The sequence below is a fragment of the Acipenser ruthenus genome, chromosome 22 (assembly GCF_902713425.1).
Source record: "Acipenser ruthenus chromosome 22, fAciRut3.2 maternal haplotype, whole genome shotgun sequence".
Taxonomy (NCBI): domain Eukaryota; kingdom Metazoa; phylum Chordata; class Actinopteri; order Acipenseriformes; family Acipenseridae; genus Acipenser; species Acipenser ruthenus.
The window spans coordinates 4,229,947-4,302,035 of NC_081210.1; the positions used below are offsets into that span (position 1 = coordinate 4,229,947).

General features: G+C 37.2%; 3 protein-coding genes across 24 annotated transcripts in view; 1 reads left to right on the forward strand and 2 right to left on the reverse strand.

Annotated features, from left to right (window-relative positions):
• Positions 1–9,217, reverse strand: part of LOC117431445 (RNA binding protein fox-1 homolog 1) — a 603,925-nt gene extending 594,708 nt beyond the window's left edge. For 5 of the 22 annotated variants that reach the window (XR_004548688.2, XM_058995819.1, XM_058995818.1 and 2 more), the window contains exon 1: positions 8,878–9,215. Coding sequence is in view for 19 of the 22 variants with exons in the window: in XM_058995819.1 (XP_058851802.1) it covers positions 8,878–9,111 (234 nt within the window). In the remaining 3 variants the exon portion in view is untranslated. Of the gene's footprint in view, positions 1–8,315; positions 8,382–8,877 lie in introns of those variants that run through there. The other 17 variants (XM_034052343.2, XM_058995820.1, XM_034052341.2 and 14 more) reach the window with 8 other exon arrangements.
• A 9,446-nt stretch (positions 9,218–18,663) lies between these two features.
• zgc:153896 (uncharacterized protein LOC569930 homolog) lies at positions 18,664–27,663 on the forward strand. Its single transcript, XM_034053108.2, has 6 exons — positions 18,664–18,974; positions 22,935–23,080; positions 23,409–24,035; positions 24,576–24,801; positions 26,087–26,219; positions 26,906–27,663. The coding sequence occupies exons 1-6, from the start codon at positions 18,719–18,721 to the stop codon at positions 26,955–26,957; spliced, it is 1,440 nt and encodes a 479-aa protein (XP_033908999.1). The 5' UTR covers positions 18,664–18,718; the 3' UTR covers positions 26,958–27,663.
• Positions 27,664–28,032: 369 nt separating this feature from the next.
• On the reverse strand, positions 28,033–56,543 carry LOC117431148 (cytoplasmic phosphatidylinositol transfer protein 1-like). Its single transcript, XM_034926568.2, has 10 exons — positions 55,853–56,543; positions 54,095–54,284; positions 45,667–45,815; positions 41,334–41,422; positions 41,166–41,173; positions 39,665–39,736; positions 39,369–39,464; positions 38,302–38,457; positions 34,791–34,854; positions 28,033–30,408 (listed from the first exon to the last, which is right to left on the reverse strand). The coding sequence occupies exons 2-10, from the start codon at positions 54,140–54,142 to the stop codon at positions 30,143–30,145; spliced, it is 948 nt and encodes a 315-aa protein (XP_034782459.1). The 5' UTR covers positions 54,143–54,284; positions 55,853–56,543; the 3' UTR covers positions 28,033–30,142.
• Between the last annotated feature and the right edge of the window lie 15,546 nt (positions 56,544–72,089).

A 72,089-nucleotide genomic window follows, 5' to 3' on the forward strand; every position in this document is an offset into this window, starting at 1 on the left:
CAAAGCACTTTACAGAGGTAGGCTGTGAACTGTGCATTATATGCAGAATCACTTACAATAGGACATTGATTTAACATCTCATCTGCAGGATGGAGCACAAGGAGGTTAAGTGACTTGCTCAGGGTCACACAGTGAATCAGTCTGCGTAAGAGGTGGGATTTGAGCTGGTGATGTTCTGGTTACAAGCCCTGGACTTTAACCACTGGACCACCCTGCCTCCTGTTGTCTCCTTGCATCACTATTGCAGCTGACAAGACCCAGAGGGTCGGGCACTATGCTGAAAGCTGTCAGACTTCAGACCATTAATGGAATAGGACAGATCATCTTTAAACAGCCACTTTAACTGAATTAAAATGACTATAATGTACTTTAATTGAATACTTTCTTGTAAACTACTCTGACAGTTTCCTATATTAATATAAAGCACTTACTAAAGGAATGCTTACTAACTATTGGCTGATGGCCCATCTACATGAGTGTAAGCTATTGTGTCTTGCCAGCACTGTGCATGTTTAAAAAAATGTTAAACAGTGACATTGTGCTTTCTCTAAGTAGTATTCACTGGAGGTTAGGTCATGAACACCAAGCATTGCATTTGTGACCTTAATCCAGGCATCCATAGGGATAACAATCCAGACAGGCAAGTGAACAAGCCTGCTGCACCAACTAGCCTGTAATTGTGTGCTTGTGTTATGTGTGTTTCTTTTACATTTCCTGCAGCAATTATATATTTACAATTTTAAAAGAGATCTACTGGCTCTACTGCATCACCTTTGTAATGAGCACTACTGCATGTTGAAAAAAAGATTGATCCTTGCCATAAACACTTGAAGTAGCTTCTTGCACATTTTACAATATCAATATGTAATGGAAGGCTTTAACAGAGTATTGTTACACCTTGAGATAAAAATGGCAGGGCAGAGATCCAGCTATAGTCCTGCAATGGCTCGGCTCTCAGCCCAGGCATATCACGCCTGGAGAGGGTCAAACCTGGCCTGAATCTTTCACACTCAGATACTTGTCCGTGGTGATCGTCCCATTATCAACCTGATGGACCATTTTCCTGCAATAGCATTACCAGCAACGTAATGGATTTTGAAGAAATATTGTACTGTATACAGGTTCTGATGAGGCACTACTTGTCTGTATTGGTTCATATCATTGTGAGATGTCTGATGCCAGACAAAATGCCAAACGTTTAGCTCTTCAGACATAAAATAAACAGAATGTGATGCAGCTTCTGTTTTATCTTCTTTCTTCCTTTCAGATGAACAGGTCAACTAGTTTCTAAAGAAGACAAGCCCTATCCAGGGTTTTAACCTGAAGGAAATTTCCACAGCAGCTTTCAGCAGCAGAGCCAGTAGATACAATAAAGAAGTGATAAATGAACATGATGAAGGCTTGACGAACAAGGAATTAATTGCCAAGGTGACACAGGGTCTATTCAATAGATCATCCAGTGGCATTTAAATAATTAAAACACTTCCCTTTTAAAGACATGCAGACTTGAATGCACTGTTTGAAATGTTCATAACCTGAGGTCACAATGGGTCCTGTTTAAATGATCTCCATCAATCTGTCATTGTTGAGATTGACTGAATAGAGCATTCTTTTAACATGCATACCAACAAGGCTCACGCAATATCAAATATTAATGAATTAAATAGTGCTTTATTGTCTGGCTGAAAAGTGAATGACAGCTCATTCAAAATCTTAATGAATGATAACTTGTTGCCTTTGAGTTTTCAAAATAATATCGGGTTACCCAATAATAATGAATTTTCTGCATGCACACATTATTGACCATATATGGGCTGTCTGTCATGACGATTCCATTACCGTTTCAGGAAAAAGTAAATTGTGTTTGTAATTGTAGTTCTGTGCTTTCTGACCAGGCATAAGTCAAGAACATTTTGGACTGATAACCCCCCCCCCCCTCACCCCCCCTTATATTTTCTCCCCTTTCGTTTGAATTCTTGGGCAACAAGCTCAGCTCTATCATACATATATAATCTTCATCTCCAATGGCACAGCTAACAGTATGTAACATTATATAAGAAAATGGGGTAATCATGAGGAGAACAACATTTAACATTCACTTCCGTTTAGATATCATGGGGGACCTTCAGACAAGAACATCTGGGAACCCCCGATTTATTAGACTGAACTTATTGTGCATTCATGTATTCAGAATCCACATGTATACATGAGTCATGCATATATAGCACCACTTTTGAGAAGGGTACAAACAATCATTTTCAGAAATCAAAGTAAATGTATGTCTGGGTGTTCTCGTTCAATGCATTCAATAATATAAGATTTACAGGGCGGACAGGCCATAATGAAACTGCTAATAAAGCATCCCAAGCCCCTATTCTGTCATTCCTACCATATTTTTTGAAGGGAGCAGGTCAAGAGACAACAACAGCCAGAACTATTCAGAGAGGATAAAGAAACTGTGCACACAAACAGGCTCTGAGCAACACAATAATGCACAGTTTATACTAGGGAAGTATTGTGGTGCTGCATCATAGTGTTTTCATTTAGACTTTAAAAGCTTTGGCTGGATTTTGTTACCATGCATACACACATATCAAAGCATTACAATTGTTTTGAAGCAATTGAACTACAGGAGAACCACATTTTTAAGGCACTTATGTAATATGTTCCATTTGTGTTATGCTTTCAAATTGTGTTATTGTATTTTTGAATTCCAAAGTAAATTGTGCAGTGAATGACATTTATGCAATCCTCACCTGCTTTCATTAGCTAGGTGTGTTGTCCTTTCCCCATTTCAACATTAATTTAGCATCCTGCCAGCTAGGCTGAAATTGAATACAGTCTGTATTGATTTCAAATGAAATGTGACCTTCCCGTCATCAAGATCACGTTAAATAAAAGTGCCTCCATGTGCAGGCGAAAGTCCTGTCCTCTGGACAAAGCAACACCAGGACACAGTTATTTCTCATCTTCAATACTATCCAGACACTGAACAATATCAGAATCACCAGTAGTCCAATAGGTTGAAGGGATAGACTAGCCAGGGCCACACTGATTTCAGGTGAATGGTTTGTGTAACAGGACAGAGGCTGGGTGCAAACTGGTAACCACGCACACCACAAGAGAGCGTCTTAACCTCTTAACCACAGTGCAAAAGAGCTGGGCTTGTCTGCACCCCTGGTTATAGAGCTTTTAACCTCATCTCATCTCACCAGCAAGGGACAGAATGCATAACAACACTGGCCGTAATATATGCAAGGTGTTCACATTGTCTAAAGGGATGTGTAACTATTCCTGATTGTTTACCTGCCCATGTCTGGGGCTATTTCACATGAAAGAGCATGATGCATTTGCAGCCAAACACCTATCAGCCCTCTATCAAAGTCTATCACATCTACTGCCCACAGAGGTCGTTTTTTTTATAGAATACATTTGGGTGATGCCACGTCTATTACAGGTCAATTGAATGATAGCTAGTTTACACACAAGTTGTACCATATATCGCAGGTATTTCCAATGTTTTGTCTAAATTAAATAAGCATCTTATCTTTTTTTCAATATAACTATACAGACAAACCCCTAATATGAATTGCACTAATGAATGTGCTTGCTGTCTCTGTATGACTAAATTATCAGTTTTATATGATCTGTTAGCATTTGCAATGTAATTTCGGTAGTATCGCTTCAGTCCTACAACTGCGCAACCTTTAAGTCCTGAAAAGCGAACTTATTGGAAAACGTCTCCTGATCCCAATGCAATTAAATGAAAGCTGGTAAAACAGAGGTGACTTATAAATCCCACATGACACTTAAGTTAGAAATATATAGCTGTGATCTATATCTATGCGAATGGGGCCAATCTCACGCAGCTTTGTCAACACATGCCCAGAGAAGTCATTAGCGAACTTACATCATATTTTAATCTATTAAATATTGGACAGTGAAACCTCTCTTTTCGTGTTCATTCACTTTGTATGCCAACGCAGTGACTGAAGGGGATATATTACGATTTGCCCGTGCCGTTTGCTTACAATATCAGTGAGTTTTGTATTTATACAGTTGTAACCCACGCAGACCACCGTAGTTTTATATGTTGATACAGTATATTTTAGTGGTTTATAGTTTCTGTCAGACAGCTAATAAAATGCACAGAAATCTGAAGATAAGCAATGTAATATGTATGCTTTTTTTGGGGGGGGGGGGGGGGGGGGGGGATGTATTTAAAATTAACAATAAAAAAATAGCAACAAACAACCATAACACATTGGGGGGGGGGGGGGATTTTCAAAAAACAGTGTTATTGTATCAAACTCGTAACGACAGCTTTAGTAGCAAAGGATTTTCAAACGAAATTTGTTAATAAAATCTGTTAATCGTTAATGAACGCATTTCTCGTTAAAAAGCTTAATTGTGACAGGTGACATACATCACTTTATGTCTCAACGACTAGATAAGGGGAACTCGTTAATCAAAATGCATGTTAACGAGATCAAGAAAAATGAATGGAAGCAGAATTCACTGTTATGGAAACTACTAGCGTACAGGGAGACGGCTCTCCCACCAGCGAGCAGCAGCCAAATGGAAATAAAAAATAATCTTATGTTGACATCTAACTTTTTATGTATCTTAGTATGTATGATGGTAGCTATAAATAAATCTTTGAAGTGCCATGTGTGTTTGTAGTTAGTTATTATACATGTATACCATGTATGTAACACTTCTTTATATATTTATTAAGCTTTTAAAATTACGATAGAACTCCCCAACCCAGTACAAAATTTGTTTATAATTGTTGGGTGAATTCCTCTAATCATGTTGAATGCATTTTCTCTGGTACTCCTTGCTCGCCTCCGTGATAAATAAACTCAACATAATTACAAGTAGCCACCGAACACTTACAGTATTATAAGAACATTTTATATGCAAATAAACGTGTAAAGGTGAAAGTGTACATTGTACATAAAGTGTGGGGGGAGTCGGACAACATTACAAATACATTTAGGCAAAATCCATGTCAATGGTCTGTTGCCTGTAAGGAAACTTTATTGTAATATCTAGTATGACGTTTTCCATTCCAGATTTAATTATTTAATCTTAGGTTTTTATTTGTATAATTCAAATAAAATCTACAGTATAGGTTTTTATTTGTATAATTCAAATAAAATCTATAGTATAGGTCAGTCGTCATATAATGTACGTATCGAGTTCAGATTGCATTACAGTTGCATTGATCATTTCTGTAACAATACACTAGGTGCAAATAGGAGGCTGTGTGGTCCAGTGGTTAAAGAAAAGGGCTTGTAACCAGGAGGTCCCCGGTTCAAATCCCACCTCAGCCACTGATTCTTTGTGTGACCCTAAGCAAGTCACTTAACCTCCTTGTGCTCCGTCTTTCGGGTGAGACGTAATTGTAAGTGACTCCGCAGCTGATGCATAGTTCACACACCCTAGTCTCTGTAAGTCACCTTGGATAAAGGCGTCTGCTAAATAAACAAATAATAATAATAATAAAATAACGGTATATCATTTTAGCAACAACATTTCCGTAAGATTACAAATGATTAAAACAAGTAAATAAATCTAATTCATAACCACAAGTATAGAAAAGGCTTAAATATTTTCATAACACAAATATTGAATTATCTAGGTAGTCTGTAAGAAATTAACCCTGGTCCTGTACACTCTTTCTTAACAGATGTGGTCTGTTACACATCTGTTTCAAGGCGAGTTATACTCTTTTGTTAATTAAAACCCTCTTTTTCCAAGTGCAAATTAACTCCAGATAAATTATGACAATTAACACAGATTTCCTTTTAAATTTTCACACAAACAAAAGAAATAGTCGCAAGAAGCACTGCTTGTTAAGATATTAACATTATTTTGTAAATCAACATAATTTCGGAAATCACATTAGCATGATGATTTAATAACGAAATAGGCATAACAACCTCTTGAAACTCAAAAATCAATGCTACATAACGATTTGTTGAGTAACACTGGAGTTATCATTAACGACCTTTTGAAAATCCTGCCCCATTTTGTTTTATAGAATGATCCAAGTGCCATGACCACAACTAAATTGCTAGCATAGCTTATCAGTTCAATTATTAACAACGTAATTACACTGTAGCTACTACCACTAATTACAATTAAATTTTAATTCAATTGATAAAATAAACCCCAAACATGAATTCCTAATGGGCAGTGCATGTATCATTAATTGGGTTTTACTTCAAGGGAATGCAAAACGAATTAAATAATTAAATAGTAAATCATATGAATGAAATTACATTTAAATTAAGCATTAGCACAGCAGTCTGATATTATGGAACAGGCACTGTTGTAGATGTAGCCGATGCACTACCATTATGAAAGCTGACCCCTGCAGGTAAAATATGCTTAAAAGCTCTATAACTGCTTATCGCTGCTATTATCATTCTAACTGGTTTGCACTCATCCTCTGCACTGTTACACCTATCCTAGGATCACAATTTGACTCTGTTATACTAATTTATGTTATGAGTCTCTAGGATAGTGGCGCCATAAATAAAATTGAGTTCTAGCCTTAGACACAATTGTGATCACCTGAGCCTAATTACTCTAGAAACAATGTGATCTGTTTCATTGATCAAATGGCAGCAAAGTCTAAATACACTTTTCTCTGAGGGAAAACGCTATTGGGATGAGTGGCTGTTTAGGACCTAACATATTAAAATAGACCATACTGTGGAAGGCAGTTACACAGTATTGCCTGAAATTGCTCAAACTGCTATTGAATAGGAAATGTATTTAAAATGAAATTGCCTCATTTCCTAAATTAAAAGAAGAAAACAAAAGCAACATGAAATATAGCAAGCAGAAAAAAAGGAAATTGAGACTGTTGTTTTGTAATTCTCAGAATCCATGCTTCTGCTTTGTTTCACTTATAGAAAATGGCGTCTTTGACATGCTGCAATGACGTAAAAAGATACATTGGCAAGGGCTGTCGTCTTTCCATGCAAGTGTCACATGATGTGTAATCCTATTCGCTGACGAAATTCCGTGCTTCCAGTATTCCCAAGTATAAGATTAGACCTAGCAAGCATGTCACAATGATAAATGATTTTTAGGATAATTGAAGCTGCAAAGAATTACACCCACAATTTCTGATGTATGAAGGAGTTTATAGGGAGCCAGTCAAACAATTAATTAAATTTTTTGGTGGGTGAAAATGAATCATTCCAAATGATCCTGTATATCACGGATCCCTATTAGCACAACTAATGGCCTCTCCTGTGAACTGAATCAACCATGCTTTTCATGTTCATATTCAAACAATCTCCACATTCCCTTGTCTGCAGACCTTTACCTGTAAGAGAGAGGCTTGTTGTCATGCTACTTTAGACTATTACATTCCAATTGACCTCCCTATTAGCTTCATGGATTTACATAATACATATAAATTGAGTTGTATTATACCCCTCCTATAGCTTGATATTTTCTCAGTATTTTCTTGGCCATTTCAAGCACATTCTGACATGCCCCTGTATTGTCTTGCTAAAGTTTAGTTAATACAAAGTGTGAGTTGCTGTCATCTGTGACAATACTGCAACAACTTTGCAGTTTAAGGCTGAATGTACATTTGAACCAGTCTAATCTCAGTGCACACTGGTTCATGTACCACTTTACCATTTACAGTAGTATTGTACATACTATATAAGGTGATAAATCCCAAGTGTTCCTGTGCATTATAAACTCAGTGCACATCACTACGGATGAGAATAATCTTTAGGATGGAATGGATTCCTAGATTTCTGCAATGTTTACCTTGTTCAATGGCAAATCCAATGCCACACACTGTGATAATACAGTATGTCAATTACTTACAGTTACTCTCCCAGGACTGTCTGCTGAGCTTACACCCATATGTTTTAAACTATGCTGTATATTTCAAACAGCTTTACTGTTTCACAGACTAATTAGCACTCATCTTGGACTATTCAATGTTAATTTAGGTAAGGTAGTCTAAGATTAGTGCTAATGGATCCTTGAATCAGCCATAGGCTTACAGCACATGCATTCATTTGAAATATTTTGAAATGTTTTTAAAATAATTCCTTTGCTGTTGTTAATATATATATATATATATATATATATATATATATATATATATATATATATATATATTACAGACAGTAGGTTGGAAGAGAATATTTTATAGCAAAAAAATAAATAAATACATAAAAAAATAAAATAAATACCCAAATGCACCCCCACTTTCAAGTTTATAGCAATGTCAAAAAACAACAATAGATCCGGAAAATGTTAACACTTACTTGAGTAGCCAATGCTGTTGTAAATGAATCCACGAAATCAAACAGATTCATCAAATTAAATTCACATCAGTAAATGAATGGGACACGCGGGCTGTTCTTCATAAACAGCTGACAACCAAATTGGTTACTGTCTGACAGTCAATCTTATGTCAGGCGCAGACAGTCGTCATCCAATAACCGCTCTCACGCTGCTTAGCTTGATTACATTGCGATCATAACAGCAACAGTACTACAACAAACTTAACACCTTTAACAAACGCGTAGCGTAGCGAGTCCACTGTTGCACGGGGAAACGCAGGTTAGCGCTATAAACAAAGCGTATTCACCTAACCGAAACACATGCTGCTGATGTGATGCTACATTGATGCGAGTCTCATACATTTATTTCCACTAGATGCAAATATGAATGTTTAACATTTTAATGGGTATTTGCAGTTTCGCTGTTCAGGTGCTCCATTTACATACATTTACACTAATTACAAATTAAAAACACACACTCACACACACACATTACCATCAGCACAATAGTATAACTAATAATACTCATATGTACACTACTTACAGTTTTTACATCAGCAGTTGATTGAACCGGGGTTTCTTCTGATCTCTGTAACGGCTGACCCCCATTCGTAGTACATTGCAGCTCTGTTTCGTTAACACTGATTCCCTCTTCGCAGTTCCCCAGTCTGACTCTCTTAGCTTCGGGTTGAGAATCTTCTGCGTCCTCCCTCCTCAGCTTAACATGTCTGTTTTTCCCTCGAATCGCGTCCTCCGCGTTGCCAGACTGGTTTGCCATTGTGTTGTTATGTTATTCTGCCCTTTTTAACTCCTGAGCCGCTTGATGGTTTGTACAAGGAGAAGTACAGTTCAGCCCAGATTCCACAGCGAGCGTTTACACTATAGTATGTGTGTGTTGCCGCTGTCTATATACCACAGTGCTGAAACTGATGAAATCCCTCCCAGTTCTATAGATGCGTCAGCAACATTCAACACACTCTTTTGCGTTTACACGTGTGTGTGTAATATATATATATATATATATATATATATATATATATATATATATATATATATATATATATATATATATATATATATATATATACACACACACATTCATACATTTGCAAAGTATATTAATGTTTCCCCTCACGACTGTCTTTACCTGTGTCACTGGATATCAGTGCATTATCTGAACTGCATCGCTTGAAAGGTGAAGCGTAACATGTGGTTGATTGAGTGCTGATGAACTTGTTGAACACGATTTGGAAACTAGGGCAGCAGCCATTTAAAACAGGTAAAACGGAAGCTAAACAGACCCTTACTGTAATTAATATGACTAAACTCTTTTAACAAATCAAACTTAACTAAATACGGTGACATGCAAAGTAAGGTAAATCTTTTTAGGGAGTGGTTTTGAGAGCTGTTGAACTTTAACAAGGCAAACAAGATTGGTTTTATTTTAAAGTTAAAGTTTTATCAACTAGATTGCAAACATCAGAGGTCCCATGCAATGTTGAGATTCCGGCACATGAGGAAACTCTATCCCCTTACGAAAAAGCACTCCCACACTTCACACCAGTTCAAAGTAAATAGACATTTTCTGCATGCAATGCAAAGTAGTTATGCCAAGTTATGTTTACTTTTGTGTATGAAGCTGTTGGGGTGTTCCTGTGTGTGTATGTCTGCTTTTCCAACATTGCTGCATTGCCATCTACCAGCAAATTATGAATTAAGCATTATGTTTACATACATATGTGATTGGCCAGCATAAATATCACCTTTGTTTTCTCAACAGGACCATATATTTCCATACATTTTAGTTATTCCGAATTTCTTGGTAACGTTTCCTCTGATGCAGAATGAATACAGTACAGGATATGGGGTAAAACAACTTTAAAATCACCCTATATTAAAAGGCACAATTAACAATATAGAACATAGCCATTCAAAAACCAAATTTTGTCACATGACCTTTTCAGTAATACAAAATGTGTCTATCAACTCTATGAAACACATGGGGACTAGACCTCTTTCTCATCAGGGATCCTATTGCTAATGTTATTGAAAATGCTGCCTCTCAGTTACAAGGAAATTAATCACTGTTGCCCAGTGATCTGAACAGTGGGCTTGGCTGTTAATTAGCTGTTTGTGTTCAGTACCTGCAGGTGCTTTTGAAATCAATACATCCATAGCTGCAATAAACTATAACCCAAAGACAGGATGCATGGACAAAGCACAGCAAGGCGTTTAATGAAAGCTTCCACCAAGCGTGCTGTTTACACCACAGCTTTCTTTTTGTTGTGTTTTTGAATCAGAGGCTAAAATCATGCTGGTACATTTTTGATTAAGAATTGATTTTTTTTTTTACAGCAACACAGTTCATTCTAAGAAAAACAAATATTTTATATGGATAAAAAAACACATTCATCAGATAACAATGTATCGGTGAATCATAGAATACAGTTCAAAACTGAATTATTTATACCTTTAAAAACCCAGATCCCCTGACATGTTTAACAATTTAAAAGTGTTGATTTTAAAGTTTGGAATAATGTATGATGCCAGCTGTTTTCCCTGCATGTTTACAGCCAGTGTCTTTTTAAAGTAAACCATTCACATTCCCTAATACACAAAAATGACAGTTTGCATTGATTCATACCTTGGTGACACCCTTGGTAACAGTATGTCCAAATATGAAGCTCACATATTTGCCACTAACTTTTGTTATCCGTCCACTGAAAAAGGTTCTGGGAACATTCAGGTGTGCATAAACTAAACACATCTACAATGTTTCTATCAAAAACAGATCACTCTTTCCTCCAGATGATCAAGGAATATCTTCTGTTTGAAATAACTTACAATTATGTCACTACCCATTTCACTTGCCACTTGGCCCACCTTATCTAAGGTAACATTAGGAAGTCCAAGATTAGAGCTAATGAGGATCTGTGAAACCAACTGTAAAACACATTTTTGTAAACTAAAATACCCTGTTGTATACAATGGAAGCCCAAGATGCTACTCCTAGTACTATTCGGAGGCTTACAGCAATAATGAAATAGCAACCTAAAGACTTAAAGGTATGTGCCCTTAGTAACGCTCAGTTTGTGTGTAGATACTCTACTCTTTGAGTCGTGAATGTTCATGGTGCCGAATAGCAAATTTGCACTGATACCCTCATTTCTTGAACAAAGTATACAAAATCAGCTGTTGAGATCTATATAGCCACCTCTAAAGCCTGAATAAACCTACTTTGCACAGTAAACATTTTGAGCTAGATCACAGAAGCAAAGTGCTTAGTTCAAGATTATGTAGCTCCTTTTAAAGTACCCTGGAGAAACCTTCAAACTTACTAGAACAAATACATAATTAAACCAGGACACTTTTTTTCCCTTGAAATTTATTGCAACAATGTTTCAAGAAAGAGGCTTTCCAGGTAATGCTGCATCTTTTATACAAGAGAACAAGATTCATGTGTTAGATATACTGAATAAAATATGCCACCTTGCATCCGTACTCCGTGTTCAGACACATGCAAATGATGCCTTCAGCGCTGCTGTATTTAATAATATAGCAAACATGCTCCAGTGAGAAAAATTAACAATTACTACAGATTTTAGGTTGTGTGTTTATTAATTAAGCCAGTGTGCTGAAGCTCATTATTAAACTCAACTAAACTGTTGTGCAGAAAATTTATCAAGGAGTTACAGCACTGCATACAGTTGCAAGGCCTAATTGGTCGACCCTCCAATTTCAGAGAAGCAAAACTCAGGTGCATGGAGTGGTTAGACTGATAATATTAAATGACCTAACGATTTCTCTGTGGTCCCAGATGGAGTGGATATGCAGAGAAAATGAACGATTACCAGGTTACGGACCTTCTGTGACATGGTCTTCCCTGTTAGGACAGTCATTGTGGGTGTGTGGTCAACATGCATTGAAACCACAAGATTGCCATTTACAATTCAAAACATATACATAGGCAACTTTTCTAGGATAATGTCACTATTTAAGGAATTCACTGTGGGTCTTTGGACACAGCAACCACACAGATGTCCCTGGTTTGAACACAACCAAATGTATACAATGTAAGTTAGTATCCCTGGACTGTGTGTTCAGCAGTTTTGGCAGTGGAGCGTATTTAATATAAGACAGTAAACAAGATAGAATGCATCAATGGTTTCTATGTCAAATGATCTAAACAAGATCTAAAGTCTGGGTACTTTGTAGGTTTATACATTATTTGGTGATTTTAATTTTTGTTTATTATTTAGCGATACCAATGGTCTCAGTATTTGGATTCGCCTCTGTTTAGAGTATTAAAAATAGCTTTATTCTTAACTCATTAACACTGTCAGAGATTACTTCATATTGAGCAATAAAGCAAAGCATTAAATAATAATAAAAATATATATTAAAAAAATTAAATAAAAAACATTAAGTGGACACTTCATTCAAAGAAAGGGGTCAATTGTAAGGCTTTTGTGCCACTTAATTGATGAGGACACGTATAATTACTTTGGTAGCCAATTACCAAATTAACATGATGGGCTTTTTTCAATTATGTGTCATTTTGTAATTTCGCAATCTGGTAAGCTGTAATTGAAATGGAAATCAGTGGGAGTACGCCGAGCTTGGTAGCTCAGATAGTTCTGCTATTTTACAGCCACTTTTAATTAAAATAGATTTTTTTAAAAAAATAGGGCTCTTGTCACTCTGTAGTTGGGGCACATGACTGCCTTTCATTGGGACACTAAGGTAATAATGCATCTGTGAATTGGAAACTAGTGTAATACTACAAGGTTATTCATAATAATAAAAAAAAAATACAAGCATAATCTGCAAACAAAGCTTTGGTCATTAGCAGGCAGACTATGATCCATTGCCTACATGCAGGGATTCCATTAACTTTCTGCAATGTCCAATGCTGTAAGGATTATTAATCGAGCCTCATTAACATGAGATTTTGATTACCAGTGGCTTTTTCTATTGGCATTACCAGTATCATAATTTCCTTTTCTTGGTCCATAACACTACCCCACCCCCTTGACTCTCAGTGGTGTCTCTACACCCTATTGACAGATTAATTTTAGGTGTTGTATTGTTTTTTTATCCAACCGATGTAAATGCACAACACACAGTCACAACATATTCGGTAAAATGACTATGGATTATAAATCATGTATGGGAAATCAACTAATCACTGTTTGCACTTCATCAGAATTCCAGTCCATTTGTTATCTTCTGTATAGATGTCATCCCGTGCATAGAACATATGACAATTCTAAAGTTCTAAAGGTAATAGTAGTTCTGCATTCAGGTTCATGCACACACATACGCATGCCATCCCATGCAATGCTCTTCTTCTGTTCGACAATGCCCACTAAGAACAGCACCACACCACTAGGAACTAAACAATATGTTCAAAATGGTATTAATTAGATTCCAACGCTGTAGTTATGTCTGACCAGTTAACCTTGGTTTCACACATGAGCAGCTGCTGAATACTTCCCAACTCTCACTTTGTACATCATTTCCTCGCTCTTTCACTTTCTTTGTGTCGCTAAAGCCCCTTTCACACTGGCATGCTCTACCCAGGTCGGAACCTACCCAGGTCAGGACCCGGTATCATGCGGGTCGGTTACGCGATTTCACACTGCTTTTCATAAAGCAGGGTTGACCTGGGTGACAGACGCAAGTACACAATAAGCGCATCAATGCCCCAGAAGCAGCTTGTTACGGATGCTTCCACCCAAGCTTCTCTGGATTGAACCATCGGGCCAAATGTTGATTAGAGCAAATGTTTCTTCAGTGCTGCAATCTGGCTCATGGTGTTCCTCAAGCAACAAAAATATGGCGAAACAGAATTAACAGAAATCTTCCTTGCAGAAGTCAAACCTTCACGCATGTGTGGCTGTTTGTTATGTCGTCGGCTTCCAAACGGCCATCATCCATTTTGTCTTGCTCAACCCGGGGCAAAGCGCGTCAACCCACATCCTGAGGTGGGTCGCCGATACCTGGGTCAACCCGGGTACGAATCAGGGACGTGATTTCACACTACATTGGATTGTGACCCAGGTAGCCAGAACACAGGTCAGGACCCGGGTAAGATTGCCAGTGTGAAAGGAGCTTTATTTATAGACAGTGGCTCGTTTTTCCCCCCGACCTGCAGAGATCAGATATGAGCCATTCTACATTTCTGATATTCTGTTTCCTCCTCAAGAGTTCAGGGCCATTGTGGCTCTGAGTCACAAGTTGCTCCCAGACTAGCCAGATGATTCTGATTCAGACACATACTGCTCTCAAAGTCTTTATTTGCAGAAGCAGCCCCATTTACAATTCAACTTTGCAATCAGTAAGCTGCTGTAATGGCAGAGTGAGAAACACAATTCCATGTGTATTACTCTGAAGAAACTCTAGCAGAACTGTTAGCAAACCACATGGCAACATTCTAGAGGCTGTTAAAAAGAGCACACTGGAGCTGACACTGATTACTGCTGTGTTTGTACAGCTATGGCCAAAAGTTTTGCATCGTCTAGAACATAATTTAGATATTTAACATCCTGTAATCAAAGAAACTACCGAACAATATTGCAAAAGTCTACCGGAAGCCATTATAGTAGTACAGTATTTCATTTTAGAAATATCATATTTTTCAATTTTTGTTAAGTACAGTATATGGAAAACTACAAAGCGGTATGTCTTTTCAATATGTTAACGTAACATTATTCAGCAGGTTTCCTTCAACTTTATGAAGCAAAAATGTGTTAATTCTATAGGGTGATGCTAAACTTTTGGCCAAAGTGTTCTTTCGATACTTCACTAATTTGGTTTCACTGTTAGCCCATGTTGACAGTAACATGTAAAAGTCTTCTATTTTCCTGTATAATGGCCCTTAACTGGTTCACTGTTTTCAATACATCACTCTTTTTTTATGTGCAAGTCAGATAGCAAAATAAAAAGGGAGCAGTGAAGTACCACATTTCCATTATTGTACTGGCCTCATACCATCGTAGCTACCCTTAATAAGGAATACGCTCCTTAACAAGAGATCTTTGAAAGATTAACATGTTTCAAATATTGTGCATAGTATAATATTAATTTAAACATTCAACTATTACTGGAATAGCAGCTGTAGCACAATGAAATGTGTCAGCTGTAGCACTAAATTATGGATTTACTTGTTTTCTGTAACACATTGAAAAAAACATAACCTGACTCACTTAATCCATCTGACATGCACAGCACTCCTGGCTTTCAGAAGATAGCATGCCAACCAAAGATAATTTCTTCAGGTCTAGCATATTTGCATGTGAAATTGCACCATAATGCCTGCCTTATCTCTGTTTGAACATAACATATTAATACAGTATCTGTAGTTAGCATTATCCCTGATAACAGGTTATACTGTACGTACAAAGATGTTACAACCCAAATTTATGAATCTATGATCAACATTTTGTTTTGCCAGATGCTTCTCATGAGATATGGGAAGATTCTGATTTACAGGGCTGGCTGGTTTTGTAAAAAAAATAGCAGTGTTTGCAAATTAGAATGTATTTATTGCACATAATACATAAAAACGTGACCTTTTCCTCTGTACGAGAAGCAAAGGTGTACCTTGGAAGTGCATCACTGAATACATGCTGTGCTTTTCTTTTGCATTATCTCCGTAAGAATCACTGTGGTGTGTGTGTGCGTACAATATCACAATTTCTAACAAACCTGACTTCCAAGGATAACTGAGATTCTGAATTTCAGGCAAAAGGTGCTGGTCCTGAAAGTATGTGAAAAACGCCAGGTCCTTAACTATTGTTGTATGGAGAAAAAATACTCTATTTACAAACACAAAATTAAAGGCACTACATATTGAATTTTGAGTGTGGATTGTGACAATAATATGCTATAGAGGGTGTTGAATTGTTGAATCATATTTACTACACCAATGGGAATAACATTGGGTTTCTCTTTCAGTAGACATGCTTCTGATTAAGTTATCTTTGCACTTTTTAGATCTACAACTATGGCCAAAAGTTTTAACTAACTGTGATTCATGAAGTCGAATGACACCTGCTGAATAATGTTACGTTAATATATTGAATTACATACCGCTTTGTAGTTTTCCATATACTTTACAAAAAACTGACACATTGAAAAATGTGACATTTCAAAATCTAACATGAAATACTGTACTACTATTATGGCTTCCGGTAGACTTTTGCGATATGATTTTGTAGTTTCTTTGATTACATGATGTTAAATAAAATATCTAAATTATGTATATATATATATATATATATATATATATATATATATGTATATATATATATATATATATATATATATATATATATATATATATATATATATATATATATATATATATCTCAATCCTAAAATTCTAGGTGATGCAAAACTTTTGGCCAGAGCTGTATACCTAGAAAGTTAGACGTTCGGTTTCCATCTTCTTTTGCTGCCAGTCCTTTACCCTTTAGTGCTTTTCATGCATCAGCAAACATATCACTGTACCCACCTCCCTCCTATCAAATAAAATGTATTCTGTCCTCATTACACTGACCTTGTGAATCAGATAATTGAGCAGTCATATTGTATTAGAGATTTTGCAAGGCACGTTCACTGGAATGAATACACGACTCATGTAAACAGCTGCAGGAAATAAAGATGATGCCTGTACTGTAAATATTAACTGTCAGACAAAATGTATCTTTTTATGACCAGATAAGCAGGTTGAAGTGCAGAACTTTAGCCTTGGACTAAGCATGAAGTGACATTGACTTTTGAATGAAGTTTAACAGTCAACCTGATAGGTGTTGGTGAATAGAAGAATGTCAAAATTGTTGGAGGGGAAATACATGTATGCAATATTAAGCAACAGAGCTAAACCACATGTCCATTTTTAGTGTGCTGTAAAATAGGTAGAGGCAAAGATCAGTTTGAAAGCGTCATTGGTACGTAGTACTTACCTGGCATGTGTTCTTGTCATGGCACATTTCCAAGGATATTTACCGTATAATTCCCATGTTTTACCATACAGTTACAGCCATAGTCAGGTTTCCCTGTGCCATACTGTAGAATACTGCATGACGGGCAAGGCAACAGTGAAGCATTTTATTTAATTTAGCTGCATTTCATTATTCCTGCCACCAGATGGCAGACACAAAGTCGTTAAATGCTTTTGGGAGCTTGGAAGCTTTTCTTTAGTCAATGAGGAATTACAATGAAATGTAAAGCAGGAGAAAATCAGAGTTTTCCCAGTAAAGCCCATTAGTTTGCGTTGTTTTTTATAGTGCTGCCTTTTACATTATGTCCATAATCCAGCATCTAATTTCTCTATGGCAACAAAAGCAGGGCAGCAGTGTGGAGTAGTGGTTAGGGCGCTGGACTCTTGACCGGAGGGTTGTGGGTTCAATCCCCAGTGGGGGACACTGCTGTTGTACCCTTGAGCAAGGTACTTTACCTAGATTGCTCCAGTAAAAACCCAACTGTATAAATGGGTAATTGTATGTAAAATAATGTGATATCTTGTAACAATTGTAAGTCGCCCTGGATAAGGGCGTCTGCTAATAAATAAATAATAATAATAATAATAATGGGATATAATGTGTCAGTGTCATGTTTTCCCAGTGTTCCAGGTGGTCCTGTAATTATCTGACTATATCTAGAAGAACGGGGCTTTCCTTTTGTTGGTTGTGTAATCAGAATTCTTACCTCTGGAATTCTTAAATGGTTCAATACGCTAAAGCCTGCATGGTGGCTTAGTGCAGTTTATACCAGCGAGCCCAATTGGTTTCCCATGTTTCCATTTGCTGTAGCTAATGACTTAATAAAAAGATCTCCCTTTGAGTGGTTTGCCTTGCTTCCCTGAGCTACAGTGCCTGTTTAGTTCACAAACTGGTAAGAAAGCTTCAAGGGAGGATGGAGCTTGTGTGCTAGCAGCTGCTGAAGGTATATTTAGGGAATGCAAACAAACTGATCAGTCAACAAGGTATGCTTTCTGATTAAGCAGAAACAAAGGAAGGGGTGTTAATGGTGCATATTTCAACAGCATTCTCCAATAGTTCCTATATTAAAGTATGTATGTTTTGTTTTGTTTTTAAATAGGACAAGGTCTTAGACTCCTGTATGGCTACTTTGCAGTCCTGTAAAATTCTATAGAGAAAATCCTATTGTCAGGTGATATCACTGAAAACTGATCAATACCTTCTGAATCTGAATGAAAATAATAATCTGGCATCGCTGAAGGCCCTCTTGTGATTTATTGCATGCACAAAGAGACTTGTAGACTCTGACACGCACTCTTATCTTTCAGACTATAAAATGGACAGCAAAGAACAAAAAGCTATTTTAGCAGGATCCCAGCCTCTGGAGACCTCACCACAATGGTACTAAGTTGGTCCCTCCTGTTAGCTGTCATCCTGGTGCATGGGGCTGAGGGCAAGCCTCTTGCAGTCAGAACAGAGCAACAGGCCTACAACAAGCTGTTAGTGATCTCCTTTGATGGCTTTCGATGGAACTACGATCAGGATGTGGAGACTCCAAACCTGGACTACTTGGTGCAGAACGGGGTAAAGGCGAAATACATCACCCCACCAATGATCACTATGACCTCCCCTTCACACTTCACCACAATCACAGGTAGGGACTCTTATACCGCATTACTATTATCAAACCTTACTGGGAACAATGGGGTTACTTTATGAACCCATCAGTAAATAAATCTTAACTCTGGTTTGCTTTTGTATTTGAGTTCCCCAGTTAAACAAGTTTAACACAATTTAACTATGTGTGTAAATCTGGAAGTAATTTGTGATACTAATTCAAAGTTATCAGGCACCAGTTGTTGTAATAAGTAAAAACTGCTGTTTGTCTATTGAATGCATGAATACAGTATCCATGTTTAGATTCACACTTGTAAAAGATCAAATGTTACAGCTCTATTATCAGACGTACAGGTCTACTGCAGCAGTGGAGATCCCATCTGTGCCCTATTATAGCTCAGGAAAAAGAATGATTCGTTAATGAGATAAGATTGTACAAGAAATTCAGTACCAAGAGCCACGTGGTTCATATAGCCCAGTTTTTGAGAGTTGAAAATATACAATGAAGATACCACTAGAATTGCAATGTATTAAGCTGAAGGAACCCTAGCTGAACCATGAGCAGACCATAGCTACCATAGTGGTGGATTTGGAACATTCCACAATGGAAACAAACTAGTTATGCAATAGATTACCAGTCGAACCATTCTACTGCTGGCTCATATTATTGTTGCCTGCTGTACCAAATCCATTGACTGTTGCCGTTGTGCCATTGCCCTTTGGTAAGGGAACGTATTGACTTTTAAAACAGCGTGTTCCAACAGTTTGCCTTGTTGATTTATTTTTTTTAAAAAACATGTTTTTTTTTTTTTGTTTGTTTTTTTTTTTTTTGGGGGGGGGGGGGGTTTGGAAAGCTGTTACTGAAAGTAGTGAAAAAACAACAATACTGGAACAGAGCCTATAAACTCATATTCCCTGATCCTCCCTGTGGTTTAAATATTTAGTGCCATTGGAGCATTAAAAGGCTCTGAATTCTCCTCCAGATAAGCTTCAGTAATTCCCATGTTGTTTGTAGTTTTTAATTGTTTAAAGAATTGCCCTTGGTCAGACTCCTGCCACACAGCAATTGTTGCTGTTGTGTTTCAATGCTACAATCTGAGTCTAGATACTGCAGCTGACCTTGAAACTTTGCCTTTCCATTAATAAGCTTATTGCAATAGTCAGTTATCTAGCTGATATAATTTCTTGAGTATTATGTCATGTCACTTACAGGTACTCCACAGTTCCTGGAGTTTTCCACACTGTAATTTCACCAGCGCCAGCCTGCTCGAGCTAGAACAGCAGTTTCCCTTACAGCTGGAGTAAGTTTTATTTATCGAAAAGGGTCAGTTTGCAATGTGAGAACTCAGCTCTTCCAGGCGAACTTTGACCAGCTGCTAATAACCTCAAGATCTCTGTATTCAAGGTCTCAGCTTATAATGCTTAGTGAAGCATTTCCACCTGCTGTATTAAACAGATTGAGCAATGTGCAGAGCTAGGGTGCCCGTGACTTTGCAGGATAGGGTGCTGTCCTGGATGCTTCTTAGGAGCTGTGCCTGATTAACTTTTCCATTCAGAAGAGTATACATTATTTCAACTTGTTAATTCAAGCCATCAGAGTGCTTGGATACTCAGAATGCATCAGGCAGTGATTATAATAAGAGTCAACAGCTCTGGAAAAGAGACAACTGGGAATTACTCACACACAAATGCGTGTGGAAAAGAAGCTTCTGAGAATTGCTTAGCTCTACTTCAAACTCTCCTCATAGCAGGAGAATGTATTCCCCCTTTTTTTACTGAGATAAATGCTGTACAACCTACAGATGCTGTAACACAAATCTTAATTGGAACTGCATCCATCACCGATTGGATGAGCAAAATAAGTAAAGACTGTACTTTAGAGATGGATCTCTTTGGTTTAACTCCCCCACCACAGAGCACATGGAAACTGTTCCAGCCAATGACAATGCCCCCGTATATCGCAAACAGCTATGTCCATGAGGAAGATAAAGCAGGCAGTAATATCTAATAAACAGGCAGCTGCTGACTTGGCTTAATTGCCAGTGCTGGGTAAGCATCATTTGCCATGAAAGAGTTGTGCTGAAACAACCATTACAATTACTCGGAAGTAATCTAGTAAAAAAAAAAAAAAAGAAAGAATTATAGTTCAGAATGTTGGGTCTGCAATTCAACTATAAGTGCTTCATTTAAAGTCTCTAATGCAGGTAATGCTCAAAACCCCTTTTTTAAAACCCTCTGCAGTTAGAATTATCTGCTAGATAATTAACCTTTGGTTTGTTATGCCTAACTACTGTTTCACCACAGTCAAATATATTGCAGGAGGTAAGGCCTGAGTATTACTGCAAGTGTACTGTAGTACAGCATTTTAAAAGTGCAGTATTCACAAAAATGTATGGTAAAGCACTGCATGCTAAGTAAATAAAGCTGTGTGTCAAGTAGACAGATGTTTCAGCTAATGACTGGCTACTCGTTAGTCTTTTAAAATGATTGGGGCAGCAATGTGGGGTAGTGGTTAGGGCTCTGGACTCTTGACCGGAGGGTCGTGGGTTCAATCCCCAGTGGGAGACACTGCTGCTGTACCCTTGAGCAAGGTACTTTACCTAGATTGCTCCAGTAAAAACCCAACTGTATAAATGGCTAATTGTATGTAAAAAATAATGTGAGATCTGTAGAATGTGAGATCTTGTAGCAATTGTAAGTCGCCCTGGATAAGGGCGTCTGCTAATAAATAAATAATAATAATAATTATGGGTGTCATTTGGATTGGATTGATGTCATTAAAGAAGATTAATTGTGTAGTCTGTTTAGTGGGAGAGCTTAATCTGGCACAGTTTAGATCAATTTAATAGACACCAATATCTTACTATTCCAAAATTAGCAATTTCTTAAGTCATTGCCCTCAGCCTCCATGTGTTCAGTTTAATATCCACTGACAACTTACGGTCGGCTTCTGAACAACCACCAGTAGCAATAACCAATCCCAGCATCTCTTTCAATACTGGTACCTACCTAAACAACTACGACTGTACAATGGGAGCGTTGGGTGCTGTGTTTAACGAATACCCGAATAAAAGTGCCACCTGCTGGCAGAAATTGGACTTGAGTAGCTGTGTATTGTTTTACCCAATTGAGAGGTATGCTTTCACAAATGTCATAACTCTAGTTAAGATTCATTTAATTGGAGGAGAGGGAGCTTTAGAAGAAGTAGCCTTCTCCTTAACCATTAAAGGTAACCTGATTTCCAATGAAATCTCCTATAACTTGCAATATGGTGATTGAAGCAATTAATAACCTGCTTAGCAATTCAAAAAACAAACCATTTAAAACACTAAAAATATTTGTTCTCAGTGCCCATTACATTGTAATTCTCTTTGAAGCATATATTCTTGAAATCTCGGAGGAGGCACTAGTTGGGTAGTCCTGTCGTGTTAACTGAAACCCTCAGCTTCAGCCATTTTACCAACCTTGTTTAGTACTGGTGTACGATCCACTAGATCCCATCGTACAGCTCTGATGTCACTACAGGGACGGAACCGGAAGTTCAACAGGGAGGTTTTGTACGATGTGAACTATTGTATCCAACACCAGATTGCACTTACTGTAAAGCCATAAATATTTGCGACTGAAATATTTTGTGAATCACACCCATAAAAACTATTTTGCTCCACAAATGTTGGCGACCTGTTGCAATACGAAGTATATATTGTTAGTGGAATTTGATATGCGTGCCAAAAAATATTTGCGTTTTTTTTCATATGCAAAAAACACATAAAAGACTCGCAAATATTTATGTTTTTACAGTTTATTAGGATGCATTTTATTAGACACAGCACCACCTAGTGGCTGTAAACGTGTTTTCTTATCATGTACTATATTTACTGTCATTTATTCTCCCGACATCCACATAAAATATACAGTCTTTAATGTCTGCATACAGTGAATGGTCTAGGGACCATTCAGTGTATGCAGAATATATATCTCTATTTATTTATTTTAGGCAGATGGGTTGAAGACCACGGTGTTGTCCACAACATGATGTTTAACCCTGACACCCTGATGAAACTGACCCACAAGGCCACTCAGAATAGATCAGAGTGGTGGGACAATGGGGTCAAGCCATTGTGGATTACAGCCCAGGACCAGGTACTGTACAGCACAGTAGATAAACAGCTCCCAAAAATACACCTGTTCAAATACATAATGTGACCTATAAACACTAGGTATTGTATTGTAAAGCTAAAGACTTTATTTAGTAACAAATTATAATTTAGTGACTAGTTTTATTACATTTCAGACAACTTTCGCACTAGCTTTTAAATCAGGTTGTAAGAGTCGCTTTGCATTTGGGGTCTTAGATTCCTTGGGGTTATGTCAGCAGCCAAGCACCAAAGTTTGATCCAAGACAATGCTGATTAAAAAAAAAATCCTACAGGGGCCCTTTAAATGTTCAGCATCCTTTCAATTTGCACAGGGCCTGAGAACCGGCTCGTTCCACTATCCTGGAGGGGGTGCCAACTACAGCGGCCAGTCAGTCTACCGGTCTTTGGTGGAGTCGCAGTCTCACCCCGATGGCAACGAGACAGAGTGGCGGGAGAACATCGAGATCGTCATGAACTGGTTCACCAAGGAGAACTTTGACTTTGTCACGCTGTACTATGGAGAGCCAGACAACGTCGGGCACAAATCAGGTCCGGAGACTGAAGAAAGACGCGCCGTTATCAGACAGATTGACCGCACCATTGGCTTCCTGCTGGAGGCCATCGAACGCCACAATCTGAAGGACAGTCTCAACGTTATCATCACCTCGGACCACGGCATGACCACGATCAAGAAGGCCCCTCAAGTGGAGGAGATCAAGCTGTCTAACTACGCTGCTTTAGGAAAACTGGTCAGTTTTGACCTGCTGGACTACGGTGGCTTTGGGATGATGAAGCCCAAACCAGGGAAAGAGGAGGAGCTTTACCTGGCGCTGAAGAATGCTCACCCCCACCTGAAGATCTATAAGAAGGCGGAGCTTCCGGAGAGCTTCCATTTGGCCAATCACGAGAGAATCCTTCCACTTATCGTCTTTGGTGATCTGGGTTACAATTTGAACTCGGTAGGTTTAGCACAGCAGAACTCTCTTTATTCAAACTGCCCTCTAATCTCAACTGTTGAATGTCTGTCAACATTTACCACCAGTATCAGCTCTGGGGAGAATACACTCCGCCTTTATCAGAATCCCTGTTTATACAAACATTATCTTCCCCCTTATTTTCTCAATGCATGATTATGCATGATTAACTCTTAATTATACTTTGTCATACTTACAATATCTGTGGATTTCTTTGTTTGTCCCGATTTTGAGACTGCAGCTTTAAGTTCATTTAAATATCTTGATGCCATGTTTTTTTTTTTTTTTTTTAACAAACTTCTGATTAACAGAAGCGCAGATAATTTGAACTAAACAGAAGGTTTTCTCAAAGCCCTTTCTTGTTAATTTGCACTCCACAGCTTTTACTGCTGTTCGATTCTCATGTCAGGAATACAACACTGTCTTGTATATCCATATATTTGATTGCTTGTAATTATTTTAAGACTGATAAAGGAACCGATTATTATTTTCTAATATATATATTTATTTTCTTATATTGGACAGAGGTTAATATTTTACATCAACAAAGGAGACCACGGTTTTACTAACGAGGAGATGGACATGAAAACTATTTTCCGAGCTTTTGGGCCGGATTTTAAGAAGAACTACCTAGCTGAGCCGTTTGACAGTATCCACATCTACCCACTGATGTGTAAGCTGCTGGGTGTGAAGCCCGCCCCCAACAACGGCTCCATGACTTTCACCCAGAGCATGCTGATTCAGGATTCAGGTAGATTTCTCCCTCACACTCTCAAGTGCCTGTCTTATTTATCTTAGTTAACTGTGTGTGTGTTAAGCTTTGTGAACTCTGCTGACACTGTTTTCCTAACAATATGTAAACAGTATCAATTTCCAGTTACAATGTCGTTTCAAGCACAGAACATATCTCTTCTACACAAGGTCAGATATGCCCCACCTTATCAATTCTGTGTTCCTTTGTACTGTGATTTGGAGGAGTTTGAAAACATCCTCCCACCACTGCTTACCTTAAAGCTGTGCACAGTGTTCTTAAGTGTGCTCACAATATTGGGTTAACCTTCGTTGACCCCTACAATACTTCAAAGCAAAAACCTGACCCGAAGACACTGCAGCGGTGAAATGATCTGAGGCAGTGAAACTGGAACAGACTTCTTGAGAGTTAAGCTTTGCTATATCATATGCTTCAGCACATTTGAGATCTAAGATCTCAAATGAATGTGCCTAATTTCACTGTCATTTTATTGTACGTTGTAAAACCCAGGTTTTAGATTTGACACTATTGAGTTCCACAGAGATACAAAATGATTAAAAGAATGACATGACAGTGCAGCACACTAAGCTAATATAGCACAACAAGGATCATCAGATCACCTCAGTTTTGTTATTCAGCTGCCTTATATCCAAGTGATAGAATACATAATTACGAATACAAAGGAAAGATCCATTTTAAAATTGAAAACCTCAAAGACATTAAAAAATGTTTTGTCAAGAAGATGGATTTTAGTTTGAAAAAGCTGCGACAGCAGCATAGTCAAACCTAAGTGAAATATTTAGTTGGTACACATTGTTAAATAAAAATCTAAACAAGATGAAGTACGTCCCGGAGATTCAATTAGATTCAGCCAGGAGGCAGGGCTCCTGAGGAAAACCTGAGGTGTTTTTTTTCAGTCTTGGGAGGTTGTATCTTATTTACAATATTTTAACACTTAACCTTCACATACTGAATTTGAAGGAAAGGAGATCTGGTTTGTTGGACATAATGGCCATTTCTTCCAAAGTACTTGTAGATGTTGATGACTAGGGGGTCAAAAACACTCTTGCAGCATTTATTAATGAAGTATAACTTTCGTGTTCTCTGTACGTTTTTATACAGACAGTATTGCTGGATCATTCACATCCCAATGAACCTCTTCCACTATTTGGAAATGAGAGAACTGCGCTGTACAGTATAATCATCCTCACATGAACTAACAGTGTAAACAAAAACATGAGCAGATTAATACTAATATTACAAATGTTTCTCTGTATTAATACAGTTGGAGATGAGGACAGCGACGCAATGATGTCTTCAAACTTCCTGACTGTCATTGTTTTCTGTGCCTTTGTGGGCTTGATTTGTCTCCTGTTTGTTTCCTTTGTGGGATACACCGCATACAAAAGAAATAGAGAGTAAGTAAACTAGGGGAAGCATTTCATGTTTTGAGAACATTTTCAAGCCAATTTAACCTAATGTATCTATATATTATTATTTATTTCTTAGCAGACACCCTTATCCAGGGCGACTTACAATTGTTACAAGAGATCACATTATTTTTACATACAATTACAGTATTTTTTACACATTATTTTTACATACAATTACCCATTTATACAGTTGGGTTTTTACTGGAGCAATCTAGGTAAAGTACCTTGCTCAAGGGTACAGCAGCAGTGTCCCCAACCAGGGATTGAACCCACGACCCTCCGGTCAAGAGTCCAGAGCCCTGACCACTACTCCACACTTCTGCCCAGTGTTGCTAGTGATCGGGTTGTATATTATATATTTATTAGTTGATAAATGATGTCTCCTGTGATAAGCTGATTATTCCAGAACCTCCCAAGCCTCTATCTAATACGAATTCTAGGGATGGCAAATGAAAGAGGAAAAAAGGAATCAGTTAAAAGCTGTTTCTAGATACAACAGCCCCAAACCAAAAATATTCATAGTTTTTGGTGGTCAAATTATGCAACAATAACATGTCTTGCAGATTCTCAACATATTATCGCTGCATACTCAGTAACAAGAGAAAAATGTATTCTAATGGTACTGGATAAAGGGTCTACTCAATTTGAATTTGCTATTTTTGATTCCACAGGCCCAGTGCACAAGAAGAGCAAAAAGTAAAGACTGGTACAACAAAGTTTTGAGTCCATTCTGAAGGCACACCCTGGACTGGAAGCACAATGTTCTGCACTTTAATGTGGGTTATGGAACCAAAGAGGTGCTCTAACAATACCAATGACAAAGATGATTACCACAAATAGACAGATGTTTAAAATGCTATAGTGGCACCTAAGCTTTTACTTTCTGATTAAACAAACATCCAGACACTGCACACATCAGTGGCTACAGACTAATTAAGTGATCGCTCATATGTGTCTGTCATCCAATGAATCCACCCTCTAGATAACAGTACCTTTGTAAGACATAAAATACTAAACTACAGTGCAAAGAATGTAGTCAACAGTGAATTTTATTTGAGTGAAAAGTTGTATTGAATTGTGTAACTAAAGCTTTGGGACATTTCTCTTCATCGGTTTACAGCGTCCTCTGCTGTTCTAATTACATTATGAACCACTTCAGTAAAGAGATCTCTTATTGGAGAGAACAAACTCCAGGAATTTCCAAACCTGATTCGCAGTGTCTATTACAAATAAAATGAATTTAGGGCTATGTGAAAATGTGAAAAACACGCTGCTTGCTGAACACAAATATGTGTGTATGTATAGGGTTGTAAATTATATTTAAAAAAAAAAAAAACTTATACAATAGTATAATCGATGTACATAATTAAAAGTCATTCAAATATGTTGTACGATTTTACATTGTTTATTAAAAACTGAGCTGAATAAAAACCCAGTCATCAACCATTACACCAACTATCATTAATTTAATAGTGAAGATACTGAGCTAAGCCACAGGGTGGTGCTAATGAGTAGAGAATAATGAGTAGAGAACTGCAATACACACATTTTACAGAAGACATTTTTTGTCTGAGTAAAAAAAAAATATATAAAAATCTTTTTTTGACAGAATCCTCTGTCTGGACACTACTGTAATCTTACAGCCTATTCAAGAACTAGATATAAGGATAGAAAATACTTTTAAACCTTTAGATAAAAGTGGGTATTTAGTTGACAAACCTCACTAACAGCCAACATCCGATCGCTTCAAAAATGTCCAAATAAACAGAAAAAAATAATTCGAGAAAGAAACTTAGAACAGCGTGGAAAATATATTTTAATAAAAAAAAAAAGAAGTACATTCTACAGTTAAGTCCTACGACACATTTTATTAGTAGTGCCACAAGCTGGTCCTTTTTCTATGTAATTCTTCTTAAAACATTCAAATAGAGCCATGGAATTGTAACAACTGATCTTGTAAACCAGCAAACAGAGAGTATCGGCACGACTGGGGTTAATTTGTATACTGCAAAGTGAAATATATCAATAGGCCAGTTCCATGAAGAAAAAAGGGAGGCATATTTTATACATTGTGTAACATCATGTGGGTTTGTAATGTAGTCTTCAGTGCAAGCATTAAATATATACAGTAGGCAGTAGTCTGTATCAGTAAGGTCCCTTTATAGTATGGAACCGGTTACATTCTAGTTGTGGCCCCTTTGGTCCACATCATTCTATTTCAATAGCATTCTCATTAGAAACAGCACATTCTCTTAGCTATGCTCCCAACAACAGAATTATAATGAAAAGAGCACAGTATCTGGACAACCTTTCAATATAAGAGAGACTTCTGAAGTGACTTAGCAAGAGCTTTATTTCCTATTAGAACAAACATTGAGATGGTAGACAAAAAAAATGAGAGAAGATAAATCACTGAATTATAGAGCTTCAGTCTACTGCGATACAGCGTCAATCAAGTCGCATGCATTTTAAAAGAACAACAGATAAAGATTCAAAGTGACGTTTACTATTCCTTGTCTACCTAACAGTCTGGGGAAAAGTAGTCAAATGTTGGTGGAAAATGCACTTTTTGTATAGGGTGCCTTAACCGATAAACATCTAGGAGTTCACCATTTGTTGCATAAGAGAAGATTGACTTCATTCAGTTACATTTTTGATCCAATAACTGCCTATCCACATCATACATTCTGTAGGGTGATTCAAAAGTCCTGTATCACACTAAATTAACATTACAGAGCCTGTATCTCTGCTAATAATGTATTACAAGACGACAAAGAACATTTGCAAAATGTTTTTGTATTACTAATATGCATGTACAGTAGGTTATAAGCAAACTACACTATGATTCAGGACTTCGAATTACTCCTAAATAAAAATAAATTTTAAAAAAAACACAAAGGCTGAAGTGCAAATCACATAATCTAGAAAGCATTAACATTAAAATAAATGCATGAAGTTTCTAAAAAAAAAAAAAAACATACAAAAAAATTTCACAAATGCTTGGAATTACAGGAAAGAAAAATCTTAACCAGTAAGGTTAAAAGTGGTGTGTTTCTTATGGCATCATTACATGCTAGTTAGCATAACAAGATTTTGCAATGAGATTTTTTTTTCTGATGAGAGGTGTCTGCAACAGTAGATCCAACAGTTTGTCTTGCTTCTTTGAAATGTACAAGCAGCTAATTCAGTCTTCTGAGAAAACACATGATACGATGGGCAAAACCAGCACTACTAACCTCAATGGCAGCACGATCTTCAGGGGAAGACAAGTTTCAGCAACGTTAATTGTTCCCACCTGAAATGGAATCCTCCTGGAAGGATTAGAAGTTGTCCAACTGGTTTTATTCCAGTGGCTGAGACAGCTTATTTTTAAAGGGATAGAAGTATTAGACTGGGCCGTGCATAAAGAAGGAGAACTTTATAAATTAAAAGCTGATATTCACATATCCTCTTCCAGAGCTTTGTAGTACTACTGACATGCACCTCCAAAATCCTTTTAAATATTCTTCAGTCCTGTGAATCAATAACGAACACACAAATAAAACTATTCTTGGCTCTCTGGTGCCATCATGCTGCACCGATAACACTATTCAGTTAATGAGAATTTTAACCTCTAATGAGAAAGTGCTACTCTCTACACTCAAGTGATCAGTGATACCTTCACTAATTCAGCACCGGTGCCCAGTAATATTTTAAAATTAATAAAAAAACAAAAAACAGTCAGCTATGCACAACTGTCATTCTGCATTAAATGACTCCCCTGACTGATTGGTGTGAATATAAAATAAAACCTCTTAGGGTTCAATATTCAAAAGTGTGTGTCCGTGTGTGTGTGTGTGTATTATAGTTTTTAGCTGCTGCAATACAAAACAAAAAGAGAGAGTTTTGGTGGCAAATCCAGTTGATCTCTACTTGGGGTGTGAGCGTTCCCTCATCTCCGGGAGGGTAAGCATTTCGGGAGCGGATTTCTTGCGTGGCCGGTCTTTGGGCACACTGAGGAAGTCAGGAGGGTCTCCGTTGACGGGGGTGGAGGGAGCGCTGGAAGGGGCGCTGTGTGAAGTGGACGGCTTGGACACCTCACTGACGGAGATTGTGGGTGTCACTGGCCCGATCTTCTCGTTGGTGGCTTCCTGTGTGTCTCTCTCGTACTTCCGCACTTCATCCATTGTCATATCTACCAAGGACAGGAGATTAGAAAATGATCATGTATTAAAGTAAAGCAATTCAATGCATATCACAATCAACCAATTCCCCCAGAATATTTAAAAGCAGGCTCTTAGGCCCTCACCTCACAAACCCCAAGCTAGATGGAATAGAACTATTGTCCCTTATTTTTAATTGACGTTTTCATTTCCTTACCCAAAACCAACTATTAGAAGGGACACAAGGACACAAGTTAAATTTTAAACCTTTACAAATATTATTAAAATAGTTCAGACCAAAACAAAGACCAGTATAATTTTGAGGTTTAGTCTTGCATTAGCCATCATGCAGTAAAGAGCTAATTTATGCCATTAAAAAGTGGCATTGTAATACTTAAAATTAGCACATTTGTATCTTCAAAATAATTAAACCTAAATTAGATAGGATTGAATTAGCTAACATTGGGGGGGGGGGGGGGGGGTTGTTGTTGTTATCTATATTTTCCATTAGACTTCATCAGGGAAACAGTTATGAAAAATCATCTATTTTGAAGCGCTGTGCTTCAAGGGGTAGCTGTTTTGAAAACAGTTTCCCTATGTTGTATTAGGTTTAACACCATATTATAGCAGCAAATTGAAATTCTGCAATACAATGAGGATGTTGGGTGGTGAGCAGTGAAGTGTAAAGTGTTTTTACACCACTAGATGTCACTATAACCACATGGACCAAAAAGGTAATTCCTACAAAAGAAAGACAAAACACTTTTCAAACACATGATTAGATGGTTATGTACAGTGCATTGTTATAAAGAGAAATATACAGTATGTCTGTCGTTTAATATTAGAAGATGATTCTGCATTACCATCTGTGCATTTTGGAACTTATTCAACATCATATCCACATATTCTGAAACCTATCCCCAAATTTCAGGTAACCTTGTATGGTAATTTACTTTCCTTTTTTTGATTAATCAGAATGACATATAAACTACTTTTTGCAGTGGTGGTTTTTAAAATGACAGTGGATGGGTAAAGGTGCTTTTGAATGTAAAAGAAGTTCCATTTTCAATGAACAATATTTCTATATTCTCAGTGACTCAAATTTCTTAAACAAAATAATCATTTAATATAAAGATACCGATCTCAGAGCAAAAAAAAAAATCAATGAATAAAATAAATAAAAATGCAACCAAAACATACATTGTGGAGATTGATAGCTATGGATCTTGGCACCCCAGTTTTTGGTTTGTGGCCACCTGCATCTGATTCACGTATATACGCACGTCCTCCAATGTCATGTCTGTGGAAAATATTACATTAGCTGCTCACTGCCAATTTCACTTTCATTTGTATATATAAAAGAAAAAAAAAACTTGGTCAAGCCCTTATAGTCTTTTGTATGTCTGTGTGACGTCTATGCAGTCACTGTTGACGTCATCTGAAGTAATTGTAGGGATCTTTGCCAATGCAATCACTAAGCTGCATTGCCCAATGTTTTACACTAGAGGGCACTGTTTCACTTTAAATTCACAAACATAAAAACAGCATCTGTAAAGCTTTAAGGACTACTTTAAAAATCCCCCTTTAGTGATGACGATTATAATTTTTAAAAAGTGGAAAAGCCATTTGAAATCTTTAAAACTACAGCTATAGCTCAAGATGCAGATTGTTCTTATCTTGCCAGTGCAAATGTTTTAGAGACTATTATTTATTCCATTATCAGCTTGCTCATAAAATTCAAATTGTGGAATAAAAATGATAGGCATCCTGTGGTACACTAAGAATCACTAACATTTTGCATAAGTTACAATATTCATTATTCTGTTTATTTATTTATTTTAATTTACATAAAACTAGTTTGCTTTTCTATTTTGTTTTTCACTTAACTTGACCTGAGGGTCCAATCCATATACAGATCATATTTACTATTGATCTATTTTCAAAGCCATAAAATATTTGCAACGTAAATTGGCAATGTCCCATGTAATGCTATGCATGTACTGTGTACCACGCTTTACCATAGTTCTCAGTGATTTGCCATGATTTTATCATAGTATACTGTAGTAAAATTTCAAAGGGATGACTGAAGTCAAGCACATAAATGCACTTACAAAAGACGCAACAAATTTGGCCTTTAGTTGGTTTCTCTGTAGGTGTGTTTGTGTTACACAGGAAGTGAGCTCCTAACTAAATTCTAGGCTTACTTAAAAACAATAAAGGCTTGACCTTATTCAGTTAAAGAATCCAGATATACAAATGATATGCGTCACTGGAAACCACAATGGTAAGAATAGCAAATCAAGGCCAGGGTTGTGCCATTCGAGACCCTGTGCCTTTAACCTATTTCTCAGCTGCAGGTTATTTTTAAAACCCTGACCTAGATTTGCTTTCCAAATCACTTAAGGACTTGTTATGACACTGGTCCAGCTGGAGTCTGAATGGCAGTATCCTTTTCCCCTTGAAGCATACTAAATTACCTGTTGACAAAGCAAATACAAACTGACTCTTTAAAGCACTTTCCCATGGCACGTGTTAATAATCTAAATAATCACTAATAATCTCTCTAATAACACATCATCACCAATGACATGCTTACCATACATTCTACCCTCGTGATTAAGTGCTTTCTCGTATTCAATCCCATAAAAACCAAGGACAAGCACACCTGCTACAAAACGCCAGGAGTACAAGTCACAAAGCAAAGTTTGCTTCCCTTTTTTCTAAGTGAAAATGGTTTCTAAGTGAACATCAGCTTGAGTGTGAGGAGCCCTTCATTTAACATTGTCTAGTTCTGAAGCTAACTTCACACTAGAACACACTCACAGATCTGGCCCTTTATATTCTTAATGCTATTATATCATCCCAGAGAGTCTTATGAAAAGACTTGTTCAACACTGATACCAAGCTTTTTATCCACTTCACCTTGATATTAAGAATCTCTGTCCTGCATTAGACAATATTACACTGCCCCATCACTCTGTACCTCACTGATCTGGATGTCTCCATAACAAGTGTAGACCGCAGGTTAAAGCCCTCGCTATTGATTTAAGACTATTTTTAGAGGTGGGTAAATATTGACACAGCAGAGAAATACTTTTTTGATGGAGAATATATTCTGCCTGGATGTGAGTTAGTACTCCTGTATCCAGGGAAACAGCAGGTAAAGGCAGTGCTCATAGATTTGTAACAGCTCCTCAAGTTTAACAAGCCATTCACATTATTTACAGGGTACACAGAGATTTACTTACAATTATCTTTCTGTGTCGCAGTGGAAGACAAACCATTGTTTTATTTCTTTTTTTTCTTTTTTTTTAAGAAGCAATAAAAGTAAATGGCTCATATCCACTGGACTGAATTATATATATATATATATATATATATATATATATATATATATATATATATATATATATATATACACACATTAATGTAATAAAGTCTACAGCACTATTCTAGGTGTCCTGATTTAGAATGCTGATTCTCTTTGAGAAGCCTAGCTCTTACAGTAAATTCATTCATTCAGCTAATATATAACGTGCTGTGAGAACAAGGTAAAAGGAAAATGAATGACCTATCCATCCTGATGCAGCATTTTGATGCCCTTCCCTATTATTACAGTCTTTGATACAACCAGTTGGACCCCAGTCTGGACCTTCCATTTCGAGAAGCACAAAGCAGCAGACAGCAGCTTTACAAATAAAGGAGTGTGTTAGTAGTTCTCTAGAAATACAGTCAGCTTGCAGAGTGGAGTGTTGGTGAATTAGAAAGGTCTTCAGAAAGCCATATCCCGGCTATAGAGAATTAGTTCTGCCCAGCATGGGTTGGATTGACCACTGATAAAATAGACCTACATCAACTGTCCTTAGAAACACAAATCAAAACAGATCAGTGCTCCTAAACAGATCAGTGCTCCTGCTAACCAGCCAGTAGAGAAGTGACTTTTTAACCCTTTCCAGACCATACACCCATATCAGCATTGGGTAAAACATCATAAATTATTTGCATCATAAACTTACTCATCAATACCCATTTGCATGAGATATAATTAGCTGTGTTTGTGGGTTGGTTTTTGTTGTGGTTTTGTATGCACCAGTATACTGTTTGCATCTTTGTTTTACCTCTTTATACATACAACGACAATATGTGATTAAATGAACATTCAGCAATTGACAAAATTAAATAAATATTTATACTAATACTGTTGTACAGGGTGTTTACATAGGCAATCAAATATCTGAAGAATGGAAAGGGTTAAACATGTTAGTACACAGAAAGCTGAGGTATATGTTCCGCAGCAATACCCAGGAACAAAGAAGCAGCATCTAATTATAGCCTGTGAATCCAAGTGGAGGGGTTAGTGGCAGAGACAGTGGAGTTTCTAAAGGCAAGCCAGTTTTAAAAAACAGATACTTACTGTACCACTCGTCCACCCATGCAAAGGCCTGCCGGTGTCCTATTAACAGGATATCACTGATGACCTGAACAAATACAAATGGGTTTATTAATTAATCTTCACGGTTCACGGTTCAGCAAATAGCGTTGTCGTTTTAAAATCATTAAAAGAAGGCAATTCTGACAAACATCTTTTTCTTTAGTGTATTTGTGAATGATTGGGTCGGGCCCAAATTTAATATTTAAACAATGACATCATTTTGATCAAGTTTAGATCAATTGAATAGACCACCAGACAGGCCATTTTATTACAAATTTCAAAAACTTCATTTAACTAACATGCACCTCCAAGCACCAACATGTAGGGTTACAATTGTCATGTTTTTTCTTTCTGTTTTATAATTTGCATTATGGTTTCTCTGACATCATGAATGTGTTTGTTTTTTTTTAATAAGAATAATATAGCAATGTATATTGTCCCCCCTTTCCTTTTTTATATTCTAGCCGGGTTTGTGCACACAAAGTGTTATACCTTGTTCAACAGCAGCAGCAGAAGGGGATGTTGAGCAGATTACAGGAGATGGGGAGGCAGACTAAAAATAAACCATCATTTTCACGCCTCCTGACAGAATTTCATTCAGAGCTCACCAAGACACGAAGCTCGGCACTAGAAAGTTTCTATTTCTAGACACGGCTCTTTGAGAATCATTCTCTTACATTGTATTTATATCACCAAGTGCCTGCCCTTGTTAAAAAAACACCCACTCAGTCGATTGAACAGAGCGCTGACGTGACCTGCGAGGGCAAGCAGCCCCATCCCTGGTCTCCACTTGGAGAGAGGGAATTCATCTTGAGAGGGGACACAAGCTAACCTTGCTGCAGTAACAGGGAAAGCAGATGAGTCACAGGCTCAAACAGCAACCCACACAACACTGTGTGCATCATGGATATGATCGCCTGCTCATTTGCAAGGTAGCCAAACTGAAGCATCATCAACTGCGTTTCCCCAATGTTACCATTCTTAGGTGACACTTAGTTCCGTTCTTCTTGAGCATCGTTTCCACCGACAGTCAGGCTCAAATTTGTAATTATAATTGGTAGTTAAATGTGATGCTTGTATAGTTAACAATCAGAAACAGTGCTTCTTGGAAAAGATTTGGCTACATGACTGAAAACCTCATTATATATATATATATATATATATATATATATATATATATATATATATATATATATATATACACACACATACACACATATATATATATATATACACAAAAAGTTATATGTAAAATAATAAACAACATCATGGGAAATCAATTCTACAGAACAATGTGTGTATCTTCTGAACCCCCCACATAATACAAGGCTGTCCGGGAGTAACCCAGTTCAAAGCAGTACACAAATCATGTGTTTTCCATGTGTCGAGTCTAGTATCCTGCTGAAGGTCATGGATTGGAAGCAATAAACACCAGAGGTCTCTTCTCGTTACACAAATTAAATTCATCTTTACAGAATGTACTTTTTACAGCGTTAAAGAGTTCCTGGAATTCTGTTAATTCGTTTTCCAAAGACCTTTCAAAAAACTCTTTATGCTTTTTGCTTTCCCGTTGTATGACTGCAGTTAATTAATTAGATTGTATTGCCAACCTGCTGTTCCTATAAACAGACTGGGTCCTGTAAAGCAGATGCTGTATCTTAGCTACTGACATGTTTGGCATAATACCTGCTTTCTAAAATCTACCGCAATTCCCTCAGTGTTTTGGATAGCTGGCTTAGCTGCAACTAACCTTGGAATCATATCGATTTTAGTTTTCTTCCTTTGAGAATTAGAATGTTATATGATAAAATGTATTGCAAATTAGAAATATATGTTTTTATCCCATATAATAATGTACCTTTTATTGATTACATAAGGAATAACAGGAAACTGTGGATCAATTAAACACCGATTCACCACTTTTAAAACCATGTCTAACTCAACTGATATTCATTCAAAATGCCAGTGCCGTATACCATTAACAATGTCATTGACTGGTACCAGTTTATTTGAATGAGACACTGAAAAATTATACATTATTATTTAATAGAGACTAACAATTGCAATAAACGGGTTGACATTTACTAGTCACACAAATGCACTCAAAGCATTGTTGTGTTGCACTCAAAACGTCAGTTTTCAAAGACTAAAACAAGAAATTGACTACTATGGATTCGGTGACGCAGCCAGAGTTCTATGTGCTCTCTTTTTGGAATCATGTTTTCAATTGAATTGGAACTAAAAGATCAAAAGGTGACATCATGGAATGCTTTAAAGTAATGTTGATAATGTACTGTATAGTAAACAACAACAGCAATACCCATCTCAGGTGCTTTGTAAGCATAATGCATGTTAGTCACTGAAAGGGGCTGTTTGACTCACTATTGTGCTCTACATCCATCTAGTGGGGAACGCCACTGGCTATCCAACACAGGTATTAATATAGCAGGAATGACGTCTGTCTATCAACTGCATGCTCTGAGGTAGCTCAATCATAGAAATGAGCTGCCCAGTTTGTATCTTATATATTTTAGTGTAATGCCATTGGGTACTTTTCACAAAGTATGCTTACACAATAAATACTTATTTAATTTGTATAGGACATATCACAGGTTCATTACATGAAAAAGGAACACGCATGTTTCACAATGGAATTGTCCTAACAGTGGTAGTATTGCACAGTTTTTATCTTATATTTTTGAGTTACTGGCCAATTATTTGTTTATTTGTTCATTTATTTGAAATGGCTTTCAGCTCTGGCTCAGGACCATTAACATTGAAACCTGTGATTGGTTGACAAACTGTGGTAGTCATGGAAACTTCAGAACTTAAATGCAGAGTACAGGGCTCTGCGATGGGTTATGCATTTGAAAGCTACAACTCAATTCATGTACCAAGTTCTGCATTTCATTATTCTGAATACAGCCTCCCTCTCTGTGCAGCTTACTACAATGAATTAACCATCTTTAACAATCGCTTTCTTTGTATTAATTTCATAAGTTCATAATGCACTAATAGAGTGATCAAGGAAAAGTCTGAGTCTTATGCCTTCAACTGGGACATAAGCAAGTGTTTTCAAGTAATGAATAAAGAGGTAATCAGTATAGGTTAATAGGGCACATTACATTGACATTAAAAAGGCAATTTGTCCAAGGCTATTCTGTATCTTTTCAAAACCACGTTTACTGTCTACACACAACAGTCAGCCAGAACATTTCCAGTCACATTGTTACCTTTAAATCCTGCCAAACTTCTATCTCTCAGTCTAAATCCTCTTCACTAAACTGTTAATCAAAACAGCCTTCTCAGTGGTGCAGACTGTAGAATGCTATGGTATTGATTCTTATTCCTAGCATAGCTCGGTACATAAGGATTTGCAGAGGCTACTTCAGTATGCCAGCCATTCAAATGGATAGATTAAACCTGCTAAGGAGGTTTCCCAGAACCCCATCCGCTTCCAAAAGAAGCGCCTCTTTACTCTTAAACATCTTACCTTGTGCACAAACTGCTCCACCCTGGTCTGGAGCCCCCACACCTCAAACTTGATGCTGACCAGTTTGTAGGAGCACATAACTGGCTTGTCTTTCTCTCTCCAGCCCTCTTTCAAGGGTCCCCGTCCTGTTTTTACTGACGCAAAGCACCGCAGGTCCTGCAAGAAACAGAAACTTGCTTCTTAATAAGTCATTAAAATTACACCTTATTGTGATTCATTATTATTATTTGCAAAACATAGTTTTCAGTTGAACCCAAGTACTTTATTTGCCATATGCTGGTTTGTAGATGCATCAAGATCACAAAGAAAATTTGTTTATCAAAAGACATCTGGACTTAGATTTGCATTTAAATTGGTCTTATTCTGAGTGCAATTTTTAGGGTAGGTATGTATTTCAATATGCAATATCCTATCCATTTTCAGTTTTAGTTTACCTTGACAGCATTGTTAATCTGCAAGCAAATATTACAGTAATTTACAAAATTGTTCAATCAATAACTTTATCCTAAACATAGTCATTTCACATGGAAAGGTTTTTTGGTTAAATCAGTTTAACACTTAAGTGTCTGGTTGGATTGTTGATTAGACTTTGATAAGCACATCAAAAGCTATCAAGTCAATACTAAATCATGCTCAGTACCAATATATGTAACACCACAATCTAAGACTGAGTAATTTAATAATACCAATCATCATCCGTGGAGATGCCGTGTGTCACTTTACCTCAAAAATCAACCCTCCATAAATTGGATGTGCTGTTCGATATGTAATTTCACTCGCCAGGGTGAATTCCACCTTACTCTGTGATGCACAGTAATTTGGGGTGATTGTTTCTCATATGTATCAATCGATATATATTTGTTTGGTTGCTTTATTTTAACTTTTTCCTACCTAAGATAGCAGTTTGGGAGGCAACTCTTTTTATATTAAACCACACCAGTGGAACAGATCCCAGATATCATAACCATGTTCCGGCATGCACTGATAACTCTTAAAGAGGTCTGGGTACCACTGCTTTGTTCAGTTCTTAATTTACATTATTAGTTATACAGTATATGATAACTTACCTCTGAGCTTTTGTAGTGTCTGTCTGGGATATCATCATATGCAATGTCCAGGAAACACACCTCACGTTCTGAGTTATTTTTATCTGTATTAAAAATCTGTAAGAATATTTATTAAAAATATATCAAATGTGTGTTTAGTTAGTAACAGACAGGTGGGAGAGCATGGATTAAAATAATCTGTTTAAATACGTGCGCAATAAATAAAACAGGTGCTTGAAGGATTGAGCATGCACATTTAATAAAATATATATTTACATTATTTTAAATGAGATTTTAACTATTCATGCAAGACTTACATTTTCATTGTCTCCACAATTGTCTTCATATTTTGTTTCTATATGAATAGAGAATTTCGGTAAAAATGAGCACTGCAAAGGAAAAGCAAAAGGCAATTAATATACAAGCTGGCCTGTATCCAAGATGTTTAGCACATTATTCACAGTAGTACATCATCACTACTCTTTGCAGCAACCTACTTTGCTACAAATATTCATACAGGTACTTCAACTATAATACTGTTCAAATGTAAAAGGATTCGGAATTTGCAATATTACCATAAATAAAATTATCTTTTCAGTCCGTACACACAACAAAAAATTAATTAAATAAAAAACTGCAAACAATTAAAATGGTATAAAACTTGAAAAATATCGGTCAATTGTTTGACTAGGTGTAGCAAAGTCCATTACATACAAATCTTCTGCATGCAAAAGCCATATTAAATTTATCATTAAACTCCTGAAACAGATAATTCCTAGAATCGTTTGATGATAAAACTTGTTTGCTTAATAAATTATGCACACCACTTTCAGCACAGAGTGGCTCTGCAGAGTGGTAAAACGTTCAAGAAATCACGCTGCACACACAAAGTACAGTGACTCATTGCCTTTCCACATCTTCGCTCAAGTTGTTTTATTTTGTGACTTTAGAGTTAAATGAAATACAACCTCATATTTTACAATCACACGCTTGACATCCTGCAATTTCACTACACAGAACTCTGCTCCATTAGAGACCGCTAAGAGAGAGCTTGTACTGCCCACACAACAATGACTGCTGCACATATTCTCACATTAACGGAGAAGCTTAGCAAAAAGGGAAATCAATATGACTGTGGCAGGTGAAACAAAAAAAGGAAGTAAATGGCTACATTTCTACCATATGATTAGTTCAGTTTGATAACTTTATTGATAGGGAAAAGATATGAGCCAGTTGCGTAAATAAATGAAGCTGATCCCTGGAGCCAGCATTACACTTCAGCCATCAACACCAGGCAGAAGGATATCCACATCATCAGATGGAAAGAAAGGCAAATGGATGGAGATGCAGATGGATCACATTAGTTTACTGTAAAGCTACGTCTTAGTTGGTGCTTATCTTGGCGAGAGCCGAGTTCATGTCAGCATGAAGTTCTAACATCTACTCTCATGTAATGGAAATCATAAACGTACACATTTGCTGTCAAAATTAGTCCGATGTTTTGAAAATGCCTCTCAAACTGTTCATCCTAACGGAAATTGTGGGCCAAATGATCAGAAGTACCTTGTGATAAACTAGCTATACTCAATCAACAAACACCCAGCTAGGTGTATCTGACATCGATGCTTTTAAAGTTGCCCCATGGCCTCGAAAGTTCAAAACATTTCTTCAAAAGCTTAATAAATAAGGTGTCCGTAATGTGAAATGTCACCATGACATACATCTACAGCATGTGAAACAGTAACAGTTACCAAACTTCTGACTTCACCACAACTCTTTATAGAACGTGGTTTTATGGGTAAATAGATGGAAACTTACCGTATATTCTAGGAGTTCGCAGAAAATCCACAGCAAACAAAAAGAGAAATAAACAAAGGTTATTTGTGAAAGTAAAAAAAAAAAGACTTACATCAGAATTCAAATTTGTTTGATGTGAGTTTGTGTGAATCACACCTGTCAGTATATTCCAGTGTACCGCCTCTTTACCTGTGATTGTGTAAGGATAGTAGTTCCAGGCCTTCTCTGTGATATAAAATATGCGGGGAACCACAGCTCGAGCCCAGCTGGGAAGCTTACTGAAAAACACCAAGTAAACAAACTGCGTGTTAGTTAAAAAAAAAAAAAAAAGTTTTATATACACAGCTTATAAAGTCAGTTTGACACTTCGCTCTGCTGTTGTGGAAAAAAAAAACATTCACTTTGCAGGGAGACATGTAGCTTGGAGGCACAAATTGATGGGAAACAGAATTTCATTAACAGCTTCGTATGGGCACTGTGTGTCTCAAAGAAGAGTTCCATCATCAACATTAAACATATAAAAGCAATCTGTTTTCCTCAGCAGTACAAACAAACAAACAAAATCTCACAAATAAAATGGACAGAATTAAGACATACTGCAGTATATTGTATATAGACATGGAAAAAATACATAAAAGAAACAGGATATTGGCATCTCTCTCAATTGTCATACTTTTGCAAGTAATATAGACTATAAATAGAACACAGCTAGCTGACAAAGAGTATACAATAGCAGAGCTACAGTATCTGAGATAAAGAAAACAAACACCCAATTACACCTCAGCTTGTACAGCAATCCCCCTGAAACTCACAAGTGAGGGGGGTGGAGGGGAATAATGCTGTTCCCAGAATAGAAGCCGGTTCAATGCGGCATTCTATAAATAGTCTGCATGATTGATCCTGGGCTACTATATTCAATAGCAAGATGAATGCTCTTATCTCGAGGGAGTAAGGCATTGCTGTGTCATCAATTAGAAGCAGTTAAAAGCTATGCGATTATTGGAAGAAATGGAACGCTAGGAGCAGATGCGTTGTTTCCATGTTTAAGTAATGCATATTGCAGCATTAAATAAGCATGACGTTCCTACAAAATAGAACATCTAGTTTAAATTGTCTCATTAAACATGCAGAAATGTAACACTGTACAGTTCTTGAACCAGCATTTCTCTTAGCACAAACACACTTCTAAAAGCCATCGCTAAATAAAAACACTTGATGAAAATTGAATCCTGCCTGAAAAACTGTGAGCCTCTGCAGAGATCACGGTGACAAGAGTTGAAATAAAAGCTTTTTTTTTTTTTTTTTTTTTTTACCTATAAAAGCCTATTAAGATGTGAGATATTGTGGACAGTAAGAGGGAGAGGATTTGTGAAAAAAAATGAACAGAGCAAATGGACATTATTCTTCAAAACATTATTCACGTTTCATTATCACTTTTATTCAGTGTAATAGTTACTGTGTGTTTTGCTACTGTCCCTTGGAATGGAAAATGAGGTGTCAATGCCAATTTAGTTAACAATTTTTGTATATTGCTCATGTTTAAACCATGTGATTGGAAATACCTATGCAGAAATTACTGTCATATATGAATGAGAATAATAACTGTTTGACCTATTCTGGCTGATGCATGTGACTTTGGACATTATAAACCCAAACTGTTCCTGTCATCTCAGTGGCATGTTACCTCACATTCTAAAAAGAGTAATGTCACACAAAGAACCGAATCTGTTTAATATTCTCTGCATTCTACCATTCTGATTACTGATATTGCGCAATCTCCTCATAGGAACAGCTTTTGTGGCACTGGAAACAGGCCAGGAGGACTGTCATTTCAGTGTTTTCTGCTTTTTTTAATGTAACCACTTCTGAAATTGTGTAAAAGCATATTCAGTCATTGTGAATTTGTTTTTCTTGATCAAACAGACTTGCGTGTTGCTGACTGCTAACCGGATGGAGTTGATGGCTGATTTTGAGTGCTGACCACACTCTCTGAAATGTTCCAGCAGCTGGCTAATCAATTCCCAGACTCTGTAAGGGGGCTGTGTTCTGCTCTAGCCAGTGGCAGCTTGAACCCATGCTGTGTACTTTCCAGCCTGCTTGAAGCCTTGAACAGTAAAATAGGCTCTGTGGGAGACAAAACCCATCTAACAGAATCCCAGAATATCTCTGCCACTGTGACTTCTGGTAAAGTAATCAAAATAATCAACAGTGGAGGCAGGCAGCATGGTGGACAGAGTTGGGGATGGGGCAAAAGGTTCCATGGTAGCTGAAACTGTGAAATTAGCTATCTGCTTGGTACAAGCTGTACACACACTATAGCTGCCCCACTGTGCACACTGTGCCTATTTTATGACTTGTTTTGTATATTCCCCATTATTTTTCACCTTTCAACATCTGTCCAAAACCAACAAACAGCAATACAATCTCATCTGCAACAGCAATGGTGGTATGTATTAGTTACAGGTGTTTTAAAGGGACTAAGCTAGAGTATTGGAAACATGGGATTCTGTGCATAATGGTAAATATTTTTGTCTTTTCTCCTCTAAACACCACGTCAGATTCATATGTATGTGTTGATGCCGTTGCTTATTTACACCTCTTGCTGTGGCCCACTTTACAGCAAAGACCTAAGCCAGTGTGTGAATCACTTGTATTAAGAAGGGGTTATCAGTGTTGGATGGTGCTGAAGCAATGGAAAACCGTGGTACTCTAGTGCAGCACTCCAGCAGAGCGGCTCTCGGATGGAGTGGATAATGGACCTGAGGAACATAATCAAGCTCTCTGGCTGACAGTCGCATCGTCAATGAGTGCAGACTTATTAAAAATGAACTTCATTACAGAGGCTTGTGGGAAAGCATAGTAAAAATAGCTCTGGTTGAGAGAATTGGCCCTTTTGCTTTTTCAGCTTGAGAACAAATCTGAAACTGGAGTTCATTCCACAAAGGGTTGCCTAGCAACTGCAACGGCCCAATATGACATTTCTCTACAAAAAAAATAAATAAATAAATAAAAATTCATCAAAAGATGTACTCGTAATACAGAGTGAGAGGATTAAAGGGAACGAACCAGGGGGCGGAAAAGCCATGGGTTCCATCCCCAGCCGGGGTTGAAAAGATACTAAGATATATATGTATGGCAAGCTGGCTTGAAAGACTAAGCCATGGATATCCGGGTTAGAGGCTCTCTAGTCCCATAGCTCCCTCTTAAGAAGGAGTGCCGACAGCAATGCAATCCCAACGAGACTTTGCATGGAGGGCTGCTAAACATTTACACTGCTGAGCAGTGTTAGTACTGAAGGAGAGAGATACAGAGTGTAATGGAAAAGAGGTTGGAAAACAGTTACAGAAAATGTCATTTAATTTGAAAACTGAACCCCCCCCCAGGCTAAGTCTGTTACGTATTTAGTGTGAATTGAACTCAAGAGAAGAAAATCTGATAGCAATTTAATGATGCCTTTGTAAACAACCCATCACAATCGTGTTTACATGAAAAACCTTGCGCAAGCTGCATTTGAGACTTCATGTGAATTCCTTCTGTCTGCTGTTTAATACAATAGTTTTGTTTTAAACCTCAGACAGCCCACATGAGGTTTTTGGCAAAGTGGACTGCCTGGTTGCCTAGATACAGGTGATGTATGGACACCAAAACCTGAGCAGAACAAGTCATGACAATTACCACAGCATTTCAACATCTAAATATATTTATTTTAAAAGAAAACAGTGTTCAGTAACATTTTTATAATAGCTCATCTTTGTGCCAGTAGTTCGAGGCAATTTCATCAATATTAATGAGCCCATTTGAGGGTGTTTTTGTACAGAGGAAGGAAGCTGTGGGTCATAGAGAGGCCTACACTATTCTTCATGTCCTGGCCTTCAAGCCCTTTAAAAACAATAAAAGCCAAGCTGAAATTAGAAAAAGGAACATTAACATTCAGTATACATTCCCTTAAGACAAAAAGCAAATACATGGCCTCATACAGCAAGGCAGCAAATAAAAGACATGCTCATACAGTTTTAGCACCTGCACTGCTAGAATGTAAAAGACACAATGTTCAACAAACAGAACAAATATCTATATTTTTTAATACTGAAACACTGTTCCAGAACTTGTGCCTTTACGTGGTTTATGATTTGTTTACATCTGCAATATATTGTTAATGATAAGGCAATTAAGCCACAGCACACTTACTTTATCAAACCCATGAATGAAGCAGCAAGTTAATTTGAAGCTGAAAACATTCCCCTCTTCATAAGTTAACCCTATTTTGTTTAACACTGATAAAACTCTCTTATACTTTCTGTAAAATAAATTCAATAAACACTACAGTCCATTACCCCCTATTATAATTCTCTGTCAGCCATTTGTAATGTATTCTTAATGTTCTCCCACAGACAAATGAGTAGTCTGAGAGCTAGTACAGATTAACACTGAATATAATTTTCTTTTAGATGAACATGACACTAAAAGTAAGACATCCAGAGGATTCTAATGGGAAGAACTGGCATTACTGGATTCTGTATACCTGGACAGGTGTACCCTCTTCTCTGTGAACTGCCCCTCTCCATGGACGGGGTCTATGTGTGGCTCGTTTCGCACCACCTCTACGCCTTCCCCCTTGTCGCTCTCCTCGTGGCTGTGTTTGCTGATGGTATACAGCTGGCCGATCCTGTACTGGAGAAAAAGAAGACTATTCAGTGACCAGTACTAAAGAACAGATGAGCCCAGTGCAGAAGCATGTCACCCCATTTTCAGCACCATTGGCAGTTTTAGAAATTACAACACTGAGACAGTGTACATGGGTTGCTAAAGACTCATACTGTTGGAGACATGTTTACAGTTGTAGAAGGGAAAATTATGAATTGGTGCACAATTTAAATGTAAAACTAGATGATTAAGGGCTGCTTTAACTACGCAGAAGCAAATTAAGTCTTACCATAGCTTTCCAGAATACAACCTGAATCCCCAAGGGATGAATTTGACCAACACATATGCAGTCCACAAATGAACCAATATGCCACACAAGCATAGCTGTCAGATCCCAATCACTTTGATAAATTCTCAGTGACCATTAACTAATACAGACTGTCTACAGTCAATTAATTAGCTTCTAGTCCAGTTAAGCACATCAGCTGGTGTATTCACAGGCATTGTAGATAAGAGTTTATTGGGAGAGGGGATTTTTCCATTACAACCTGTCATCGGGAAGAGGTGCCATGGTGGGCAAGAGAGATTTTAATGGATGGCAAACATGCTTTGTACCCCCTCCTCTTTTTCCATTAGTTTGTTAAGAAGGGACACAATGATAAGGCGCATAACCAATGGGTCACAAACCTTGCAGTGGTGCCTGTTGTGCATGTCATTCAACATACTGTGTGGAAACCTGTGAGTAGTATCTCCTCTGGGATTCTGAACACAGCTTGGAAAAATAATCTCTTATAAATATATACATAAAGGTAGAAAGAACAGTAATCAATCAAATGGGCTGTGAGCAACCAGCAAGGTTAATCATGATTCACACAAAATGGATAGGTGCGTCTAGATCATGTGGGACTGTATATGTACAGTATATATATATATATATATATATATATATATATCATGTGCATTTTTGCTGTCTTTAATGCCTACGCAACTTCAATAGCAACGTGCATCCTCAACCGAAGATGTCAGCAACAACTCCAAACAAGCTGACTGGTGGAAATGATTCAAGGAAGAACTGAGAGGAAGTGGTTGTGTGCATAAAGGGTTAAGAATCAACTCGTGCCCCCCCCCCCCCCACCTCACTAACCCCAGGAGTTCTTACATCATTGTCTCCTGCTCAGCCACCAACGTCAGATTGATGTCAGGGGTAGGCTAAAAATAGCAGCAGTATAGGAGAAGTTAATGATCTGCCGTCAGGGGGGAGGTGGGTTTGCGTTCTTTGACTAAGTACAAGTTCACACGGTAACCCTGATATTCTGGGAAATCATATTCTAAACACAAACAGGGTTTGTAATACAGAACAGCGATGCCTTGTATTGGAATTGCTTCTAACCAGAGGTTTTTTTGGCTATTAGCGGACAGAAGATTCTGATTTTCAAATCCTACAGTAAATGTCCCAAGCTGTTTTAATGTTTCAGTGCAATCTATTCAAACAAAGCGCGCACATATACTAGTGCTAATTCTATACACACACACACACACACACCTTGATTCCTATTGCAGTTACACTGCTTTAAAACACAATTATACAATAATTGCATTACATGGCCCTTGAAGTCACTAAATGAAAAACTTGTAGATTATCCCATTGACAATGTGGCTGGATGGGGTTCCTGGAACCCCAGTTCAGCTGTTGGCATGTGGGCAACCTATTCCTTTACCTCCTGGTGCCTCCTGTACCTCTCCCAGCAAAACTGGACACCAGCAGGGCTACAAGAGCGATGCGTTACAAATGAGCTGAACTAATGATCAATACAATTTTCATATTCCCTTGTGTGGTAATTGTCTGCCTTAGCAGTGAGTGACAGTGCACTAAAAGCCTTACAGCAGTTAAAAATGAGATTGAAAGAAAATATCAGAATAGTTCTGAGCAGACTTCACAAATTACATTTTTATCATTCACCAAAGAGTCAGTATGCCTACAGGAAGGGGGCTTTATGCCAAATATTGCACTATTATGTTGATGACTTTCAAATCTCAGCTAGCCCCTCAGTTTTCTGCAATGAGGACCCCCTTCACATCTCTATGGTGCACAATAGGTCATCTAAAGTGCCAACGCTATAGTCATGCCATTGGCTTACTTTCTTAATCCAGCGCGTCCTGTTCACAACAAGAAATGAAGTTGTAAATTAAATTGTGGTCAAAAAAAAAAGGTCTACATTAGACTTTGAAAGGGTTCATGAGACACAAAGAGTTAAGCATGCTTGTTTCAGCTCTGGCCCCATCCTGAAAGGAAGAGAGTAAACGTTTATTATCTAGCAAGTCAAACTTCCTTGGGGAATAAAGTTAAACCCCCTGCCTTTCCTCCATAAATATGGGGCAGTCCTTTAATGTCAAAACTGCAAACGTGTTCTGACCCAGATAATTGACACTACTAGACTAGCAATCCCATACATTCTGCAGTGTGCCCCTAAGAGAATTATTCCCTTTGTTCTATCAAAACCATTGCACTAAATCATATGAGCAATGTAAGTGAAGTCTTTAAAAAGCAGCAAGTTCTTTGAAATACAGTACACCCTCTCTATAACGAACCTGTTGGGGTCCGAACCTTTTGTTCGTTATATCAAGGGGTTTGTTATAGCAAAAGGACAATAAAAATGAAGGATAAACTGTTGGAGTAATGAGATGAGATTGTGAATAAGCTGAACATTGTGAATAAGCTGAACATTTATTCAAAATCAGTCCGACACGAATCCGACACGAAAGTGCACCAAATCTTAATCCAACATGCAAGAATCCCAAACTGAGCTTTTATTTCAAATCAACCCAACATGAAAAGTTTGCCATGAAAAGTTCATCAAATCCTCAAGTTTTTTTTTGTTTTTTTTGTCGTTTTTTTTTTTGCTTTGCTGTATCATTGCTGAACAAGCCAAAAAAAAGTGCTTTTTGACAACCTATATTCACGACAGAGATATGCCTGCGTTACTGCTTTTTTCAAATGATCAATACAGTTTCCAGCTTTGTTGTAACATAAAATTATTTTCGTTTTGGATGTATAGTTACACAGCGCACGCTTTTTATGAAGACAAAAGAGTTGACTTCACTGCGGAGGTGGCATCCCGTGCGTACAGACCGGGATGTTGACAGTGTGTGCTTATATGATATTTATTTTTTATTTTTTTATTTGGGGGCCAGGGGCCAGGTTCGTTATAGCCAAAGGTTCATTATAATGAAGGGCGTTATAGCGAGGGTGTATTATATCTTCATATCCCAAATCTCTAGAAAGAGTGCAAAGAAGAGCGACCAGAATTATCCCAGATTTAAAAGGCATGTCGTATGCAGACAGGCGAAAATAATTGAATCTATTCAGTCTTGAACAAAGAAAACTACGCAGTGATCTCATTCAAGCATTCCAAATTCTAAAAGGTATTGACAATGTCGACCCAGGGGAATTTTTCGACCTGAAAAAAGAAACAAAGACCAGGGGTCATAAACGGAGATTAGCTAAAGGGGCATTCAGAACAGAAAATAGGAGGCACTTTTTTTTACACAGAGAATTGTGAGGGTCTGAAACCAACTCCCCAGTAATGCTGTTGAAGCTGACACCCTGGGATCCTTCAAGAAGCTGCTTGACGAGATTCTGGGATCAATAAACTACTAACAACCAAACAAGCAAGACAGGCCGAATGGCCTCCTCTCGTTTGTAAACTTTCTTATGTTCTTAAACTAAAAAGGTACAAAAGCAAAGAACCCAGAGTTATTCAAGACAGGAAAAGGGGGGCAGTGATAATATAGCTTGTGCTAATACTAAGTGAAGAAAATAGATACTGGTAGTGATGGCACTGTGATTGATTAAAAATCAGGATTGCAGGAGGATCAAACTTCATTACTGCAAACAGGGCCAATTTGCAACCCATTTGAAATCAATCCTTTAGTGTTGTACAGTACTGTGAAGCCATTTAAAATCACAAAAAAATTGTTACATTACTAGGAATGTAACATGAACTTAATTTGCTTGAAGGCAGGCACAATTACTGTTACAGCTTCAAGCATATCTTCTCAGGGAAAGACGAAACGCAGAGATCCTATGTACATATTAGAAGAGAATTGGGCGAATTCACTGATTGTTAGATTGAATGACTATACTCTAAATAAAAATGAGGCCAGTTCAGTGTTACTGTATGTTATTCATCCTGCATGTAAACCTGTGGGGGACTCTGCAGGGCATGGGGATCTTGGGGAATGTTGTTTTACAGCCAGGAAGTGAGCTCGCCAAATGTTTTCACTAATGCCATAGAGTCACATGTCCAAAATGCTCTGTTCTTAATTTTCATTGCCGGAAGGGAGTTCACACAGCATAAGGAGTTCAGGGGGTGAGTTCCTATGCAGTGAGTTGCAAGAAAAGTAATGAAAGTTCTCATATCTACCCAATTGACACATGGACACCCTGCAAGAAATAAGATGAGAATATTCTAAAATCATTCAAGGGTACCGCTTAAGGTATTATGATAATACAAACCTGGAAAATCCATTGACTATACATAATTTTTTTTATTCATACACACACACACATATATATATATATATATATATATATATATATATATATATATATATATATATATATATATATATACACACACAATGCAAAAGAGAAAAGATCTGCGCAATGCAGAAACTCATGAAAGCCAACACTCTTAAGCATTACAGTGCAGTGTAACTGACCCCCACACCTATGCAACAGCTAAAGGTTTAAATCGATCGCTTTTAAATGGCCTATCATTAGTCTTACAGTAAGTGTCCGAATTTGGATTGTTGTAGTTTTATTTTCTGCCGAATATACGCACACTGTATTTATTATAATTAAGACTGCTATGGAAAAAAATGTCACAGGTGTCAAAATAACTCAGCCTGTGGACATTATTGCCCAGCTATCTGGGTTTAAAAATAGTCCCAATACATTACTTTAATGTATGGGACGTGTGGGGGTTGTTTATTCCGCAGGGGAAAATGAGTTTAGATGACGACATTTTGGGCATTAGAATTATATAGCATCCATCTCCAGTAGCAGGAGACGATTCTATTATCTATTACAGAGGTAGGCTGTCAGAGTCATTTATTGTGTACCTTCCAAACAAGGTCTGAGAGCATTACCTCCTAAACAACAAAAAGACAATAGAAATGTGAGCAGCCCTCTGTCAACTAAGACCGATTATGTGTCCAGGTGAACCAGCTCCACGGCAGGTTGATACATTTGTTTGAACAGGCATGTGCCATATTGGCTTTTAAATGTGCATTTATCATGAACAGGAATCTAAGATGTTTTTTCTATCTTTTTTTTTTTTAAGTAAGCAAGAGCCTTATGCTTTTTTTGTGATATTAATGTAATGCTAGAAGCTTTTTTGGCTATAACCAAAAAAGAAGAATTAAAGGTTTCTGTGATGACTCATGTGGCTATGGCAACGCAGCTTGTTCACAGAGACAGGAAGTTGGGTTTGACGTTTCTTGCGATACAGGCCTGGGCCACATTAGGCAGAACCTGGTCTATTGTGATAATGTGCTAGAGTAGTGTCAGAGCCACAGCACTGTTTAAAGACAGGTACACTATGACATCTCTCACACCATCACCCTGCCCCATAATACACCAAAAGCTTTCACTGTGATTTCTTAAGCTGTTGCTTAATGAACATGACTACTGTACATTCCCAGCTTGTTATTTTAAAAAACCGTCAGCCACTTACTGTGCATAAAATATGCATTCTCCAGATCCATCATCTGCTCCTACTAATCACTACAGGGATGGAAATACTGGCACCGAACCCCCTCCCCATGGTAGAACAAATTGTATCCTTTAATTTAACCTTAATTTATTGACTGCAGGCTCCTGCATATGGCAATTATGGTTGTATCACATTTAAACGTATTTGAGATGCCAGTTTCCATGGTAATGATAGTGCATTCAACTGTGCGATCAAATTACTCAAGGTCTACTATGTGCAGGATGCACAAATAGGGTATGCATTTGAATATAAAAGCAATTGCATTTTACATTACATGCAGTACAGTACACAAAACTAAAACTAGATCAAACTGCTAAGCAATGAGGGTCATATTTTAATCCCAGAATTACAAAAAAACCCTTACTGTTCCAACACTCATAAACTGAATGAGCTCCAACCCCTCAGCCCACAGTCCTCCAAGGCCATCCTTAATCACTACTAAAATACCTAATTCTCAGCTTTCCAGTTTTATTACTGGCACCTGAATGAATACCGTTTACATATTTCTCAGCTTCCAACCAAACCTGTACAACTCCTTGGGGAGCAACAAACCACAGCACAGAATTGCAATTAAAACCATTGTGTTCATTAAAAAAGAAAACAACTGTCACTTATGGCTCAAAAGGTGTCCCAAGACTGACAAGGCGTGAAGACTAAGCATGTCTCTCACCCGTGCAGCAGGCTTTAGGCCAAGAGAAGGCTATACGTCATTCAATAGCTCACAATTTCCTAAAATTCTCTTATTAATCTGCATTCTAATGAGATTGGTAGTATATCCAATTACCTCTAAAAATAATCACAACGCCCCGCTATCTAGAATGTTTAATAATATTATCCTTCAGTCTTGGGCATCAATAGGTGTTTTTTTGGGTAGCTATTCCTAATGGTTTTATTGGCATTTTTCCCCTTTGTTCTTTGCAAAAGTTGTCATAGATATCCTAATAGACAGAGATATGTGCTTTGCTATCAGTATGAAAAACAATTTTAAAAGGAAACAAGCTCAAATTGTGAATTTGCTGAATATGCACAGTTCGTTTTACATATTAACCTACAACTAAGGTTATAACATCGTTTTAAAAACATAGTATAAAATGTTAATAAAAATAGTATTAAAAATGTACTTAATTTTGTTGAGAATGCACATTCCTTCTGGTTTAACATAGTCAGTTTTAGGAAAAGCTGTTACATTACATTACAACAGTAACTAGAATGCATAAAATATCAGACGTTATCATCCGATGTGGTATTCTCTTCTCTTCACAATAAGGTTCATTACCAGATATGAATATAGTCAGTTTGACATAAATCTAACTATTCATGGGTAAAGTCTTAAGAACCAAGCTTAACAAAAACTAAAAACTTAAAAGTTCTTAAAAATAGAACAATTACATCATAAACTGCCAAAGGGATAAAAAAAACATTTTAAAAATCAGCAATTCTTTGCACTTTCTATGCCAATAGCGTTGACCCTATCCCAACAATGAGAAAGTATTGGTCAGTCACCTATAGAATAGTTATCATTTTATTTATTTGCTGATTATAAACTGCTCAGACTAGAGAAGGAGTGATGAATAAAAGATTATGTCCAGGAGAGGGTGAAAATCCACCAGCAGTATCAACTCCTAGCACAGCATGCCAAGCTGCTCCCTTTACCATCAAGGCCCACAGAGACAGACCCCCAAAGGTTTGATCAGATGCACCCTCATGGAGGTCTAATAGGAGGTATTCTTTGGAACAAGCAGCCCACAGCAGCAGTAGAGCCAGAGGGGCAGTAAGCAGAGGAAGTGACTCAGGGAGGAGTCAATGTTTGTATCACAGACTGCTTGCCAAGTTGGCTTTGGGCCTGCAAGGTTCCTCTCCCTCTTGGCTCACGCAAGGCTAAGAATGAAAAACAACAACTGCTAACCTTTTAAACCAGAATAGCACGTATATCTCTACAAACCGATACACTGATATTTATATTGGTATAGCTGCTTGAACCTGCCTCCATAGGTCATAATCTGAAAAGTTGTTTGGTGGCCTTTGAGTAAGCTAACACTTTTTTTTCACTACAAGGGGTTGTGTGAGATACAAGGTTATGATTGTTTAAAATAAATTAAAAAAAAAAAAGTACCCACGTCTACTGCTATGGCCAAAGGTTTTGCACCACCCTATTGAATTAACAGATGTTGCTTCATAAAGTCAAATGAAACCTGCTGAATAATGTTAACATATTGAATTACATGCCGCTTTGTAGTTTTCCATATACTTAACTAAAAACTGACACAAAATTTAAAATGTGACTTTTTGAAATTTAACATGAAATACTGTACTACTATTATGGCTTCCAGTAAACTTCTTGCGATATCATTTTGTAGTTTCTAAATTATGTTCACAAGTCTCAATCCTTAAATTCTAGGTGATGCATAACTTTTACATTCTACACAGTTCTCAAACCATGCATGGTTTATGAGTACTGTGTGAAACAATGTAAAACAGACAAATACATCATGATAATACAATAGCCATCAAATGTATAAGATCCCTTACCTCCTCCACTGTGAGAGGCATACAGATCCGGTATTCTTTCAGTAGCATGGCTGTGGTACTGGGAGTCAGTAAACAGTCTGACCAAAGGCACTCAGTAGGAGAGAGTGGGTTGGTGTTGCTTGAGGATGCAGACTCCAGAACAAGTGCCAAGTTTCCAGAATCACAAACTGCCAGAGGACCCTGCTGTTGTCTGAATCAAGAAAAAAAAAAACAGCATTAGAAAAAAAAAAAACACTCCAGCAGGCAGACAGCCCATTGAACTCGACCACATGTAGATTGGCTATCCTGTCACTAAACTAGCTATCAGCCCCTTGATTGGGTCTTATGAAAAAGATGCTAAACTACCTGATTCCATGCACTAATAACAGAATTTAAATGGTATAGCAAAGGCTGTGGCGGAATAGGACTGTACATGCTAAAGAGAAACGTAACCCCCAAAATGTCTGTATTTTATGACTTTGTTTGGTACTCCAATTGAATAGTAATTTGTTTGAGACCTTTACTGTGCGCCTTAATTGCAGGTTACCTGTACAAAGATGTATTGTGTGTCTAATTAAGCTCACCTTGAAAACTGGAGTGACTCAAACTGCTATGCAACCGGGAATATTAAATTCTACCAGCTTAAGCCCTGCGTTGAGGAAAAGCTATTAAAAAAAATGTCAATATGACCAATATGTCAATCTCAATAACAGTTTAATCCAATGCTGACATTGAGAAATACATTATGGGTCAGACTTTTCTTCACATAATTTCTGATTCAGTGCTCATGTTATGGATGATCAAAACCTGCAGTATTGTTCTCACTGCACTGTTCAGAGAAGAGCACTTAACCTAATGCATGACTGATGCTTCACTTTACCACCTCAGTCCCCCCCCCCCCCCCCCCCTCACTATACAAATGTAGCAACATTTCCTTGGTAACAAACGTTTTTTTTTTTTTTTCTAGAGGAATGGAGCTACTGTAACGCTGCTAAATAAGCATGTTTATATAACAGACAAATTCTAACTATTCCATGCTATTGACAGCTATCAGTTACTGCAGGTTTTAACATGCTAAGTTTACTTAATGTTCCATGAGGTCTGAAGAGTGACTTAAGGTCGCTGGAATGTGTAACATCATTATTTTGTCAGCTTGCATCTTCTTTCCAAGAATCAATTCAATATTTTTTTTTCCTTGTTAGAATGGTTTTCAGCTCTCCATATGCAAAGTCTGAGCTTGCGGTCTGTAACTGATTTAAAAAGTTTAGAATCTGGATATTCAAAATTAATTATTAACCAGGTATATGCTCAAAAATACTGTATTCTCGTACTGTACAAAGGCGTTATTGAAATAAAACGCAGGTCTGTAAATGAGATTCTTTATAGAGGAAACACTAACTTGACAATTTAAACTAGTAGACAGATTACTTCCAAATCACAGCCTTGAGTAGGCGCCTGTAAAGTCAATACAAAATGGGAACTAGATAATGGATTTTAATTTTCATTACAGTGATTACAAAACGGGTTATTAAAACGCTGGAATTTTGTAAACATTATATAATATAAAATTAAAGTCACTGTTTTAAACTGTTAAACCATGGCGTTAGTGTTGCATCGTGAAAAGTAATAATAAATAAATTAGAAGCATCGTTTGATTTCTTCAATAAAACAATGAAGAAAACTTAAAAAGAAATCTATCTTTAAATGGAATTTTTTTTGTCAAGTATATATCATCATTTTGAATCAGTTTGACATTACTTGAATTCTTTCGAAACTTACCAAAATATTCCGAGGTCCTCCATTTCACTTCTCCATCACAGGCTCAATGGTAGTTTTTAATCCACCGAATTTAAAAGTTTATATATACACTATATTTAACGCTACATAAAAAAACAAAGCAAAAAAAACAACAACATATATTCAATGGAAAATACTACTCTGGTGAAGTGTATTTTTACAGTTAAAAAATAAATAAATAAACAAAAAACCACTGTGCTCGCAGTATTACCTAGCTCTGCGCTGACATCTCGGCAGCTGAACACTCACCGCTCAATTTCCTATAAAATATATATATATATATATATATATATATATATATATATTTGTCTGAGCTCCTTCTGATACGTGTTCTAAAAACTTAATGTTTGAGGCATACACTCCTTAGAAGTGAAGCTTTTCGCTTAGCCGTGGCGTTTCCCGTTATTTAGTTTTACTGTGCTTTTTTTCAGAATGAAATGCACTGATGAAACCCCTGCACAACCGGAGTAGTTCTTTCAAAGCGAGTGGTTTTTAAGCTCCCCTCCTGTACGTTTCAGGGTGTTGATGTCCGTAGCACCAGCCCTTCAGTTTTTGAATTCACCACACTGACCTCTAGAGGGAAATTAAATCACACAGGATTCTTTTTCAATGAAAAGTACTGTAGTTGTGCGTAATATAAGGAAAGGAAAACGATTCTGTGATGATGACTAACCCCTTAGTCCAGAGGGCGTATTAACGACAAACTATCGCCATTGTTCTGTACAGGAACCCGCCCGTCACATGCTTTATCGTTATTTTTCTTTTTTTTTTCTATTGAATGAGCTGATTTAATGCTTTTATTTATTTATTTTTTTGTGTCTTTTTTTTATCTACAGGATAGAATCACCCACTACCCATATTGTTTTTGTTTCTTTGTTTTGTTATTTGTTTGGTTTTTTTGTTTGGTTTTTTTCTTTCATTATTTTGAAATGTTTTTTGTTTGGTTTTTTTAATTGAAATATTGTGTTGCATTTATGGTAAATGGGTACTTATTGCGGGTGCAGTACCATATTCACCCTCAGATGACACGCTGTATTCGAATGTTAAAATATAAAAAAAAATTGGATTTAGTAGTCTGTGTAACACACATTCTATATTTAGCAACACTCAGTATGTGCAGTACAAATTGTCTTCTTAGGTAACTTACCCCTTGTATACTTAACCAGATCCCATGGGTTTTAATGTGCAGATATTACTATGCAATGTAACCGTAGTGCATCACAGCCACACAGAGCATTTTGCTTGGGGTTTGGCTATAGGGTGATTATGATTGCTTCTGTCACACAGCATATTGCAGCTAGTCTAACTTATTTATTGAAAAAGCACCACTGAATAATGCATTCTGTGTTTATATTTCCCACTAAATAAACAACAGAATATGGACGCAATCAATGTCAAACAATAGCAAGAGTTACAGGCACAATGTATCACAGAATGTAAATATGCAGGAGGCACCCATACTTTGATTTACAGTGTATATCACACTTGCAATTTTAGCTATGTTAGCATTACCAATCACCCAGATTAAACAGTGTAACTTCTATGAAAGGTAGTGAAGCCTGTGTGTCTTTGTTATTAATTACAATCTACACAGATTTATAACTGTACACATTTCACAGTGTGCACTGATAACAGCCAACACCTGCTCGGTTTTATAGTTATCCATTACATTTTTTTTTTGGCCTAGTGGCGCCTAACAGGCAAACCTATAGAAAAACATTTTATAACGTGTTTCTTTCAAAACTGCCTATGTGAGGCCTACATATGCAGGTGCGTGACAATTAAGATGGATTATTTCATGAGCTATAAGACCTATAATGTCTGTGTTGTAAATTAAAATTGTAAAACTGAGATCAGACCTAAGTTAGGAAAATAAGCTAAGTCCCAATTAGGGTTGGTTTAGATTTGGATAGCGATATTACTGCCACATCTGGCAGTGTTTAGGTCCCATGCATACATACAGAGTTGGCACATTTATTCAGTCTATTGTAAACTGAGTTCAGATACGAGAATTAGATGCTACTGTAGCGCCAATGTGTGAATTATATGACAGATAACAACTATCAGTGGTAAATACATTGGCACCCACCAATGCATTTTTATATACTGCCCTATAGAATGATAGCAGCTAGAAGGATTGTGATTTTCAAAAATGTAATATTGAAACTTGCTTATACTGCGTCTTAAACAAAGGCACTCCAGTAAGTGTATTGAGTATCATGTGTCTTTTTTGTAAGCACCAGGGCCTTGTATAATTTATAGCAAGGATAATTTTAGAACCAGCAGTGAAATACGACATTGATGAGCACCAGGATCTATTAAAGGAGGGCTGCAAAGTTAAAAATAAAAGAAAGGTCATTGGCTGCACGAGTTCCAGAGAAAAAGGATTCATCAAACCCCCTGTGGAGGTGAGGAGCAAACATTTGCAAGGGAAAAAGAAATGAACTTTAGTGACCATCCTCCTAGCTCAATGCACAACCGTTCATCCTGCATCTTTAAATCTCTTGAGCTTTCATTGATCAGATGACCTCAAGAATAGATGTGCTGTATACCAATGTCCCAAAACAAAGAACAGTAAACTTGGTAGTGGAATGGATAGAGTGAGTAGAATCTGTAGGGATTCCATTACATTACCAGTATATTACCCTTAAGGAACCCCAGCAAAACCACTGGCTATGGCAATGTCTGCAATGGCAACGCAGTACCATTCCATAAACTGTTCATACCATTAGAATGGATATTGTACAACCGTTGACCCTAAACAGAACCACTGCATTGGTAAGTCCAGTCGTTGTTGCCACCCCTTCCTGTCAAAGCAACCAAATATGTGGAACCTGATGAATTGTGCCTCTGGTTTGTGTGTTGGCACAATGTTTATGGCAAGCCAAATTATCATTTAGAGATATCTCAAATTGCATTTTAAGATATCTTGAAATAATGGTTTGCTAGCATGGTATGCCAAACTGTCATTTAGAGATATCTTGAAATAACTTCCTGTTCATTTAGAGATATCTCAAAATAACTTCCTGTCCATTTAGAGATATCTCTAACTAACTTCCTGTACATTTAGAGCGATCTCTAAATCAGTTGTTACAAACCCAATCCTGGGGACCCACTGTGTCTGCTGGTTTTCATTCCAACTGAGCTCTCAATTACTTAACTAGACCCTTAATTGAACTGATAATTTGCTTAATTAGACCTTTTTAATTGTTAATAGTTGCATAATTCAAGTTAGATATACCATTTTATAAGTAATTTGAACTCTGCAACTGTTTAAGAGATGAAAACAATTAAAAAGTTCTAATTAAGCAAATGATCATTTCAATTAAGGGTCCAGTTAAGTAATTGAGAGGTTATCTTCAAATAGTTTGAGATATCTGGAAATGATTGAAATATATCTTAAAATATTTAGAGATATCTATAAATTAATTTGAGATATATCTAAATGATCATTTGGCTTGCCATACTATGGTTGGCAGGTTTTAATAATACATATAAAAACATATGTATTTCTGTACTGTTGAAATTCACAGCAAATATATTTTGGACCAGGAATATAGACATTTGTTTCTAGTTTATTAATAAAACAGTGAGTTATCAGTTTATCAATTACATTTCTTCTTTATTAAGTATTTCTAATGATTGATGAGGATCCTGATTCTCCATGGATAAAGAGCTGCTTGTTGTTTTTGAAATCTCTGTACTCTCTTTTGAATTATCTGATGAGAGAGAGCGAGAGAGAGAGAGAGAGAGAGAGAGGGAGAGAGAGAGAGAGAGAAATTAAGTCAATTTTGATGACATAGTAAATTAGACAAAATGCAATTATCTGGTTACTACTACATAGCTAGAATATTTGAATGTATTCTAAGACACGGACCAGACACGATTAATGCTTTATACCCTGTGCCCTATATAGCCTCTGTGAAATCCTTAAATTTATACAAAAAAAAAACCTCATTAAAGGCAAGTGGCTTGGTGGAAAATCCCATCCTTCCATGAGTCCATCCTTGATCTCTGTCTCTGGGGTGCTGAAGTGAAGGTTACTTTAAAAAGGTGACATCAGCCTGCATACACCATCTGCAATGGAGTTAAGCAAGAACGTGTTATTCTATATTTCCAAACCAGGGCTTACATTATAATAACTCAATTGCTATTCCTAGGAATTATGTGAAGTTCTGCTGATAAACTGTAACCAGATACAACCAGGTGCTTACCTTGTCTAGAAAACCAACCTTCTAGTATTTTTAATGCATATTATTATAAAAAAAAAGACTATCCATATGCAAGTTAAATCTTAAATATGTAATCCCTAATGTTATAAAATCGCTCTCCTTCACATTGGTTTGCACCATTCTCCATTTTTTAATGCTTTCCAAATATTTGCTGAACGAGGCAAAATGGCAATTTTAAAACTTTTTTCAAAGTAACTGTCTACTGCAAGAGCCATCCAGCCTGGGAGTTTATAAAAAAAAAAAAAAAATCAATATTTAGTAGGCAGAGCTGGAGCTGGAACTCAGAAACATACAATCAATGGTCTAGACCATGAATGGAAAATCTGCAGTGCTGTGCAGATTTTCTTTTCATTCACTATTTGCTGACACTTTTGGATAATTCCATCTTGGAAATTCCAGCAATGACCGATGGTGGTTTATGCTAGACAAAGCTAGTCGTTGTGCTAGTTTTCAACTTGTCACGCAGGTTCAAGGAACTGGTTGAAGAAAAGCTGATTACAGTATGCTAGTTAAAAAAAAAAACATTTTTAATTGTTGTCTACACTACTCCATGTTGCTGTAGTTTTATGTACACAGTCAGCTTAATATCCAGTAAGAAACCAGTCTGCAATTGAGGGTGAAAATAGAATATTGATTTTTGTTATTATTATTAAGTACAGAGATGCTGTAAAAAGCCTTTCTACCCAGAGATCATATTATTGAAGTAACGCATACTCCAGAAGAATGGCTTTCTATGGGTAGGCATTATCAGCTATTTAATTCAATTACAAATGTTTACTTTCTCAAATGTCTATCAAAGTCTTTGGTTACAGCTAAGAACATAGATTTTTATTTTCCAAAATGTACTTCTAACTCAATCTTGTTTATTTTAATCACATTGAAGTTCGAATTATTGAGTATTTAAAATTATGAACAAGCCTTTTGCTTTTTCTTCATCTAATGCTATTTCTTGATGTGTTTGTTTTTGACGTATAATGCTATTTTTTGATGCCGCAAGTTGGCTGATCCCTGGAGCACAGCATTACACTTTAGTCATCAACACCAGGCCACTAGGAAATCAAGGTTACCTGGTAGAGGAAAAGCACTGGAGGATCAGCTGTTTGGTCTCCACCCCTACAATCTCATTTTATCTTGGCGAAAGCTGAGTCCTATAGGTGTCACTGTGGAACAAACACAAACCAAGTATAGGAAGAAAATCTACATCGATTCCTACAATTTCAAAAACAGAAGCTGAAGTAACAGCAGTGTTTGATTAATCTAATGAATGTATAACCCTATTTGTAATCCTTAAACCTCTATCTTGTAGACCAGGAGACAATAATTCTGTGTATCTTTGACCTGAAGCATCTCAGACCCAATTCGGACAGAAGCCCGTTTCTCTCACTGCAGTTCACGCTAGTGCAATCTGTAGTGCAATACAACTTATTAGCTTATAACTGACCTTGAGGTGACGTCAACAGCTGGTTACAGCTGTATTTCGATGCTTGTAGACAGAGAACTGCACTGTCTTTTATTTGTACTGTATCCCGTACATTTGAAAAAGTGATTCAATCCTCTCATATACTGCAATTACCAGCTTTCCATACTAAAATGTAAGTTAGAGGATGTTCAAGGACACCGGTTTTGACATGTTAAACAGTAAAAATATGGTACAGAATATTAAAGCATTTTAAAGCAAAAAAATAAATAAATCATTGAATGCTATGATGAATGCAAAGGACAAGCTTTCAAATAGAAAAGCATGCAAATTTAAGGGTTTATGTAAAGCTGTATTTTATAAATGGCTTTGAGAAGCACTGAGTGAAATGTTACTGAATCACTTTAAATTAATTCAGCAAGCAAATCAATAAAGTGACACTTGCAGTGTCCTCAGAGAAAACACTTGGCCACCAATCAATACCACTGCAGTAAAAGAAAAATAACAATAATAATACAAAAAACACCCAAGTGGTTGAAAAGGATTCTGGAAGGGGCTCAAGATGCGTATGTGCCTGTATGAGTGACCTATTGCATCCACAGCAACGGGTTATCAACATGAGCTGGAATCTGAGCTCTCCCTGGTATTCCAGGACTGGAGCTTGCGTTCCTCTAGAGGGATCTGGCACGTCTTTACACTCTGTTCCCACACTGATCAGTGGTCAGAAAAGTAGGGGTTCAGTTACTCTGCTACAATATCCTCTGCTACATATGCAATGTGAAGACACTATTGTGGCTGACATTATCAATACTAGTATAGGCAGCATGATTAGTTTTGAGTTTCTGTCCACGAATACTAGCCTCAGTGCCACAGCCTTCAACACAGAAGAGAAATATAAAAAGTATATATTTTAACAAGTGATGCAAAATTCATTTTATTTTATACTGACACATTTCCAAAATATTTATCAATATTTAAATACAGCATATTTAATATATTGAAATACAGTTTATTCTGATATATTTTACTTTCTTTTTTTTTTCGGGAACATACATTGAAGAGGAAGTTCAAACTTTTTTTTGGAAAGAGTAATAATGTAATTTAATTTAGGTTGATGATCTTTTACCATTAACAATCCGATAAAAAAAAAAATATATATATATATATATATATTAAGAAGACTCTTTGAGCCATAACCAATAGTGCCCCTTTTGTATACATCACAATCGCAATATAATAATTGCAAAATCATTTACAACAAATAGAAAAGGAGTGAGATGGGGTTTTTTTTTACCATCAGTTGTTTAACAAAAAAAAAAAAAGCACTCGGTACTAAGGAGAGTGGAATATTAATGAAACCCAGACATTTTCTAGGCAGAATTGGAACACTTAACATCTTCCACTGACGTCAGTACATTGACGCAGAATATGTCACAGACGCGGATGGGGGATGGGGGATGGGAGATGGAGATGGGAGATGGGAGATGGGAGATGGGGGATGGAGATGAGGTTCCAATCTTTGTAGTACTGGCATATTTTGGAGTTTTAGATTCTTGGGCCAAAATCCTCTTTCTGGAATGAGACCCCACCTTGTTTTTTGATACCAGTCTGGAAGAGTTTCATTCATACAAAAATGTATTTAATGCAATAATCTTCTTTAAAAAAAAAAAAAAAAAAAAAAAAAGTGAATTAAAGCTTTGTGAGTGTACACGCAAAAATACACACAATTTCTATCCTATCCTATAGACATGTCATAATCATGTTTTAGTCAAATTATATTAGTGGTTAGATATGACCAAAACAGTGGGACATATTGAATGTACAGTTCATAAATATAAGCTTACACAGGCAGGATCTATACCCAGATTCTGATACATAATAGCTAAAAATAATGCCTCAGCCAAGTTCACTTAAAACTGAGTAAGCAATTCTGTATGACATACACATATATTTACAGTATGGGCACATGGCATGTATTGGTGCCTCTTCTGTATCTATGCAGGGTTATACTGCATTTTTCTTTTCATGGACATCATACCTCACCCCAACGCTGCATGCTGTGGCAGCAATAGTAATAAGGAACAGTCAGCAATATATTTAATGCAATGCAGGTGTCTGGATGCCTCTCCTCATGGCTGTATATAAATTATACAAGAGAATGTCGCTGCAGATTGCGGTAGTTTAAATGAAGTTATGAGGCACTGGCTGATATATGGGAGTTTGAATGTTACCAGTTCACTATTTGTACACTATTTTTCATTATTCTGTGCACATTATGTCAATCTGTATTCCTATGTCAAGTTCTTAAGTACAGTGAAGGCTATAGGGATATATTTTGGTGTAAAATTTGAAAAATGTTAGACACTGCTAAATTGTCTTTTTTCTTCTTCTTCTTTCTTTTGGTATATATTCCTATAAATAGTACTCATTGCTTAAGAAACTTGACAGTAGCACTAATTAGTAAAAGTGTTAGCTACGTGAAAACATATGACTGCTGACATAAGACCCCAGGAGTGAATACAGTAGGTGTTAATGTGTGATGAAAGTGTACATATAGAAATCAGCACTTAATAATTTTTAAAAGTATTGTTGAGTGGTTTATTTGCAACAGACAGAGAAGTTTCACTGCTCTCTGTGCATTACTCATCGTAGGCAATATTACAGCTTCTGTGTTCAAAGACAGCCATCTCGGAGGACCTGGCTTGAAGTGTTTCTTCTATTAAAAAAGAAAACACAAGTATTTGAGTATGTTTGTAATCTTTTTGTGGTTTTGTAGTGTATCCGTTTATCTTTTTTTTATCAAGGTCCAAGGTGATTTCTGATTTGAAAGCTGCTAGTTTGGCATTGCACTGTTTTAATGGGTGGAGATGTACAGCATACAGCAATGTAAATTCAACACCCATGTGAACTTGTGTTCTGATCCCCCAAATATATTTGAAGAAAATCAACATGCATACAAGCTGATTCAATACGTATAGAATCAGAGACACTGAAATAAATAATAGATACAAAAGCAGATTTTTATAGCTCCCTTGAGGATGATGTTAATAAGATCCACAGCATTACTTATTACTTCAGTAGCAGATGATAACATTTTATCCCCTGAGATATACTGTAACACATCCCCTTTCGGTAATGTATGTACGATTCTACAGTTTTCTATCTATGCCGTGACCAACAGGGATATCGTTTTCTATCCCTACATACTATATGTACATACTAGTGTATTTTTAGATACATCAGGAGAAGCATATAGGTGATTGTGACCCACTTATAAATGAGTTGTAGTTGTAGCTAGCTGGGCGAATGACGGCTATGGGTTTGAAGCAAGTGCAAAGGCAAATTTAAATAGTTTATAAACAGCAGAAAACTGCTAATAAAACTGTTATTTTGTTTTGTTTTAAAACATGGCAACTTCAGTAATTAACAAAGAAGATGTTATTCCTCTCATTTCCCTTGGCCTTGGTGCATCCTTTAAAATAAGACCCTATATCTCAGGAACCGTTTGCGTGAATTTGAATCAGTGCATGGCCATTTATTGTACAATACGGATGTATGCTCTGTTGTAAAGACCTTCAAGATGTAGGTGTATGATGTTTTCCTTTCTCTGGTTTTTATTACTTTCTACTGAGCCCCATGGAACCCCTTGCTCCTCATCTACTTCTATCATCAGTACTTCCAAATAGACTCTCAGGCTCCTCAGCACCTGCACTGCACAGCACGCTGTTATCAATTTCTCCAGACAGGGTTACCGAGCCACTCCAGTCAGCCATTCATCAATGCTTTCTGCTAAAAACACCCGTGTCCCGTCTCAGAGTGGAATGTCCTATGAAAGCGAGCTTGGGATCAATAGATTAATCATGTAGCCCTGTCTCTTGCTGACCTTTCTCAATATGGCAGGGGGAAGTCCTTGGCATGCATCTTCTGCAGCCCAAGGGCACCCTGCCTTCAAAGTGACATTTTTACTTGAAATCACTGGGCAAGCAGACTTCCTTCATTGGTATTGTAAAAGTAGCACAATGCACCCTGTGTGAAAAAATCTTCCACTGTGTTGTAATGATGGCATGACTTAGGCTAACATTATACATTCTATTATAAGACCTGTTTCAAATTTTAAACGGAATTTTTAATAATGCATGTGGCTAAACTGGGATATTGGACATAAATGATGGGCTGTTTTTAATACAACTTAAAGAGTGAAAGATAAAAACTTGGACCAGTATTCCATGTAAAAAGAGTTGAGAAAAACACATTGTGCTTCCTGAGCAACCACAACCATGCTGTCAATGTACTGTACTTTCACCCTATGCTATGTAGTTTTTAAACAAAACACATTTCCCCAGTTGGTTATTTCAGTCAGGACAATCTTGCGTTAAATAACTAACTTAAATAACTTATGATACAAAAATCTTACAGGATTTCCAAAAACATTGAACACAAACAATGAAGAAAAAATAAAAAGTAGAATAAAAAAAAATAGTTGGAGCACAGCCTCGTCCTTCTGAACATTACGGTGCCACCTGCTAAAAACAAAGAATAAAATCATTAATCTATGCAAAAATATTAGGCAGAGGAGCATACTCCCCCTCGAAGGAGAGAGGCTGAGAGAAAGGCTGAGAGATTTGCGGAGAATCCTTATTTGCTAAAAATTGGTGCACCGTGTTCACAAACCAGTTGTCAAAAAACTAAATAAATAAAATATGTAAAAACATATATAATTACGACAACCTACACCACCTCACACATTTTGTTGAATATGCAAAATATCTCAAATAGAAAATAGTGAACTCCCCAAAAAATAATATCATATGTGATATCTAATTTTTGTGACCGAAGGTAATGGAGGGAAGAAAAAAAACAAAAAAAAAAACTAAAAAGGATAAAAAAACAACAACATTGTATAATTATACATAATAGGTGACATAATATAGCAAAATGCAGTGTTACAAAGGATATGGTAGGGTTGGATCCTAGATAAAGCCCTTCATTAGGATGTAGATTCCAGGTGGTATTGGGCAACAAGAATTACTTTAATATTGCTCCTTATGCAAATCTCATAAGCATCTGAAGACCACAGACCAAGCTTTTTGATGACATGTGCAGGAATGTTTCGCTGAGCAGCTGTGGTTGCAGCTCCAATCCTGAAAGAATGGCACGAATAGTTCGAGGAAGAAAGGCCACCTTTTTGGAGATCTTGGAGTCTTGCAGGAAACCAGGATCTGGAGAGCAGGTGAGTGATAGAACATCCAGTTTATTAGGGGTTAGAAGCAATAAATTAACCAAACAAATGACAAGCGGTAATTCGAAAGCATGACATGGTTGCGTTTGTGAAATAGGTTTATAGGGAAGTTGATGGGAACTTGCCAGTAATTGGCTTGTAGATTGACCAATGAAAAAATGCGCTGTACAAGGAACTGCATAACTGATACTATAGATTTCCTGCCTGAAAACCTTACAAAAATCTTGTGTCTTTACTAATTGGAAAAGTGAAAAAGGTTGAGACAGCTTTGTACTACTATAATATAATTTGTTTCAAATCTGTTGTGTTGCCATTGCCGGAAATCTTTTCTTCAGGGTTTTACACAATTGTGTTCATAATTTGGGTACACAAAGAGTCAATTTTAGTGCTCTAATGGGAAAAGTATTAACTGTAAACCCATCAGATTGTCAGTCCTCATCTGTTGATAGCCACTAATGTGACCTGATCTGAATCCATGTGACTTTTGTCTTGTGGCAAAGCCTTGAGAACCAATCTAATTTCTGATTTGAAAGCTGCAACGAAAGTCTTTGGCATTGTACTGTTTTAACGGATGGACAGCGTAAGTTATTCATCAGTAGGATGAACCTGTGCTTTGACAACCAGATACATTCAAAGGGAGTCACATAACATATAAGCTAGTTCATAATGAAATAAATAAAAAACCGAGACAGAAGTAGATTTTCATGGGGGAGCTACTCTGATGTGGTCATGAACGAAAGGGTAACTCACAATATTGGAAGTTATTTTCGGCACTAACCGATTAGTCAAAAGCCTAGCGTTTCTTTTTTTAAATATTTCCATTACCTGTCTCCGATTGCAATTAAGTCAACAACTTGCCCTAATAGAGGGACATGTTCACGGTGCCTCCGAATTGAAATGGACTGAGAGAACAGAGCAGTTATTTATATTGAGCTGTTCTGAAGAAGGTTTCAGTTACACAGTGATTCTTTGTTATATCACAAATTGTGTTAAATCACTGTTGGGCTATGCTGTATTGACAGTTGATTGTACTATACTGAATTTATTGTATAAACAAACCTCCACTAATCCCTCCACTTGACATATCTCAAGCTCACTGAACCTATGGCCCTTTGGCTTCTGCCAGCGTCTTCCTTATAAGCCTATTCAACTCATAATAACAAAGCTGCCTGCAGCTCCAGAACTTTCAACCTTACTGTACCTAAATATGTAGAGGTCTTTAACAGATGGCACACATAAGGACTTCACTGCATGTAACCCTGGCAACTGGAACGTACCTATCATCACCTTCTCTCAACCTCTATTTCCAATAATGTTTTTCAGTCTGCCCTTCACTGTTTGATTTGCCCCATTTGCTGCATATGGCTCCTTTTTAGGTATTCACAGAGACTTGCCATCAGTTTAACTTTGCAGTTAAGAGAGTGCTCAAAATCGTCGGGTTTAATCCCTATGGAATATTCAGATACACTTCAAATTAAACTTCCTTTAAATGACTTGCTTTCAAATAACTTTTTAGTCTTCATGGCATTTCTGCCTACTCTTGTGTGACTCGTAGAAAAGATGTGCAGTACCTTGATGTATATTTATTTTTTTGGAAACCAGTTAACAATGATAGACAGCTATGTGTGTTTTTAATGTAAAATAAGCCACATATAGGGGCACATATGCTGTTTTATTAAAATGAATGGGATGAGAGACTTGTGCGGTATGGAAAACAAATGTTGTTGAAGCTGACACCCTGGGATTCTTCAAGAAGCTGCTTGATGAGATTCTGGAATCAATAAGCTACTAACAACCAAACGAGCAAGATGGGCCGAATGGCCTCCTCTCATTTGTAAACTTTCTTATGTTCTTATGTAGTTTAATACACAGTAAAAGATATGTTACGTTATAAGTTCGTTTAAAATAAGTGCAATGTTATTATGACACTGTCTATGACGAAATTGATTCATGGCTGTTGTGCTGTTAAGATTATGGTGTGTATTAAGGCAAGTTACATTGTATTAATATATAAGAACAGACAAGGACATAAAAACGAAATGAATCAACTATCATCATTTGCAGTGCAGTAGGTTTTCTAAAGGTGTTTGTGTGCCCTCTACTGGTAATATGCATCTTTAAACTGTGTGGGACACAGCTTCTTCAAGGTTTAATTTGGAATGTGTTATATGTTTATAACCAATCCTTACAGTGTTACCATGCAATGTTGTTTGTTACTAGTTTTGTAACACTTGTTTCATTTTGCCTATCAGTGGTGCAAGTCCATTGGTTAGCTGTGTTTTTTCTGTTGTTTATTCTCCAGCAGAATGCTAGTAAGTATGGAGACAGAGAGAGCTGTAGTGTATGATGCTGGACAACACACCACTATATTGTATATGACAACTGATAACTCACATTTTAATTCAACTAATTATAACATATCGGCACTTTCTTCAGATAGCATGTATAGAAATAAGACGTAAGCGTAATTTTTTTAAATAAAGTTTAAGCTGATGCATTGTAGGTTTTGAGGTGCCTGCTACCTCTGAACACAGACGCAAATAATATTAAGAACAGGACATCCAATAACAAAATGAGGCATTGGGATTGACCAATACATCAAGATGCTTATTGAGGTGCTGAGAAAGAAATGGGGTCCTAACTCGAAAGAGGTGTTGAAGTGTCAGTATTTTTGGGACATTTCTTTTCACTCATCTAACCAGAGAGCCCTTTTATTGAGGTAGCTCCACTGACTCTAGCTGTACAATCCCTGGTTTGTTTCTGTGTTTACAAAAGGTCTCTGAGGAAGCCTGGGATATATATCTAGAGCTGAAGAAAAAGGTCCCCCTAGAAAAAAAAAAAAAAAAAAAAAAAACTACTTCAGCCCTTCAGGGCAGCATCAATCTTAAGAAACCTGATATGATGTATCTATTGTTCCGTGTCGGATTCACATGAACTGTTTCACAGCTGCTGAGCTCGGTAAGGCAGGCCTGTGTGATAAGGCTACACAAAAAGAGGATTTCGGTTAATCAGGTTAAACACTGAGCTACTTCTCTAGTTCTGAGTATCAGGTTGCTTTCCTGAAATTCGCTTTTCCTGAATGAATTAGTGGCAGTAATTACTGTAAATTCGTGTTCCCCGTCAGAAAGAAAACCATGCAGACTTGTTAGTTAAATCAGTGTTTAGCGGCCGTGAAGTGGGACTTTAGCGGCCGCTAAAAATGCGGCACATGTAAAGAATGGTTTTCTGCACCCGCTATCAAATTAGCACTTTGCCGTCATTAATCTTGCTTGAACCAAAGTCATTGTATTTATTTTGCTCTTAATTGTATTATTACTTGTACTGCTTGAAATGTATTTGCTTACGATTGTAAGTCGCCCTGGATAAGGGTGTCTGCTAAGAAATAAATAATAATAATAATAATAATAATAATAATAATAATAATAATAATAATAATAATAATAATAATCAATTTAAATGATATTGAGATGTATTCAAATGAAGAAAAGATCATGGAATTGGGCAGGAATCTGGCATACTAGGGGGGCACAAAGATTCTAATGAGATGTAAGGATTTTGCCTTGCACTTAGGCAATTGCTGACCCTCCAAAAACTTTTCTGCTCCTCTTACAAGGTGCAAACCATTGTAGAAGTGAGTAATTAAGAGCTATATAAAACCACACATCTTCAGAGACCTGTCACTGGCCTCAGGATGGCTGCTGTGGTACACTTCCTGATGCGACGACGCTTGGCTCTTGTTGAAGGCAGACATGAAAACCTTCAGAGGAGAAGGGCAAGATGAAAAGACCCTGCATATTCAAACCCAGGGTCACTTTGTTTGTGATGGATTGTCCTCTCTGCTTGCCTCTCCAGCGGTGTCAAGCTGTGATGTGGATGGCAGCCCTCCTCCTGTTCCTGCTGCATGCCTGTGCCTCCTTGTTCGCCACCGCAGGTCCTGCCACCTTTTCATCACCTAGTTGACTGTCCTCCTGGCAACACCAACAGCACTGACTTTCTCCACTATAGAGGACCACATGGCCTCTTTGGTAGCATAACTGATGTTGGCTGATGTTTTTCCAAATAACTCCATTTCATGCTGGCTGACCTCAGCCATAAGGACTCCTCAGAAAAAATGTATTTTCTTTTCCGTGTACCAAGAGGACTTCCTCTAACATATTTTTTAGTTTGCTTTGATTTTCGTGCTCCACAAATCTCATACAGCGCCTACTGCTCTCTGTACTCCTAACTCACCTCACCTGTGGGCTGTAAGTTCGGCCGCTAAATAGCCCGATGCACCCTCATTATCATGATTGTGGCTCATTATTTGTGCGTGTTGAGTAAGTTGCATTGTTCTTAAGCTTACATATGCCACAGTGCAAAATAAGTGCCTGCCCGCCTAGGCAATTTGGATTTTGCAGCCGCAATTGTTTGCACTGCGCCTATCCTTACAGCAGCCCCTATGTGAGTAAAATATCTATACTTTGTACTGGCCACAGTAATGGCTCAATGGAATTGCTAATGATCCATTGCTGGTATTCTAATAACAGGCCAGCAGCTTCTAGATCACAAGTGAGCACACAACAGGCATCTCACAACCCCAGGCGTTTACTGCTGTGCTTTGATGAAGAAGTGCTTACTGTTAAACTGTTTTCTTGGGGTCTGCTCAGACCGAAGGGCACTGACTGTGTGGTCACAAGTCAGCACTGTGACTTAACCAGCAGTCCCACTACTGCAGTTCAGCATTGAATCAGCACAAGCAAAAACACTTTAGACTGGACTTAGGACATAGTGTAGCCCTGTGAAGCTGTAAAGTGATAACTCAGGGTCTGACAGGGGATGACTGTTAACTATTAGTTTACTGTCACTAGGATTATTCAAACTACATAAATATGTAACATACAATTTATTAAAGAGTGTTAACTAAGGTTTTAGCACTAGCAATGTCATCACTGACTCCCTTTTTCTTCACTTCTTTTGGTCCTTTGCTGGCATTTTATACTTCAGTTTGGAATAAGCAGACAATGCTCTAGATAGAAAGTTGCTGCTGATTCCTGGGCTGTAGTTCAAATTCACTCCAAAAAGTCAGCTGCAATAACCAGTGAAGGACCAAGATTCTCAGCATAATAAAAGGAGGGGCAGTAATACTATTGTTAATAAGACAACAATGGATTGTTAAATGAATGGTTACCATATTCGAACATGCAAGTTCCCATTCTGAAGATGCCTTAAGCCTTTTAGCAAGCTTACCGAGCTGTATGGTGTTTTTAATAATCCAGTACCTGAAACCTGTGACCGTTTTGGCTTAGTGCTCAATCACAATGCAGAAGGTAGGTGGGCACTGGGTATTTGTAA

Bases quoted from the DNA above. Each gene is read 5' to 3' on its own strand.
- zgc:153896 (XM_034053108.2), top strand. From the start codon at position 18,719: ATGGTACTAAGTTGGTCCCTCCTGTTAGCTGTCATCCTGGTGCATGGG. The intron at 18,975-22,934 runs GTAGGGACTCTT...TATTTATTTTAG, and splicing joins ACACTTCACCACAATCACAG to GCAGATGGGTTGAAGACCAC. The intron at 24,036-24,575 runs GTAGGTTTAGCA...TATATTGGACAG, and splicing joins TGGGTTACAATTTGAACTCG to AGGTTAATATTTTACATCAA.
- LOC117431148 (XM_034926568.2), bottom strand. From the start codon at position 54,142: ATGCTACTGAAAGAATACCGGATCTGTATGCCTCTCACAGTGGAGGAG. The intron at 41,423-45,666 runs GTATACAGAATC...GGTGTTTTTCAG, and splicing joins AAGAGGGTACACCTGTCCAG to TAAGCTTCCCAGCTGGGCTC. The intron at 38,458-39,368 runs GTAAGTTATCAT...TGTTTCTTGCAG, and splicing joins GACACTACAAAAGCTCAGAG to GACCTGCGGTGCTTTGCGTC.